The following is a 54,604-nucleotide window of genomic DNA, read 5'->3' as shown; positions in this document are numbered from 1 at the left end:
ACTGAGTTGCTTAGTGCCTTGTTTTTACTAAAGCTGGCCTTGAATTCAAAATCCCCCTGCCTCAGTGCCCATAGCTGCTGGGATTTCAGGCGTGCACCACTGCACCCAGCCTTAGCCCCTTTAATTTTAAGACAGATTCTCCATAAATTGCTCAGTACAAATTTGAATTTAGGATCCTCCTACTTTAGCCTCCTGAGTGAGTCCCTGGGATTACAGGCATGTACCACCACAACTGGCTCACAGTACTGTTTCTGTCTCAAAGCCATTCTGGTAGAGGTGTGTGCCATAACTTTTCTTTTTTTGTGGTGTTGGGGATTGACCTCCCACATGCTGGGTGAATGCTTTACCACTGAGCTAGTTGCCCCTACTCATCCCTTCAGTCTTTTTTTTTTTTTTTTTTTTGTCTTTTTTAGTTGTTGATGGATACAATGCCTTTTTTATTTTTATTTATTCTAGAAGCATAAACATTTTATTTTTATGTGGTGCTGAGGATTGAGCCCAGTGAGCTACAATCCCAACTGCCCCTCAGTCTTTTAAGAGCTTAGAATCTTTGAAGGTCTTTGATAGCTCAGCTCAGTGTGTTGGAATAGCAGGAATGTCAGGATCTGCTGAGAATGAGAAGGAATTCCAGAGAAAGAAACCCTTCTGACTAAGGACAGTATGCAAAGAGCTTCTAGCCTTTTCCAAAAGAGATCTTCCCTAGATCCACAGCTTGGAGAAATGAGAATGAACAATGCTTCTCAGTACCAGCAGGTGGAAGCAGTGAGCTACTCAAGACTTCACCTATTACCCTGGGGCTCCCAACTTAGTGCCAGAGCAGTACCTTTCTATATCAGGCAGTCGCAGAACTCTCAGGGCTGATGCAAGGGCAGGGATAAGGAAAAGTCCCAGGGTTATGGTACTGATTCTAGCCCTTCCCACAATCTTGACCTAGAGAAGGCAAGGCACTTATCAAAGGTCCAAAGGTATCCTGCTCTCAGGCCCGAATTCATCAGTGCCTGTGTATTTCCTGCTCCACCTGTCTGCCTGCTTTCCAAAGAATTTCCTGCACCTTTACTGTGAGCCAGGGATGTGCTAGGAGCATACTATACTTAACAGAAGTGTGCAATTTTGTGGAATAGAGTCTGGTAAATGATTACGTTTTTATGATACTTGGAGACACTTAAGCATACCACCTGGGAAGTCAGAGAGACTAGGGTGTGAATTCATGCTACATCCCTTGCTAGTTGAGCAATTTTTTTGAGCTTTAGGGTTTTTTGTTTGTTGTTTTTTTAGTTTTACATGACATGTAGACTGCATTTTGACATATTATACATACATAGAGTATAACTTAAGATCTATTAGGATCTTATTCTCCGGGGCTGGGGTTGTGGCTCAGTGGTAGAGTGCTCGCCTAATATGCAAGGGGCCCTGGGTTCAATCCTCAGCACCACATAAAAATAAAATAAAGATATTGGTCCACCTAAAACTAAGAAATAAATTTAAAAATATATTTTAAAAAAAAAGATCTATTAGGATCCTATTCTTGTGGTTGTACGTGATGTGGAGTTTCACTGATGGTATATTCATATATGAACATAGGAAAGTTATGTCCGATTCATTCTACTGTCTTTCCTGTTCCCATCCCCCCTCCCTAAATTCTTTGTCCATAAAAATGACAAAGGTAAATGACCACAGAATAACAGCAAGATGATACATAAAAATCCAATACATAAGAATAAATAAATAAAATTCACCTCTTGCCACATGGCAGTTATAAATGCTGAACACCAGGGAAGCAACACCCAGCTCAGTCCTCAGGAGACTTCCCAGAGAAGGTAACCATTGCAACGAAATTTGAAGGATGAAGACAGGTATGGTGGCATACAGCTGTTTTCCTAGCAACTGGGAGGTTCAAGCAGGAGGATCATAAATTCCAGGCCAGCCTCAGCCACTTTGCAAGATCCTGCTCAAAAAAAAAAAAAAAAAAAAAAAAAAAAGCCAGGCATGGTGGCACACACCTGGAATCCTGGCTCAGGAGGCTTAGGCAGGAGGACCTCAAGTTCAAAGCCAGCCTCAGCAATGGTGAGGCTAAGCAAATCAGTGAGACTCTGTCTCTAAATAAAATACAAAATAGGCTGGGGATGTACTTCAGTGATTGAGTGCCCCTGAGTACCCCTAAAAAATAAAAATAAAAAGGGCTAAGGTTGTATCTCAGTGGTAAAGAGCATCAGTGCCAAAAAATAAAAGAAGGAAGGCAGGAAGGGAAGGAGGGAGGGAGGGAGGGAAGAAGGAAGAAGGAAAAGAAATTTTAAGGAGAGTAGGAGATACACAGAAAATGAGGTGGGGGAAGGAAAAGGTGGGAGAAGGTGAGGAGGAAAGGAGTAAGGCAGATATACTTTGGAGAACATGGATGCATAGTACCTCCTTCACCATCAACAAGAATAAGTTTTTCTGGACATGGTGGTGCATGTATACTAGGGAGGCTTAAGTAGGATGATCACAAATTCAAGACCAGCCTCAGCAACATGGGAGACCCGTCTCAAAATAAAAAATAAAAAGGGCTGGGGATGTAGCTCTGTGGTAGAGCAACTCTGAATTCAATCTCCAGTTCCAGAAGAGGAAAAAAAGAAAAAAGAAAGAAAGAAAAAATAAACCTAGTTTCCCAGATGGGAGGCTGCATGGTCTGGATCCTTTCCATAAATTAACACACATTTAGTGAGCACCTGCTATGAGCTTCTTTCAAGAATTGTGAAAGACAGGGCTAGGAGAATAGCTCAGCAGTGGTGTATATGCATGCTTAGCACATGAGAAACCCTGGGTTCAATCCCAGCAAACACATACACAAGGAGTTGTAAGAGATAATAAAGATAAGATTGATGTAGTGACCCATTATGTGCTTCTGGCTTTTTTTTCTTTTCTTTTTTTTTTTTTTGTAGTCCTGGGGATTAAACTCATGGTTTCACACATGTGAGGCAAGCACTCTACAACTAAGCTAAATCTCCAGTCTCTCCAGATAATTTTGGAAGCTGAAGCAGGAGAATTGCATGAGCCCAGAAGTTTAAGGTTATCCTGGGCAAATAAAATAAAAGAACAGAAACAAAATAAGAGGTAATAAAGATAAGCGAAAAAAACAAAGATCTCACTTCTTGTTTTCTGAAAGCCTACAGAAATTGGGAAGAATAAATGGGGGTGCTGGGGTTGTGGCTCAGTGATAAAGTGCTTTTCTAGCATGTGAGAGGCACTGGGTTCAATCCTAGCACCACATAAAAACAAATAAAGGCATTGAGTCTATATACAACTAAAAAAATAAAAAATAAGTGTCCATCTAAGAGGCTGGGATTATAGCTCAGTTGATAGAATAATTGCCTTGCATGCACAAGGCCCTAGGTTCAATCCCCAGCTCCATTAAAAAAAGAGAGAGAGAGAGAAAGAAAAAGAAAAAAGAAAAAAAATTGTCCATCTACAACTAAACATATATATGTGTGTGTAATATACCCCAGTACCAGAAAAAAAGGAAAAATAAGATCCTGGCATGGTGGTGCACATCTGTAATCCCAGCAACTCAGGAGACTGAGGCAGGAGTCTTGCAAGTTCAAAGCCAGCCTTGGCAACTTAGTGAGACCCTATGCAACTTAGAAAGGCTGTGTCTCAAAATAAAAATTAAAAGTCTGGAAGGTGATTCAGTGGTTAAGAACCCCTGGTTTCAATCCCTAGTGCAAAGAGAAAAGAAAGAATAAACATCAGTGGAGAGACTGGTTTTGGTCTGGGATGTAGGTAGGAAAAGTAGAGAATGCTGGGGGTGGAAACAGTCATATGGGTTGGAAGTTATTAAGTTCTCCATCTTATTCACTCATCCTCAGCCTTGTAGGAAACCTGCTCCAGGGAGGATTACTTGGCTTTTCTTGAGTCCTTTCCTTTTCTGAATTGGCCAAAGTATAAAAATGCTGACTTTCTTTCATTCAGTATTGAACATGCTATGTATAAGACAGGGGAAGGGTCTCATCCAAGTCCTATTACCACTACTTAGAAATATTCTAAGAAGGCACTGTGCTTCCAATTATACTACAGAGCTATAATAACAAAAACTGCATGGTACTGGCATTCAAACAAATAGGCCATTAGTACAGAATAGAAGACACAGAGACAAACCCACATAGATACAGTCATCTGGTCCTTGACAAAGGTGCCAAAAACAAACACTGGAAAAAAGACAGCCTTTCTAGCAAATGATGCTAGCACAAGTGGTAATCCATATGTAGAATGAAACTAGACCTTTATTTCTCACCCTGTACAAAAATCAACTCCAAATAGATCAAAGATCTAAGACTTCAACCAGAAAATATGCACCTCCTAGAAGAAACATAGGGTCGCTGTATTCTTCAGAATACAGTGCCAGGCAATGACTTTCTCAATAGGAACCCTAAAGCTCAGGAAATAATGCCAAGGGTTAAGAACTAGGACAGCATCAAATTAAAAAACTTCTGCTCAGCAAAAGAAACAATTAGATTGTGAAGAGAGAACCCACAGAATGGGAGAAAATCTTTGCTAGTTACTCTTCTGAGAGAGGATTACTATCTAGAACATATAAAGAGCTCAAGAAATTTTCACCAAAAAAATAAAATAACCCAATTAATAAATGGGCAAATGAATTAAATGGACACTTCTCAGAAGAAAGAAATAAAATGGCCAACAAATACATGAATAATGTTCAACATCATTAGCAATTAGGGAAATGCAAATCAAAACCATACTGAAATTTCATCTCACACCAATCAGAATGGCAGTCATGCTGGGCACAATGGGGCACTCCTGTAATCCCAGCAGGTGGGGAGGCTGAGATAGGAGGATCACAATTTCAAAGCCAGCCTCAGCAATGGCAAGGCCCTAAGCAACTCAGTGAGAGCCTGTCTCTAAATACAAAATAGGGCTGGGGATGTAGCTCAATAGTGAGTACCCCTGAGTTCAATCCCAGGTACAAAAAAAAAAAAAAAAAAGAATGTCAGTCATCAAGTATACTAAACTGGGTGGCGCCAGTGGTGCATGTCTGTAATCCCAGCCGTTTTGGGGAGGCTGAGGCAGGAGGAGCCTTTGAAGCCAGCCTAAGCAACTTAGGAAGGACCTAAGCAATTTAGCAAGATTCTGTCTCAAAATAAAAAATAAAAAGGATTGGGAATGTAGCTCAGTTGTTAAATGCCCCTGTGTTCATCCCTAGTACAAAACAACAACAACAACAACAACAAAAAAAAACAATAAAGCCAGCCATTGCAACTTAGTGAGTCCCTAAGCAATTTAGCAAGATTCTCTCAAAATAAAAAAGGCTGGGAATGTGGCCCAGTGGCTAATCCCCACTGGGTTTTATTCCTGGCACCAAAAAAAAATTTAAAAAACAAACAAAAAAGAATACAAATAATAATAAATGCTGGAGAGGATGTGGAGAAAAGGAAATTTTTACACTGGATGGGACTCTAAATTAGTACAACCACTATGGAAATCAATTGGAGGCTCCTTAAAAGATTAGGCATGGGGGCTGGGGTTGTAGCCCAGTGGTAGAGTGCTTGCCTTGCATGCCTGAGGCACTGGGTTCGATCCTCAGCACTACAGATATTAAAAAAAAAAAAAAAAAAAAAAAAAAATGATTAGGCATGGGCCAGATGGCTCCAGAGGCTGAGGCAGAAGGTTGAAAGTTCAAAGTCAGCCTCAGCAATTTAGCAAGGCCCTAAGCAATTCAGAGACCTGTCTCTAAATAAAATACAAAAAGGCTAGGGATGTGGCTCAATGGTTAAGTGCCCCTGGGCTCAATCCCAGTACCACAAAAACAAAAACAACAACAACAACAAAAAACACAACTAGGCATGGAAACACCAACACCATATGACCTAGCTATGCTCTTTTTGGTATTTACTCTGAAGAATCTTACTACAGTGAAACCTACATACCCATGTTTATAGCATAGGTGTCCATCAATGGATGAATGGACACAGAAAATGTGGTATTTATACACAATGGAGTTTTATTCAGTGATAAAGAAAAATGAAATTATGGCATTTGCAAGAAAATGCATAGAACTAGAGACTATCATGTTAGGTGAAATAAAGTCAGACTTTTAAGTTGGTTTTTTTTTTTAATATTTATTCTTTAGTTGTAGTTGGACACAATACCTTTACTTGATTTATTCACTTTTATGTGTGCTGAGGATTGAACCCAGGGCCTCCCACATGCTAGATGAGCACTCTACCGCTGAGCCACAACTCCAGGCCCCAAACTTTTAAGTTTAAAGGTCTTATGTTTTTTCTCATATGCAGAAGCTAGAGAAGAAAAAGGAAAACGAAGGTGGGGGTGGATCTAATGGAAATCAAAGGGAGATCAGTAGAGGAAAGGGACCAAGGGGTTGGAGGCAGGTAGAAAGGTGGAAGTGCTGGGGAGTGATATTGGACAAATTATATTGTTATATTGTGTGCATTTACAAATATGTGACAGCAAATCCCATCAATATGTACAATTATTATGCACCAATAAAAAGTGGAAAAAAATAATGAAGAGCCCATCCAGGGTGAAACAGGCAAAAATAAAATAAAATAAAAGGCACTGTGGGGGCGAAGCCAGCTTCTACTTCCCTCCTCGAACCACCAAACCTTAAAATGTAGGGCAAGAAGTGGCATGTCTTTGGCATTGTGCCAAAGGCTGATGTGGCAAGAGGAAAGAGGAAAGAATCTGAGAAGGGGCTGAATTTCAGCAGAAAGGAAGGAGACCATAGGCCTCACAATGGGGGTGTGGAAGAAGAATGGAGCCAGTGGGAACTTTAATTATTAGTTAAAATTAAAAATTGTTAACTGGGGCTGGGGATGTGGCTCAAGTGGTAGTGCGCTCGCCTGGCATGCATGCGGCCTGGGTTCAATCCTCAGCACCACATACAAACAAAGATGTTGTGTCCGCCGATAACTAAAAATAAATAAATAAATATTTTAAAAAATTCTCTCTCTCTCTCTCTCACTCTCTCTTTAAAAAATAAAAAATAAAAATAAAAATTGTTAACTGGGGCTGGGATATAGCTCAGTTTGTAGAGTGATTGCCTCACATGCACAAGGCCCTGGGTTCAATCCCCAGCACTACCAAAAAAAAAAAAAAAAAAAAAATTGTTAAGTGGAGTCCCTGGTTATCACCTCCCAATATATCCTGATGAGAAAATGAACCTGAAATGCCTATCAACTAGACTTAACAATTATTATTGTATTCCATGTTTAGGTCTGTTATTCTTTTCTGAAGTATTTAAAAATAATTTACAGACATTATGACATAAAAATTAATTTTTAAAAAAATTATTTGTTTTTTAGTTATAGGTGGACACAATATATTTATTTTATTTTTATGTGGTGCTGAGGATCCAACCTAAGGCCTCACGCCTGCTAGGTGAGTGCTCTACCTCTGAGCCACAACCCCAGCCCTAAATGTTTTACTATGTATTAATAAGAAAAACATTTTCTTATATAATATCAATACTATTATGCTCCCTGTATTAACAATAATTTCTTTCTTTCCTTTTCTTTTCTTTTTTCTTTCTTTCTTTCTTTTTTCTGTCTTTTTTTTTTTTTTTTTGGTACCAAGGATTGAATCTATTGGATATGAAAAATGACAAACCCCAAAATAGTGTGGCCCAGGAGAGGGAATGAGGGAGAAGGCAATACATGTATTCTTTCCCAGTACATTCCTTCCCAGTGACAAAACAGGCCCCAAGGGAGGAGATATCCATCAAGTCTAAAATGACAGTTTCTGTGAAGAGACCAAAGCATTGATCCTTCCCTAAACAAATCCTTTCCCTAGATACCAACCACTGACCCCAGACCCTCCATCTGGATCTGTAAAAGATAAATCCCAGATACTGACCACTGACCCCAGGCCCTCCATCTGGCCCAGTAAGATAAATCCCAGATACTGACCACTGACCCCAGACCTCCTCCCATCTTGCCCAGTAAAACAGACCCCAAATTCCTGAGTGCCCATACTGACAAGCTCATTAATTAAGTCACCTCTCAGTGTAACCTATATAAGCCCATACTTCTCCTTTGGCCAGAGGCTCATTTTCCACCAGGAAAGTGGGTCCATCAGAACATCACTTTGTTCCTGAATAAAAAGCTGTGCAGAGCTAATCCGTGAAGTTTGCTTCTGGCCCAGTCCTTTGGTGCTAATAGAACCCAGGGCTGCTTATCCACTGAGCCACATCCCCAGCCCTTTTTATTTTTTATTTAGAGACAGGGTCTCACTAAGTTGCTGCTAAATTGCTGTGGCTGGCTTTGAACTTGCAATTCTCCTGCCTCAGCTTCCTAAACTGCTGGGATTACATGTGTGCCACTGCACCCAGCCAACAATAATTTATTAATATCATTAATTTATTAATATCATCTAATACCCATTTTGTTTCACATTTTCCCACTATGTCTCAAAAGTCTTTTCACAATCTGTTTGTTCAAAATAGGATTAAAATTCATGTGATTATTTTATCTCATGTCTTATTTATTTTTGCAGTGCTACAGATCAAACCTAGGGCCTCACAAATACCTGGCAAGTGTTCTACCATGGAGCTACAGGAAGGAGCTGCCTTGGTGGTGGTGCACACCTGTAATCCCAGCTATTCTGGAGGCTGAGGCAGGAGATCTCAAATTCATGGGCCATTTAGGGAGAATTTCTCTCATAATAAAATAAAAAGAGGGCTGGGGATGTGGCTCAAGTGGTAGTGCGCTCGCCTGGCATGAGTGTGGCCCGGGTTCGATACTCAGCACCACATACAAACAAGGATGTTATGTCCGCCGAAAACTAAAAAATAAATATTAAAAAATTCTCTCTCTCTCCCTCTCTCTCTCTCTCTCTCTCTCTCTCTCTCTCTCTTTAATAAAATAAAAAGAACTGAGGTCCTGTGTGGTGGCTCACACCTGTAATCCCAGCTGAGACAAGAGGATGGTGAGTTCAAACCAGCCTTAGCAAAGGCAAGATGCTAAGCAACTCAGTGAGACTCTGACTCTAAAAAGAGTCAAAATAGGGCTGGGGGATATGGCTCAGTGATTTGAGTGCCCCTGATTTTAATCCCTGGTACATCCACCCCCTCCAAAAACAAAACAAGAAAAAAAAAAAAAAAAAGAAAGAAAAGAAAAAGGGCTGGGGTCCTAGTTCAATGGAAGAGCACTTGCCTTGCATGTGTGAGACACTGGGTTCAGTTCTCATCACCATATATAAATAAATAAGATAAAGTTCCATCAACAAATCAACAACTAAAAAAAAACGAGAGAGAGAGAGAGAGAGAGCTGGGGATGTAGCTCAATTCTTCCTTACCATATGTGAGATCCTGGGCTCAATCCCCAGTATGGAAATAACAAAAATGTGAGCAGTGGTGTTTGCCTGTAAAATCAGTGACTTGGGAGGCAGAGGCAGAAAGATCCAAGTTTGAGGCCAATTGAGCAACTTAACATGATCCTGTCCTCAAGATAAAAAATAAAAATCCTGGGGATGTAGTTTACTATAAAGATCCCTGGGTTCCAACCCCAGTACTGCCCTCCACACCTCCCCCACTCCAAATAAGGACAGTTCTTCCTTCTGTTTTTCCATGCAATTGATTTGTTGAAGAAACAGGCAGTTTCCCTGTAGAATCTTCCACCTTTCAGATTTTTCTGATTTGCCTTTGTGTTTTCACTTATCTTGTTCCTCTGGTCCCTGTATTTTCTGATAACTGGCTATTAGATCTAAAGACTTGCCAAGATTTAGGCTCAATATTTTTGGAAAGAACATTTGTCAGGTGAGAGAGGCAGTGTTCTTCCTATTGTACTACATCAGGACCACATAATACATATAATGTCAGGTTGTCTGATTCAGTTTCTGAAGCTGTGGAGGAGGTTAAGACTGAGGGGCCTACACAGCAACCACCTATGAGCCTGGAAGTGGAGCTCTGATTTCATCTGACTTCTGATACTGCTGGCTTTTGTAGGAAAGAGTGGGCTGAGGTTAGGGTTGAGGTCAGCATTCAGAGAAGTATTAGTTGAAAGAACTTGATGTCCACAGTGTGGACTGATTCAGATTCTGGGCAGGATTGAGCAGAGTCCTAGGGATAGAGATACCAATTATCTCTATCCATAGGGTGGTGCAGGGTGGCAAAAGGTGAGTCCCCCTTTAATCCTGCTGGTTAGGTACCTAGATTGGTGTAGGGAGTTGGGGGGGAGGGGGGTGGGGGAGTGTGGGGGAACCCTTCCTAGACCTATTCACCCTATCCTGAACTTTCCACCGTAGAAAGCAAGATGCTTTCCTCTTCACCTCTGGATCCTGTGGATCTGGTTATAGTATGGGATGGGGAAAATTCTCTATGAATTGTTTTTCTTGTTCTCTGGCTTCTGGTTCCCACCTTAAAATCTTATTTTTGTTTTTTGCCTTGCTGGGCAAAAAGGGCTGAGCTACACCCCACCAAAATACTTTTTTTTTTTTTTTTTGGTACCAGGGATTGAACTAAGGAGCACTCAACCACTGAGTCACATCCCCAGTCCAATTTTGTGTATTATTTAGAAACAGGGTCTCACTGAGTTGCTTAGTGCTTCTGGATTGCTGAGGCTGGCTTTGAACTTGTGATCCTCCTGCCTCAGCTTCCCAAGCCGCTGGGATTACAGGAGTCTATTACTGCACCCAGCTATTTTTTTTTTTTTAATTTTTTGAACTCAGGGGCTCTTGACCACTGTGCCACATCCCCAGCCCTGTTTTGTATTTTGTTTAGAGACAGGATCTTACTGAGTTGCTTAATACCTTGCTGAAGCTAGCTTTGAACTCATGATCCTCCTGCCTCAGCCTCCCCAGCTGCTGGAATTACTGGTGTTGGCTACTGTAACCGGCTCAAAATACTTTTTGATTGCTCTAAAACTTCCAAATGTTAGAGCAGAAAGGAACTTCAAGATTAGGTCCCTTGGGCTGGGGATGTGGCTCAAGCAGTAGCGTGCTTGCCTGGCATGCGTGGGTTCGATCCTCAGCACCACATACAAACAAAGATGTTGTGTCTGCCAAAAACTAAAAAATAAATATTTTTTAAAAAAATTCTCTCACTCTCTCTTTTTTTTTTTAAAGAAAGAGAGAGAGAGAGAGAATTTTAATATTTATTTATTTTTTTTAGTTTTCGGCGGACACAACATCTTTGTTTGTATGTGGTGCTGAGGATCGAACCCGGGCTGCACGCACACCAGGCAAGCGCGCTACCGCTTGAGCCACATCCCCAGCCCCTCTCACTCTCCCTTTAAAAAAAAAAAAAAAAAAAAAAGATTAGGTCCCTCATGGAGGAATTCTCCTTCCCTCTCATCCTTTCTGAGACTTGATGACATATAAGATGGTGTAGTGTGGTAGTTCCTCAAAGTTTAATCATTCACATTCTGTCTTCATAATTTTTTATTTACCATGATCAGCTTGCTCCATAGTATACTATTATTTTTCTTCATCCTAACAATAATCTCTGTAAAATTACAGGTTGAATATGTAGTTCTATTTTTAAAAGCCATTGAAAGAACACAAACATGCTGGGTATAATGGCCAGTGCTTGAAGTTCCACCTACTCCGGAGACTGAGGCATGAAGATTCCTTGAGCACTGGTTGAAGAGAACTTGATGGTCACAGTGTGGCCATAAAGGACTTCGAGGCCATCCTGGACAACATAACAAGAGCCTGGCTCTTAAAACATTACAAAACAAGGGCTGGGGGTGTAGGTCAGTAACTGAGCGCTTGTCTACTATGTGTGAGGCCTTAGTTTGGAGATCTCCAGGGCCAGGAAAACAAAATCAAACAGTGTGTGTGTGTGTGTGTGTGTGCGCATACACACACACACAAATATACATAAACACTACACATCAGAAATATTCCAATTCTAACGATGGTGCGTGCCCCACACTTCGGGAAATACTACAGAGAAGGAATGGAGGCAGGGAGTCTTGAGATCTTGTTCGGGCACACTTCTTAAATTCCGGATTTATTTCCTAATCATAAGAAGAGGATGATATAATGTTTACAGGCATTGGTTATTGGTCTTGTGAGTGAGCCAGTCTTCCTGGAAGAATCCCAGGGACCTTTGTCCAGCACCTCTGGCAGCAGCTGCGGGGTAGGGAGCTGAGCGCCCAGCAAGCCAGCAGGGAGAGTCACCTCTCTCAACAATCTAGGCAGACGCGGCGCCGGGGAAACCCGGTTTCTCTAGGTCGCCTAAGTCTGTGAAGCTCCTGCCCTCTCTCCCACCTTTCTCTCTCCACCAGCTTCCTAGCCGAAATCGAGGTGGTGTTTCAAGGCCTTTCCCTCAGAGGAACCACCCACCCGCCCAGCCTTTCTCCCCGGGGCAGTGAGAACTTCCGGAAGAAGAGATGAAAAGTCAGGTGTCAGGCCTATACGAAGTTCAGCTGGCTTCACGGGCTCCAGCGAGGGAGGGCAAAGCAGGAAGGAGGGGTTTGCGGTTGGGGACAGCCAGATGGCCCACCTCGACCGGAAACTGGGGGTGGAGAGGCCGGGCCCAGCCTACCCCCGTCATCCAGCTCCCGCTGGGCCTCAGAGGCGGGCAAACCCCACCCCATTCCTCTGGGCACCTCGTGGCCCGGGCGGGTTTGTTTACGAATCCGGCTCCCTCCTCCCGCAGCCCGGCCCTTCGCCCGCCCTCAGGGTGGCCCGGGAGGAGAGGGAAAGCAGGCTGCCCCCGGCGCACTGCGCATGTCATTCTGCCTGCAATCTGTGCCGTGGGTGTCCAGACCTGTGGGGGCCTTTCTCCTTTAGTGGGAATCGGGAGTTGGGGTGGTGTCGTTCGTTCTGTCAACTCTGGGATCTGGGGAGGACTCAGGGCTACTTGTCTCAGGAGGGGCAGGAGAAACAAACTGCTTCAACTTTGGTTAAAAGAAGATTTTTTTTTTTTTTAACTAGGTTTCCTAGTCAGGAACCCGGTCACCCTTGGGGTGTGGGGGTCCGGGTGCGTGTGCGGTGAGGGTTAAATTGACATTAAGCACCCCTTTCCTCCCAGGTGTGGTGAGCCCGCGACCCCTGAGGAGCCTGCGGGGGTGGGGGTGGGGGTTGGGTGTTTGGGGAAGAGAAATGTTTTGTTTATGTATTTGTTCCAAACTGGAATCCCTAGGAGTCAGATTTAAATGTTCAGAGAAGTTCTCATTTTGCTCTGTTGGGGGCCTAGGCCAGATTCCTTAAGCTTGTCTTTCCTAGTTCTCAAGAACGCAAAAAGTGGAACCCCCAAATTTCTTTCTCACCTGCGTTAGACCACCCTTGCTTTTATTAGGTAAAGGGTCTTCAAGCTTGGAAGATTTGGTTGGGTTTATAGTCGGGACAGACTTTTTTTTTTTTTTTTTTTAAGAGAGAGAGAGAGAATTTTAATATTTTAGTTTTCAGCTGACACAACATCTTTGTTTGTATGTGGTGCTGAGGATCGAACGGAGCCGCACGCATAGCCAGGCTAGCGCGCTACCGCTCGAGCCACATCCCCAGCCCCTGGACAGACTTCTTGTATCCCTCTTCAGAAGAGAGAATATTCGAGAATTTTGGGTCAGAGTTAATCTCCCACAATAACTAAATTGTGTTTTTATTTTTCTTTTCTTTTTTTTCCTAAATTGTGTTCTAGACCATGCTACCCAGTCTTCACACAAAACTAATTTGGGGTGGGGATATAGCTCAGTTGATAGAGTGCTTGCCTTGCATAAGGTTCAATCCCTAGCACCATAAAAATAAATAAATAAATAAATAAAAATAAACCCAACTCTTATTCCCCCTCTTCCACCGTTTTTTTTTTTTTTTTTTTTTTTTGGAGGGGGGGTACTAGGGATGGAACTCAGGGACACTTCACCTTTTAGCCACATCCCCAGCCCTATTTTGTATTTTTTTCTTTTTAAAGAAAGCTTATTAATTTTTAAAATTTATATATGACAGTGGAATGCATTGCAATTCATATTACACATATAGAGCACAATTTTTCATATCTCTGGTTGTATTCTATTTTGTATTTTATTTAGAGACAGGGTCTCAGTTGCTTACTGTTTTGCTTTTTGCAGAGGCTGGCTTTGAACTCAAGATCCTTCTCCTTCAGCCTCTGGAGCCACTGGGATTATAGGCCTGCACAACAGTGCCCTACTCTCCCACCTTTTTCTTCCTCTGGGAACTTCAAGTCCACCAGAGCCACAAGCTGGTTACAGAAGAATCGAATGCCTTTCTAGTGCTAGGTAGAGTCTAGGCAGGCATAAATCACAATGCTTCTCACATAAGGAAACAAAAGTACCAACTGAGTCACTTATATAATGATAATAATTTTAAAGACTAATCCAGCCACTGTAGCCCAATGGTGCACACCTGTTATTCCAGTGACTTGGGAGACTGATACCAGAGGGAGCACAAGTTCAAGGCCAGCTTCCTCAGGTTAGCCATACACTGCTTCCAAATAAAAAGGAAAAAGGGCTGGGGGCCAGCTCAAATCCCTAGCCACACACACAAAAGTTATAGCCAGGGGGCTGGGGTTGTGGCTCAGTGGTAGAGTGCTTGCCTAGCATGTGTGAGGCACTGGGTTCCATTGTCAGCACCACATAAAAATAAATTAATAAAATAAAGGTCCATCAACAACTTAAAATGCTATATATTTATATATTATAGCCAGGCGCTGTGAGGCTCCCCTGTAATTCTAGCAACTCCCAAGGCTGAGGGAGGAGGATTGCAAATTCAAAGCCAGCCTCTGCAATTTATCGAGACCCTGTCTCAAAATAAAAACAGGGCTGGGGATATAGCTCATGATGATAGAGTACTTGCTTTATGTGCATAAGGCAAACACATAATCTCCCAGCAACACGCAAAAAAATAAATTAATTAATTAAAAAAAAACAGGCTAGAGATGTGGCTCAGTGATTAAGTGCCCCTGTATTTAATCCCTGGCACAAAATAAATAAATAAAAGTTATAAAGACTATCTGCCCCAAGTCCTGGATTTCCTCACAAGTTCTGGGCTTCTCAAATAGAAAGAAACTCAGATTGCTTCAGGTTTTTTTTGTTTGTTTGTTTTGGTACTGGGGATTGAACTCAGGGGCACTTAACCACTGAGCCACATCCCCAGCCCAATTTTGTATTGTATTTAGAGACAGGGTCTCACTGAGTTGCTAAGCACTTTGCCATTGCTGATGGCTGGCTTTGAACTTGTGATCCTCCTGTCTCAGCCTCCTGGCCTCTAGAGCTGCTGAGATTACAGGTGTGTGCCCTGGCCTCCCTTCAATTTTTATTTTTTTGCCATACTGGTGATTAAGCCCAGGGTGCACTACCATTAAGCTATATCCCCAGTCTTTTTATTTGGAGACAGAGTCTAAATTACCCAGGCTGGCCTTGAATTCTACCTCAGCCTTTTGATTAGCTGGGATTGCAGGCAGCGCACCACTGCTTCTGCAAGGACTTTCTTTTCTTTTTCTTTTTTTAAGGATTTTATTTTCTAACCTCCTTTATCCTATAGTAAGTAGGACAGATAAGAAATTTCAGTCTACTTTGGACTTAATAGCTGTAGTGGAGAGTTTATGAACAAGAAAGATTACAATGATGAGAATGACAGTGTAGAAGGGTTTGGGATGATCATATGTATATTTTATTATATTTTTATTTTTGACAATTTATTTATTTTTGTGATGCTGGGAATGAAATCCAGGTTCTTCCTATTTTTGGTACCGGAGAATGAATTCAGGGTTGCTTAATCACTGCGCCAAATCCCTAGTCCTTTTTTTAATATATTATTTAGAGACAGGGACTCACTGAGTTGCAAAGCACCCTGCCATTGATGAGGCTGGCTTTGAACTTGTGATCCTCCTGCCTCAGCCTCTGGAGAAATAACAGGCATGCCCAGCTGGAACCCAGATTCTTGTGCATGGTAGATGAACATTACCACTGATCTACATCCCCTGCCCTTATATTTTACTTTTTTTAAAAGATTTTTTTTCCATGGGGCTGGGATTGTGGCTCAGTGGTAGAGCAGTTGCCTAGCATGTGTAGGGCACTGGGTTTTATTCTCAGCACCTCATATAAATAAATGAATAAAATAAAGGTCCATCAACATCTAAAAAAATAATTTTTTTACAATACTTTTATTTTATTAATTTTTATGCGGTGCTGAGGATGGAGCCCAGTGCCTCACATGTGCTAAGCAAGCACTCTACCATTGAGCTACAGCCCTAGTCCTATTTTTCACTTTTTTGAGGTGAGGTCAGTCTTGTTATATTATCTAGACTGGTCTTGAACTCCTGGGCTCAAGCAGTGATCCTACCTCAACCTTCCCAGTATATGCTAATTTATCAGATTGCTAACTGGGAAAGTGATGACAGCTGAAGAAAGGCTTCAAAGTTAGGAAGATTTAACTTGTATATGCAATCAAATGAATGCTGAGAATCAGTTGTTAGTATTGTAATACCTGCAGACCCATTCAGGAATGTTAAGACTAGGCTTTCCTTTGAATGGTAGCAGTGTTTACTGGGAGTGGGAAGGACTGGGGTTATGGCTCAGCAGTAGTGTTTGCCTAGCTTGTGTGAAGCCATGGGTTGAATCTCCAGCACCACAAAACAAAAACAAAAAAGCAAGTATTTACTGAGTATCAACTATATGCCAGGCTTTGAGAATACAAAATGAAAATGTTATTGGTGTTTTGTATTTTATTTAGAGATAGGGTCCCACTGAGTTGCTTAGTGCCGGTTGCTGAGGCTGGCTTTGAACTCTTGATCCTCCTGTTTCAGCCTCTCAAGCCGCTGGTACAGCTGTGTGCCCAGCTCTTGTTCAGATTTTTACAGAAGAATTGAGCAAGAGAGAGCACGTTATTCATATGCTCTCATGGCCTATCAATAAGTTAACCTATGTGTAGGATATCCTTCAGTGGTCAGGGGCTGAATTCTCTTTCTGAAGGAGTGAAGGGAAAGGATTGTAAATAGGACGATGGCTATTGAATTTTTAGTCTAAATCTAGGCTTTTTTTCTCAGTACCTGGAATAAAATCAAAACTATAGTTCCCATTTCAGTCATAGACTAGCACTGAAGCATAGAAAAATTATAGGCTTTGGAAATAAATATAGATCAATCATAGTTTAAAGTGTCTAGCCTATTTTCTCCTCTGTACAAGGGGATGATCCCCCCCATCCCATTTGTTGTTGTTTGCAATGGGGATTGAATAGAACACGCTAGGCAAGTAAGTGCTCTACTACTTAGCTATATTCCCAGTCTCATAAATCTCCTAAATCTGTAGAAAGAATTGTTAGACAATATATATGAAATGTTTAGAGTACTATTCCAGAGTTGGCTCCTTTCCCCTACACCCCCTAGCAAGTTTAGGTGTGGTCTATTGCTGAATACACCAACAGCTGTTAGTATCTTCAAAGCTTGGTTTACAAAGATGAGTAATACAGTTTCTTCTTTGCAGGAAGTTTCTTTTCTCCAGTTTCTTCCCTAGTGTTTCTTAAACTTGGTTAAGGACTAATCACTTGGGCTACTTAAAAATGTATATTCTCAAGCCCCACCCCAGTTTTTGATTGATTTATTAGGTTTGGGGTGGGAATCTAAGAAATTGAGTTTTTCCCCAGTCCTGGGGATTGAACACAGAGGAGATTTACCACTGAGCTAAATGCTCAGCCTTATTATTTTGCATAATGTCACAGGATCTGGCTAAATTGCTGAGGCTGGAATTGAACTTGTGACCTTCCTGCCTCTGTCTTCCGGGAGGGTGGGATTATAGGCTCTGTGCCTGGCTAGTTTTATCTTTTAATTTTGAGTCAGGGTCCTACTAAATTGCTCAGCTAGAGCTGGAATTTGGGATCCTCCTGCCTTGACTAGTCGCTGGGATTGCTGGTGTGCACCATTGTGCTGGATTCACTTAATCTTTTCTAGGCCCTGCCCAAAGAGGCAGAGGTCTCAGTTCCTACCTTCAAAGGGTTATAAAAAGTTTTAGAAGCAAATCCAGATTTTAAAACATAAGAACATATAATGAAGAGAACTGTAGGTAATGAAGGGACAGCATATAAGGTACAAATGGTAATGACACTGTCATTTGACAAGACTTCAAAGCTGCCTCCACTAAAACAAGCATAAAGGAGGCAAGATGGAAACCAGAGATTCAGGTGCCTCGGGCAAAATCTCCTTTAACCTCTGTGATTGCAAAAAGCAGGAACTCGGGTTCTGTTGCTTCATACTTAGGCGGTATTTGCAACAGGGGTGGGGGAGGAAGTGGCTCTGGAGATCTTGACTCCAGGAGGTTCTCCAATGCACTGTAGCCTCAAACACAAGCTCTTGAAAAGTTAAGTAGAGAGAAGTTTAGTGTTTAGCGCCTGTAGTCTGGGAGAGCTTAATAAAATGGCGTTAGTTGGAGTCTTACAATAATCTTGCATACTAGGTATTTCAGTATTAACTCAGTTTGTGAGTGCTGTCACCACATCTGATCCCGCCCGCAATCGCAGGGCTTACACCCACATTGAAAGGTATCTTCCAGCCTGTCTGCCTACCCGAGGAGGAGGTTAAGACTCGAGAGGTACTTTTTGAGAGCGGTTAAATGAATACTTAAACGAGCCCGAGCGGTGAAGCAGGACTGCGCGCGCCGAAGATCTTGGCTGACACTTGTTGAGTTGCAGAACCCTGGTGAAGGGTACCACATAATGACTGTAAAGACTTCCCTTAAGGAGAGTCAATATGGCGACGGGATCCTCTTGGCACAGCCCTGTTCCCTCCCTCATGATGGGCGTCTCTAGTAACGCCCATTAGGCCATTTGGAGGCGGTACCAGACTTACTTTGCTCCTTCATTGGGCTGAATAACTGAGGGAGAGGCCAATTCTCCTTTGCTCTTTCCAAGTTCCTACCCTCAGAGTTGATTCGGCTTTCAATTGGTTTTTAGTTTATGTCAATATGCGTCGTATTCCGTCTCTTTTCAGTGTTAATCCAATCATAACATTCCTGACTGCCCGCCTGATTTCTGATTGGTTTAGATCAGCTCCATCCTGTGCTATTGCTACCTACTTTTTACTCTCCTCCCAACCAGGACTTTGCCCAGGCACGTCCAAGATTCTGGTTGGTCGTTATTCTGTCATTTCTATCAATGCTCTCCCTATCCCTATCTCTCAGGGAGCCCGCCTGGTAATTTACTGGTTTCTTTCTAAGCCTATCATCTCTAGCTCCCACCCATCCTCACTTCCTGCCTCTTTCATTGGTTTTTCAAACTGAGGGGGCGGTTCTTTTGGGCGGACACCAGGCACGCAACTTTGTCTTACACGCCTTAGAGAAGGAACGAGTCTTACCATTGGGGAATCTGCCCGCCTTTCTTCTGCTAGTCCCTCCCTTCCCCCTCCCTCATTGGGCGGGGCAGTACCGAAGGGGCGGGGCCAAGGCCGGGCTTGTGGCGCGCTACTCCCTCCTCTTTACCCCCCCCCTCCCTGTCCGGTCCAGGTTCGCTTGCCTCGTCAGCGTCCGCGTTTTTCCTGGCCCCCCCCACCCCCCCGGACAAGACCCCCTTGAGCTCGCCCCTCAGCTGCCACCATGAGCGGTAAGGATGAGTCCACTTCAAGCTTAGGGGTGGAAGGGTAGTGAGGGGGCGCGCGCGAGGGCCGACCGGGCGGTCCCCGCCGTGAGGGGGGGCGGGCGGGAGGCGGCGGCGGCGGCCTTGGTCCCGCCCGGGGCGGAGGGAAGGGAGGGAGAAGGGGCAGTGGCGGGGCCTCCGAGGAGGAGGGGGATGGGCCGCCCGCCCCGGGGGAGGGGGCAGCGTGGCCTCGCCCGCCCCCTGCCCGCCCCGGCCACGGGGGACGGGCTTTACCCCCCACTACTGGGCCGCCCGCCTGAGGCTCCTCCCGCCAGGGGCTGGCGCCGCGGGGGCGGCCCGAGCAGTGCACGCCCCGCCCGAGCCAACCGCCTCCCTGGTCCGCCCTCTGGTCGCTGCCTGCCCCAAGGCCCTCCCCCCCCCACCCGGTAAGTTCCCCTCCCCCCTCGCAGTCCCGCCCTTTCCACGCCCCTCACCCCGAAACCGCCCTTTTTTTCTAGGGTCCGCCCTCTAGTCCTGAAACCTTCTGATTTCTAACCCTTAGACCCCTTTAGCCCATTGCTAGTATTCACAAATGTTTTCCCACTTGGAGTTTTTGCCTCCTCTTTCCCACTTTTCCTTTTTCCCCTCTTACTTTTTATACTTGTATTTTTCTTTCTCCATCTCTTTTAACTCTAATTTTAGCAAGCTTTCCATCCACCCACATATTGATTTTTGCCTTACCTATCCTCCTTTTTTCCCCAGGATACTTTTTATTATTTTGAAACTCTTACAGCATCGTCTACCACTCTTCACATTTCCTATTCCCAAAGCACTTTATGAGTATTTTCTGAGTTTAATTTTGTTCATGGGGAAATTGAGACTTGCTTTTGGCATCACTGAACCTAGTTCATGTCCTGTAGGCTCTAGGATTCCCCTTGTCCAGATCCATTTTATTTGTACTGGTGACTTTCATCTTCCTATTAGTCATTACTGATTTCATCATAGTTTAATAGGCTTTACCCTTCTTTACTTTATTCCCTCTCCCCACTTTAAGTTTTTTATCTTTTATCTTTAGATCAAGATCACTCCATGGATGAAATGACAGCAGTGGTGAAGATTGAAAAAGGAGTTGGTGGCAATAATGGGGGCAATGGAAATAGTGGTGGTGCCTTTTCTCAGACTCGAAGCAGCAGCACAGGCAGTAGCAGCAGCAGTGGAGGAGGAGGAGGAGGAGGGCAGGTGAGTGATCATCAAGTGGGGAAGGTATTGAGAGGATCTAAATATTCTTAGGTATTGCTTTAATCTTCATAGAAAACATTTTAGGAAAAAAACTAATTTTATAGAAAGAAGTAAGCTTAGGGAGGAAAGTGAGTTGGAGATTCCCTAAGGATGAGAGTTTTAGAAATACCTATAGGTCAGGGTTTTTTGGATTTTTTTCTTTTTTCTTTTTTTGCATTGCTGGGATTGAATCCAGGGCCTCAGACATGCTGGGCATGCAATCTACCACTGAACTATATACCCCCATCCCCAAATATAGGCCAGTTTTTTTTTTTTTTTTTTTTTAATCTTGCGCTGCATTGCTGTTTATTTTTTGTATATTGCCCCCTAGGCTAGCAGCTAGGTGTCACTAACTCCTTTCCTCTCCTCTATTTTCTGGCCAGGAATCCCAGCCATCCCCTTTGGCTCTGCTGGCAGCAACCTGCAGCAGAATTGAGTCACCCAATGAAAACAGCAACAACTCCCAGGGTCCAAGCCAGTCAGGGGGCACAGGTGAGCTTGACCTCACAGCCACACAACTTTCACAGGGTGCCAATGGCTGGCAGATCATCTCTTCCTCCTCTGGGGCTACTCCTACCTCAAAGGAACAGAGTGGAAACAATACCAATGGCAGCGGTGGCAGTGAGTCTTCCAAGAATCGCACGGTTTCTGGTGGGCAGTATGTTGTGGCTGCCACCTCTAACTTACAGAACCAGCAAGTTCTGACAGGACTACCTGGAGTGATGCCTAACATTCAATATCAAGTAATCCCACAGTTCCAAACCGTTGATGGGCAGCAGCTGCAATTTGCTGCAACAGGGGCACAAGTGCAGCAGGATGGTTCTGGTCAAATACAGATCATACCAGGTGCAAACCAGCAGATCATCACAAATCGAGGAAGTGGAGGCAACATCATTGCTGCTATGCCAAACTTACTCCAGCAGGCTGTACCCCTCCAAGGCCTGGCTAATAATGTGCTCTCAGGACAGACTCAATATGTGACCAATGTACCAGTGGCCTTGAATGGAAATATCACCTTGCTACCTGTCAACAGTGTTTCTGCAGCTACCTTGACTCCCAGCTCTCAGGCCGTCACGATTAGCAGCTCTGGGTCCCAGGAGAGTGGCTCACAGCCTGTCACCTCAGGGACTGCCATCAGTTCTGCCAGTTTGGTGTCATCACAAGCCAGTTCCAGCTCCTTTTTCACCAATGCCAATAGCTACTCAACAACTACTACCACCAGCAACATGGGAATTATGAACTTTACCACCAGCGGATCATCCGGGACCAATTCTCAAGGCCAGACACCCCAGAGGGTTAGTGGGCTACAGGGATCTGATGCCTTGAATATCCAACAGAACCAGACATCTGGAGGCTCACTGCAAGCAAGTCAGCAAAAAGAGGGAGAACAAAACCAGCAGACACAGCAACAACAAATTCTTATTCAGCCTCAGTTAGTTCAAGGGGGACAGGCTCTTCAGGCCCTCCAAGCAGCACCATTGTCAGGGCAGACCTTTACAACTCAAGCTATCTCCCAGGAAACCCTCCAGAACCTCCAGCTTCAGGCTGTTCCAAACTCTGGTCCCATCATCATCCGGACACCAACAGTGGGGCCCAATGGACAGGTCAGTTGGCAAACTCTTCAGCTGCAGAACCTCCAAGTTCAGAACCCACAGGCCCAGACAATCACTTTGGCCCCAATGCAGGGTGTTTCCTTGGGGCAGACCAGCAGCAGCAACACCACCCTTACACCCATTGCCTCAGCTGCCTCCATCCCTGCCGGCACTGTCACTGTGAATGCTGCTCAGCTCTCCTCCATGCCGGGCCTCCAGACCATTAACCTCAGTGCACTGGGTACTTCAGGAATTCAAGTGCACCAACTTCCAGGCCTGCCATTGGCTATAGCAAATGCCCCAGGTAAGGTTTTCAGTCTTTTGCGTTCATCTGTCTTATCTGTTTTTGTGTCACTTGTAATTGAACCCAGGGGCATTCTACCATTGAGCTGCATGCCCAGCCCTTTTTATTTTCATTTTATTTTTTCTTGTTGGTATTGGGGATTAAACCTTGGGCACTTTACCGCTGGGCTATATCCCAATGGTAAAAATATTTATTTTTTATTTTGAAACAGCGTCTGGATAACATTACTGGGGGTCTTGATGGGCTTAAGGTATGCACTGTTGTACCCAACTAAGGACCATTACAAGGGCGATAGATGATGGTGGCCTTGAAAAACCACTCTAACTTATTTATTTACTTTTGTAGTGCTAGGGGTTGAATCTAGAGCCTTGTGCAGGCTAGGCAAGCACTTTACCACTGAGCTACACCCCCAACTCTCCTTTTTATTTTTCATTTGAGACAAACTTACCAGGTTGCCCATGCTGACCTCAAACTTGTGATTCTCCTGCCTCAACCTCCTGAGTAGCTGGGATTGTAGGCATGTATCACTATGCCAGGCAATCTTTTGCACTTATTAGGAAGTAATTCTTGGCTTAACTGAAACTGTTGAGTTAAAGAAGGGAATAGAATCCGGGTGCAGTGATGCACACTTGTGATCCGAGCGGTTTGGGAGGCTGAGGCAGGAGGATAGCCAATTCAAAGCCAGTGTTAGCTTTGTGACATCCTAAGCAATTTATCAAGAACCTTATCTCCAAATACAAAGTAAACAAAAATGCTGTGTATATTGCTTAGTGGTTAAGCACCCCTGGGTTCAGTCCCTGGTACCAAAAAAAAAAAAAAAAAAAAAGGTAGGGGGAGAATAGAACCTTTTGGGGGTAACACTTTCTCAAGGACTAATCATTTAGGCAAATGAATTAGAAAAGTAACAGTGTCTGGGCCCTGTGGTGCACTCCTGTAATCCAAGAGACTAGGGGAGACTTGAGTCAGGAGGATCAAAAGTTAGAAGCCAGCCTCAGCAATTTAGTGAGGCCTTATGCAATTTAGTGAGACTTATCTGAAAGTAAAAATAAAAAAAGGCTGGGGCCACGTGCAGTGGTGCACACCTGTGATCCCAGTGGCTTGGGAGGCTGAGGCAGGAGGTTTGAAAGTTCAAAGCCAGCCTTGGCAAAAGTGAGGCAGTAAGCAATTCAGTGAGACCCTGTCTCTAAAAAAATTCAAAATAGAGCTGGGGATGTGGCTCAGTGGTGAGTGCCTCTGAGTTAAATCCCCGGTATGAAAAAAAAAAAAAAAAGTGGTGGGGCTGGGGATGTGGCTTAGTGGTTGAGCACCTCTGGGTTCAATCCTTGATACCAAAACAACAAAAAGAACTGTCTCTCCTCACACTAAAATATATTTTAAATAAGCTTCCTAGATTAATCTGCTAATTTCCTAGGTAGGGAATAACTTCTTAGACTGCTTTGAAAATACCATGTATGTTTGGAGAGGGAGGAGAAAGAAAAGGAGTGAGGTCAGGAATGGAGTAGGGAGGTAGGGTTGAGAGGGGTTAGGAATAACAGCATTAAAAGAAAGAGATATATATTGTAATGTATATTAAATCAGTTGACCACAATATTTAGTCTTTCTCATTTTATCTTTTGGTATTGGGGATTGAACCCAAGGCTACATTCCCAGGCCTTTTTTAAATTTTGAGATAAGGTCTCACTAAGTTGCTTAGGACCTTGCTAAATTGTTGAGGCTTACCTCTAATTTGCAATTCTTCTACTTCAGTCTCCAAGAATCATTGGGGTTACAGGTGTGTACCACTGCACCTGGCTTAATAGTTAAAAGTCTTTTCATTTTGAATTGTTGCACTGTTGGTTAGTTTGAAATTAAAAACATACACACGGGCTGGGGATGTGGCTCAAGTGGTAGCGCGCTCGCCTGGCATGCGTGCGGCCCGGGTTCGATCCTCAGCACCACATACAGACAAAGATGTTGTGTCCGCCGAAAACTAAAAAATAAATATTAAAATTCTCTCTCTCTCTCTCTTTAAAAAAAAAAAAAGATTAAAAAAAAAAAAAACATACACACAAAATAAGATTAAAGTCTATTGAGAATTTATCTTTTTCTTTCTTTTTTGTGGTGCTGGGGATCAAACCCAGGACCTTATTCGTACCATGCCAGCACTCTACCACTGGGCCCTGTGGTGCACTCCTGTAATCCAAGAGCCACATTTTCAGTGTCTCCCCGCCCCCCTTTTGATTTTTATTTTTGAGACAGGGTCTGGATAAGTTGCTTAGGGCCTGACTAAATTGCGGAGGCTGGCCTTGAACTTGTGATCTTCCTGCCTTAGCTTCCTGAGTCACTGGGATTATAGGCATGTACCACTGTATCCAGGTCCCTCCCCACTTTTTTTTTTTTTTTAATATATTGAGGATTAAACTCCGGGACACTGTACCTATGAGCTACCACTGAGCCCTTTTTAGTTTTTATTTTGAGACGGGAGAATTGCCTAGGCAGGCCATTTGTGATCCTGCCTCAGCCTCCCAAGTAGCTGGGAGTATAGGTATGTGCCACTGCACTGGGCTTAGACCGTATATATTTTTACTGAATCTTTTTTTAAAATATATATTTTTTAGTTGTAGTTGAACACAATACCTTTATTTTATTTATTTTTTAATTTTTATGTGGTGCTGAGGATCTAACTAACCCAGGGCCGCCTCACATGTGCTAGGTGAGTGCTCTACCGATGAGCCACAACCCCAGTCCTGACCATGTACATTTTTATATTCTCCTATGATAAATGAAAATTATTATTATTATTATTTTTTTTTTTTGAGAGAGAGAGAGAGAGAATTTTAATATTTATTTTTTAGTTTTCGGCGGACACAACATTTTTGTTTGTATGTGGTGCTGAGGATCGAACCCGGGCCGCACGCATGCCAGGCGAGCGCGCTACCGCTTGAGCCACATCCCCAGCCCCGATTTTGGAAAATAGTTTAATACCACCAAAATTCTACTTACTTTGGAATATATGTGTGCTTGTGAATTGTTTGTATTTGTTATAGTGTTCCACTTAGACTGGTTCGTTTTTTTTTCAAGGATTGGTTCTTATATAAGTCGGGTTAACAAATTAAGCAACCATGTTTCCTGTCTACTGCAGTTTTGGAAACTCTTGAGAGGAAAAGTCTGCATCATGAGTTCTCTAGCTTTTTTCAGTTCATGTGGTGTATTTAAAATGACTACATTTTGAGCTTTAATGAGACAATAAAATTTTCTTAGTGAGTTGGAGATCTTGGAGTAGAAAGTTAGAGCTGAAAGGGACCTAAGAATTCATCTATTACAACTAACTGTCTTGTCTTTTTTTTTTTTTGGTACTGCGGATTAAAGCTGGGGCAAATAACTACTGAGGCACATCCCTAGCCCTTTTTATTTTGAGACAGGGTCTCACTGAATTGCTTAGCACCTTACTTTTGCTGAGTCTTTGCACTCAGGATCCTCCTGTCTCAGCCTCCCTAGTGGTTGGCGGACTATTCTATTCTATCCTATTTATTTATTTATTTTAAAAATATTTTTTTAGTTGTCAACAGGCCTTTATTTTATTTATTTATATGTGGTGCTGAATATCGAATCTAGTACCTCACACATGCTATGCAAGTGCTCTGCCACTGAGCTACAATCCCAGTCCCCAGGGACTTTTACTCTTTTTATTTTTTCTATTTTTTAGTTATAGGTGGACCCAATATCTTTATTTTATTTTTATGTGGTGCTGAGGATCCAACCCAGTGCCTCACACGTGCTAGGCAAGTGCTCTACCTCCAAGCCACAACCCCAGCCCCCAGGGAATGAATTTATTCTTTTAAAGTTTTTTTTTTTTAATAGTTTTAGTTGTAGATGGACATAATATCTTTATTTTATTTAGTTATTATTATTTTTTTTTTTAATGTGGTGCTGAGGATCGAACCTAGTGCCTTGCCTTACACTTGCCAGGCAAGTGCTTTGCCGCTGAGCTTCAGCCCCACCCCTAATGTCTGTTTCTTAATTAAAAAAAAAAAAGTCCCTGAAATCAGACTTTTCTACTCTTGGTGGACTGCTACAAAGTATCACATTTTACCCACTTCTGTGATATATTGTTATTTTACAGGGACAAATTAAATCTGTTGACAATAAAAGGCCATGAATAGCTGGGTGCACACCTGTAATCCCAGTGTCTCAGGAGGTGGAGGCAGAAGGATCTCCAATTCAAAGCTAGCTTTAGCAACAGTGAAGTGCTATGCAACTCAGAGAGACCCTGTCTCTAAATTAAATACAAAATAGGGCTGGGGATGTGGCTCAGTGGTTGAATGCCCCTGAGTTCAATCCCTGGTACCCGCCCAAAAATAAAAATAAAAAAAGGCACATGAAATATGAGATAATCACTCTACAAAATGAGGTATTATTATATGGTTGTGGAAGACTTCAGCCTATATGGGGTTCACTTAGTCTGTTTACATTTTTTTTTTTTTGTTACTTTTGAGGCAGGATCTAAGTTGCCCAGGTTGTTCTTGAACTTTTTGATTCTTCTGCATCAGCCTCCCATGTAGCTGGGATTATAGGCATGTGCCACTGCATGAGGATACATTTATTATGTTTAGAAATCATCTTTTAAAAACCTTTAAGCCTTCCTTTTGACTTTTATCCTGTTTTCTGTTTGTGGAATACGTGAGTAAAGGCACAAAGTTAGAACCAAAACAAATCAGCTATCTCTGTGTTCCTGTGTTTTTCATGGCTTTGTCCCTGGTGGTTGGTAGTAAGGGTAGGACCACCTAGTTAACTTAGTTTCCAGAGAGTGAAATGATCTATGGGCACTTAGTTACTTAGCATTTTGCTTTTGCTGCGGCTGGCTTTGAACTTGCTATCCTCCTGCCTCAACCTCAGAAGCCACTGAGATTACAGGTGTGTGCCACCGTATCTGGCTTTTTTTTTTTTTTAAACACCTATTTGGGGCTGGGATGTGGCTCAGCTGTAGAGTGCTCACCTAGCACGTGGGAGGCCCTGGGTTCGATCCTCAGCACCACATAAAAATAAATAAATAAAATAAAGATATTGTGTCCAGTTACAACCAAAAAAATAAATATTAAAAAAAGTTAAAAAACAAAACAAAACACCTATTCCTCTTTATTAGCATCCTTTCCTCTCATTTTGTAGTCTTACTCTTATAGACTTTCTCCTGGGTTTAAAGCTCTAGATTTTTTTCCCTCAGTCACTGCGAAGTACTAAAAAACTTTTGCCCTAGGTTGAGAGGTGGTAGCTTTGAAAGACTTAAATTTGGATGACTTCTTTGGAGTTCTGCTTAATAAAGAATGAAGGGGGCTGGGGATATAGCTCAGTTGGTAGAGTGCTTGCCTCACATGCACAAGATCCTGGGTTCAATCCCCAGTGCTACAAAAAAAAAAAAAAAAAAAAATTTTATGGGCTGGGGATGTGGCTCAAGCGGTAGCGCTCTCGCCTGGCATGCGTGCGGCCCGGGTTCGATCCTCAGCACCACATACAAAGATGTTGTGTCCGCCAAGAACTAAAATAAACATTAAAAAAAAAAAATTCTCTCTCTCTCTCTCTCTCTCTCTCTCTCTCCTCTAAAAAAATTAAAAATAATAAAAATTAAAAAAAAAAAAAAGAATGAAGGGCTGGGCTTTGGCAGGAGACTAGAACATATTTCCTTGGTGGCTGTAATTCACTGAAGAAGCAAATTTCAGGCACTAAAAATAAGAATTTCACATCTGCTTGGTTTTATTGGGGTCAGGAAAATGTCTTCTCTTAGAAGTTAAGTTGAATGTGATACCAGGATTGGTTTGCCAACAGTGTCACTAAACTTAGGGTCAGAGTGCTGGGATCTAATTTTTTAAAAAGTTTTCTTTAGACTAGTGCTTATGAACATTAGTAATAAGTAAGGTTTAGATGATTAAAATGTACTCAAAATTATCATTTTATTGCAAAAAGTCACATGCGAGACTTTTGTTTTTTAAAGTAATATACTTTGGGCTGGGGATGTGGCTCAAGTGGTAGCGCGCTCGCCTGGCATGCGTGCGGCCCGGGTTCGATCCTCAGCACCACATACAAACAAAGATGTTGTGTCTGCCAAAACTAAAAAATAAATATTAAAAAATAAATAAATAAATAAAGTAATATACTTTATCAAATATAACATCAAATTTTTATGTTTCTTTGTTTTCTAATATTATACTTGATTCTTAGGGTGATAGTAGTGTTTTTTAAATGGTAAGTTTCAGTTTAAATAGAAAACATCTTTTTTTAAAACCTTGGTGTCTATTCATTTGAAAATTGGTGAAGCACATCTGTAATCCACAATTACAGAGCGGAGGCTGAGGCTGAGGCAGGAGGATCAAAAGTTCCAGGCCAGCCTGAGCAATTTAGTGAGCCCTAAGCAACTTAAGTAGACCTTGTCTCAAAAAATAAAAAGGACAGGGGATGTAGCACAGTAGTTAAGTGCCCCTGAGTTCAATTCTCTGTACCAAAAAAAAAAAAAAATCAGTGGAATATAAGAAGATAGTCTTTAGATATTTTCAGTTGCTCCTATTTATTCATTCCATTGACTTTTTCTGAATGACGTCATTGTTAAATAACATTGCCTTGTGCACTGTGGCCATTTTAGTTCTTAATTAAATAACAAGAGTACAAGGATGCCTAGTGTTTCAGAAGACTGTAGTTATCTTCTGATCTCATATTTCCTTTTTCTTTCTTTTTTTTTTGGTGGGGGATAGGATCTCTCCATCATCCAGGCTGACCTGGATGTAACTCCTCAACTTGTCTGATCCTCAGGCCTCAGCCTTCTTATCCCACCTTTTTTTTTTTTTTAAATACTGGAGATTGAATTGAACTAGGAGCACTCTACCTCTGAGCTACATTCCTAGGCCATTTCATTTTTTCTTTTGAGATAGGGTCTAAGGTGCTGAGGCTGACCTGGGATTGTAGGCATGTACCATCACACTGTGCTACCCCTTTTTTTTCTTTTTTTGTGGTGCTGGGGATTGAACCCAGGGCCTTGTGCATGTGAGGTAAGCATGCTACCAACTGAGCTATAGCCCCAGCCCCCCCCCCCAAGTTTTTAATCACCTTTCCTTTTAATTGTTCCATTTTATAAAGTAGCATATAAATGTGCCACTAGTTTAGTTCTGTTCTTTCCTTGCTTCTAATTGTTTTGCTTTCCCACCTTGGAAATATTATGAAATGTAAGGTGAACTTATGTAGAAAGGTTGTAATATATAATGCTTTGGAAGTTACATATTGCATATCTGTCAACATTACTAGATAATTGATTTTTCCCTTTTGTTGTTTGAAAAATAAGCATATTGTTTTTCATGTCTCTTATAGAAAGTGTGACACAATAATGCTATCCTTTTCTCTTTTTAAAATATATTTTTTTGTTGATTGTATAACTTTATTTTATTTATTTATTTAATGTGGTGTTGAGGATTGAACCCAGTGCCTCACATGTGCTAGGCAAGTGTTCTACCACTGAGCCACAACTCCAGCCCCCTTTTCTCTTACATTTAGCAGTTTATAGCAGGGCTTGGTATGCTGAAGGATTACTTAAAAATATATTTATTTAGCTGGGTACCATGGCTCATACCTCTAGTCCCAGCTATTTAGGAGGCTGGGACAGGATTGAAAGTTCCAAGTCTACCTAGGCAACTTAAAGAGACTGTTTCAAAATGATTTTTTTTTTTTTTTTTTTTTAAGGGCTATGTATATAGTTTAGTGGGTAGAGTAATTGTCTAGCATGCTCAAATCCAGTTAGGCCAGGGGTTCAATCCCAGTATCACAAAAAGAAGAAAATTTATCTATTCATACATTGACTATATTGTTAATGTTATGCTTGATTTTAAGAATTGGTTCCTTTAGAAGCCCCTCAAAAACATTTCTGTAGAAAGTTTTTTTTTTTTTGTATCTGGAATTGAACCCAGAGGTGATTAACTTCTGAACCACTTCCCTAGCACTAATCTATCTATCTATGTATTTATTTATTTTATTTTTTTAATATTTATTTTTTAGTTTTCGGCGGACACAACATCTTTGTTTGTATGTGGTGCGGAGGATCGAACCCAGGCCGCACGCATGCCAGGCGAGCGCGCTACCGCTTGAGCCACATCCCCTCCCTATTTATTTATTTTTAATTATTATTTTTTTTAGTTGTAGACAGACAATACCTTTATTTTATTTATTTTTATGTGGTGCTGAGGATTGAACCCAGTGTCTCACACGTGCCAGTGCCGAGGTAGGCAAGTGCTCTACCACTGAGCCACAACCCCAGCCTCCCAGCCCTTATTTAATATTTTTATTTAGAGACAGGGTCTCGCTAAATTGCTGAGGCTGGCTTTGAACCTGTGATCCTTCCTGCCTCAGCCTTCCAAGTTGCTGGGATATAGGCGTGTGGTACTATGTCTGGTTCTGTAGAAAGTTTTTAAGTAAATCTTTTATTTATTTATTTATTTTTTAAACATTTATTTTTTAGTTGTGGGTTGACAAATACCTTTATTTTATTTTTATGTGGTGCTGAGAATCTAACTCAGTGCTTCATGCATCCTAGGCAAGTGCTCTACCTTTGAGCCACAACCCCAGCCCTTAAGTGAATCTTTTAGAATTGGGGCAAAGCTGACTTGTAATTTGAATTTGTACTTTTGCTTCAATATTGTTTACATTCTGAACAACTTATAGAAACTGAGCAGTATTACTTGTTTGACAAGTTTGGATCTGCATGTTTAATTTTCTGTGGATCTGCCTCCCACTTATATACAAAATAAGTAATATTTACTTTGAAGGAGTTAAAATATAAAATACCAAGGTCAAGACCCTTTAAGAGATGAGAGAAACAGTTAAGTCTATAAATATCTGAAAATTAAAAAGAGCACAACACTGGTTTTCATAGGAAAGTACATTTAAAGACAAATAATCTAAATTAAGTTAAATGCTATTAAGATGGCTCTTCTCAAATTATTCAATGCATTCTCATTGAATGTGATCCTAGTTTGATGGCTTAAGTAGTTTTTTTGTACACTGGGATTGTAGCTCTGTGGTAGAACGCTTGCTTTGCACACGTGAGGACCTGGGTTCTATCCTCAGCACCACATAAAAATAAAGATATTTTGTCCACCTACAACTTAAAAAAATTTTGTTTTAAAAAAAGAAGTTTTTTTGCAAACTTGGTACAATTCAACCAGACCATCCATGGGTAGTAGCTCTTAGAGTGAAGGTTGCCTGAGCTAGAGGAGTCCTCCTCTCCACTATTCTTATTTGACAGAGCATAAGGTAGAGAAAAATTCAATTACTTTTTAAAAATTCAATTACTTTTTTGTACGGTAATGGGGATTAAATCCAGGGGCACTTTAGGTTACAGCAGTATACGAGTTATATTTCAGGCCTTTTTAAATTTTATTTTAATTTTTTTTTTTTAAATATTTATTTTTTAGTTTTTGGCAGACACAACATCTTTGTTTGTATGTGGTGCTGAGGATGGAACCCCGGACGCACTCATGCCAGGCGAGCGCGCTACCACTTGAGCCACATCCCCAGCCCCTTTTTTTATTTTTTATTTTGAGATAGGGTCTCACCTAATTGTTTAGGGTGCTGACAAGTTGCTGAGACTGGCCTGAAATTTGTGATCCTCCTGTCTCAGCCTCCTGAGACAGGAGGATCACAAATTTTTAAGGATTTAAAAATCACATTTTTTTAAGGATTTAAAAAAAAATTTTTTTTAGTTGTAGATGTACACAATACCTTTATTTTATTTATTTATTATTTATATGCAGTGCTGAGTCACTGGGATTACAGATGTGTCACTGGGCCTGGGAACATATTTTTTATTTTGCAGTAGTGGAATTGGAACATAGGGTCTACACATGCTAGGCAGGTACTCTACCACTGAACAACATCACAATGCCCTGGCTGGCTTCCAGTTTGCAGTCCTTCTGCCTTAGTCTCTTGAGTAGCATGGACTATTAAGCCTACCTACAAGGTCATTGATGCTTCCAAGAGTGACCGAGATCCTGGCACAGTGGTTCATACCTTAATCTCAGCAGTTTTGTAGGCAGAAATTCTCAGACAGAAGAATTGCAAGTTTGAGGCAAGCTTCAGCAATTTAGGGAGACTGTCAAAAAAAAAAAAAGTGAAAATTGGGATGTAGCTCAGTGATAAAGTACCCCTGGGGTCAAGCCACAGTTACCAAAAAAAAAAAAAATGGTTAAAGGTCTTTTGACTTTTAGGGTCAGTATCCTTATATTATTATATTGGTCTGTTTTATCAGGCCTTTTTTAAGTATTCGTATAGATTTTGTCTACTACATAGTTCATTTATTTTGAAGTGTTACTAATATTTTTAGCCTAAGATAGTAAGAAAAGGGGCTGGGGTTGTGGCTCAGAGGTGGAGCACTTGCCTAGCATGCATGAAGCACTGGGTTCGATCTTCAGCACCACATAAAAGATAAAATAAAGATATTGTATCCATCTATAACTAAAAATGAATATTTGAAAAAAAAGATAGAAGAAAAGGAAGCGCAAATGATGAGATTAATCAATACCTTCTTTATAAACTTTTTTTGTAAGGATTTAAAAATTTTTTTTAGTTGTAGATGGACACAATGCCTTTATTTTATTTATTTATTATTCATATACAGTGCTGAGAATCAAACCAGTGTCTCACAAGTGCTATGCAAGCACTCTTCCACTGAGCTACAATTCCAGTCCCTTTATAAACTATTTATTTATTTATTTTTTTGTCTTGGGGAGTGAAGCCATGGGCACTTAACCACTGAGCCACATCCCCAGCCTTTTTTTATATTTTATTTAGAGACAGGGTCTCACTGAGTTACTTAGGGCCTCGCTAAGTTGCTGAGGCTGGCTTTGAACTCGTGATCCTCCTGCCTTAGCCTCTCAAGCCACTGGGATTATAGGCGTGTGCCCCCACCCCCAGCCCCTTTATAAACTTTTTTATGAATTGGAATTTGTAACAGCCAAATTGGTCAATTTGAATTTATTTAATTTGTAATCAAATGAAGTATTAATCAGTGAGTCATAAAAACATAGGAAGAGAGAAGCAAGATGTTAAAAGAGAAATAAAATTGTATAATCAGACTTTGAAAACCTGAAGGTCAGTTTGTGCCATCTGGTGTCTGTGGGGGAGGTTATCTTCCTTCCCCCCGCCCTTTTTTTTTTTTTTTTTTTTTTACACTTAGGAAGATAGAATCTGTTTTCCTGAGAGTTCCTGTCTTAATAAATACTAAGAGCTGTCTACTGACATTACATTATGGGTTGTTTTTTTTTTTTTAATATTTTGTTTAGTTGTAGTTGGACACAATACCTTTTATTTTTTTTTTTTAATGTGGTGCTGAGGATCAAATCCAGTTTGAGATATTGTAATAGCAAATTTGATTCTCTTTTTTTTTTTTTAAAGAGAGAGAGAGAATTTTAATATTTATTTTTAGTTTTTGGTGGACACAACATCTTGGTTTTGTATATGGTGCTGAGGATCGAACCCGGGCCGCACGCATGCCAGGCGAGCGTGCTACCGCTTGAGCCACATCCCCAGCCCCTTGATTCTCTTTTTATTCTCATCTTTTTTTCCATGTTTTACTGGAAATTGCCTTCAGTGCCTACCTTCCCTACCCACGATATTTATTTTCTTTTTCTTTTTTTTTTTTAGAAAGAGAGAGTGAGAGAGAGAGAGAATTTTTTTTTTTTTTTAATATTTATTTTTTTTTAGTTTTCAGCAGACACAACATCTTTGTATGTGGTGCTGAGGATCGAACCCGGGCGTCACGCATGCCAGGCGAGCGCTCTGCCACTTGAGCCACATTCCCCCCCCCCCATATTTCTGATATGTTTAAAAATGTATCCCAGAGCTTAGGGTGAAGCTCAGTGGTAGAGTGCTTGCCTTAGCATGCATGAAGCCCTGGGTTCCATCCTCAGCACTGCAAAAGAAAACAAACAAAAAACAAAACAAAACCCTTCGTGTTTTCTTAGTAAAAATTAAATTTTTAAGCTTTTTGTATGTGTATGTGGAACCCAGGGCCTTATTCAGACTAAGCACTTGGTTCCTATCACTGAGATACATCCCCACCTCCCACTTTAAAATTTTTTTTTTTTGGGGGGGGGTCAGTACCAGGGTTTGAACTCAGGGGCACTCGACCACTGAGCCACATCCACAATCCTGTTTTGTATTTTATTTAGAGACAGAGTTTCACTGAATTGTTTAGCACCTCGCTTTTGCTGAGGCTGGATTTGAACTCTAGATCTTCCTGCCTTAGCCTTCTGAGCTGCTGGGATTATAGGTGTGTGCCACCGCACCTGGCTGCTGCTTCTTTTTTTTTTTAAACTGGGCATTAAACCCAGGAGTGCTTTACCACTGAGCAACATTCACTTCCGTGGTCTTTGAGTTTTCATTTTGAGTCAAGGTATCACTAAGTTGCTGAGGCTGACCTCAAATTTGCTATCCTCTTGAGTTGCTGTGATAACAGGCATGCACTGCCTTGCCCAGCTCCCATTATCCATTTAATTTTCCTCCCCCCACCCCCCATTATTGGGGATCAAACTCAGGTCCTTATCCATGGTAGGCAAGTGCTCTGTGACTAGATAATACATCTCCAACCACAATCTCCACCATTTTTTTTTTTTTTTTTTTTTTTTGAGAGGGTCTTGCTAAATCTCGCATACTGGACTTAGAATTTGTGATTCTACTGCCTTAGCCTCCCCAGTAGTTTAGATTATACACTAGCTGGAATTGTAGGCAAATGCCACCATTTAAGTTTTTCTTTCTTCTTTCTCTTGGTACCAGGGATTGAACCCAGGAGCACATAACTACTGAGCTACATCCCCAGCCCTTTTTATTTATTAATTTACCACAGGGTCTCCCTAAATTGCTTAGGACCTTGCTAAATTCCTGGGGTTGGCTTTGAATTTGGTATCCTGCTGCCTTAGCTTCCCAAACTTTTGGGATTACAGGCATGAACCACAACACCTCTTCAAGTAAAAAAAAAAAACTTAAAATAGCTGGACAATAAATATTGTCCCATTAGGTTAAGAATAGAAGACTCGAAAATAAATATTAAAAAATTCTCTCTCTCTCTTCTCTCTCTTAAAAGAAAAAAAATAAAATGAGTGTTATAAATGTTTTTGAGAACCTTCATAGAACTTTATTCATAGATGACTGCTATTTTTGATTTTTCTTTAGGCCCTACTGTAGAAACTAATTTTCTTAGTATTGTTAGTGTGAGGCAATCTGTAGGATACTTTTTTTGTTTGTTTGTTTGTTTGTTTTGTTTTTTATTATTTTTAGTTGTAGATGGACATAATACCTTTGCTTTATTTATTTTTTCTGTGGTGCTGAGAATCGAACCCAGTGCCTCACGCATGCTAGGCAAGCACCCTACCACTGAGCCACAACCCTAGCCTTAGGATTCTTGGTTTTTAAGTATTTTTCTTTCTTCTTGTCCTCCTCCCCCTCCTCCCCCTCCTCCCCCTCCTCCCCTTTCCTCCCCTTTCCTCCCCTTCCTCCCCTTCCTCCCACTCTAACCCTCCACCCCTCCACCACCACCACCACCACCACCACCCAGGGCCTCATGTATGCTAGGTAAGAACTTTACCTTTGAGCTACATCCCCAGTCCATATTTTTCTTTCTTATGAACTTCTATAAAATATAGAAATTAAAATCATGATAAAATAAAATTAAAATTATTAACTTCTGTACTTTCCTCCAGTATTTTCTCACTTTTTAAAATCACACAGCATCTAATTGCTATATTTTATCCTGAAAAAAATCTCTGAAAACATAAATTTAATTACCTTTTTTTCTTTATTTTTTGAACCCAGGGGTGTTTAATCACTGAGCCACACCCCCAGACCTTTTAATTTTTTTGAAACAGGTCTCTGCTAAATTGCTTAGGGCCTTGCTAAATTTGTGAAGCTGGCTTTGAACCTGTGATTCTCCTGCCTCAACCTCCTAAACCACTGGAATTACAGGCCTGTGTTACCATGCACAGCTACATTTTTTCTTCTTTTTTCCAGACAACATTGTATACTCAGAACACATTACCACATTTTATTGTTTCTCCTTTGTCAAAATTCAGGTAGTTGTCAAATTTCCTATTTATTTGTTTATTATTTGTGGGACAGTGGATTGCTTTACCATTGAGCTACTTTCCCAGGCCTTTATATTTTGAGATTATCTAAGTTTCCCAGGCTGGCCTTGAACTTGTGATCCTCCTGCCTCTCAGCCTCACTAGTAGCTGGGATTACAGGCTTGTGCCACTGCATCTGGCTATTTCTTTTTCATTACTGGGGACTGAATTCAGGGGTACTCTACCGATGAGCCACATCCTTAGCCCTTTATATTTTTATTTGTTATTTATTTATTTATTTGGGGGGGTACTGGAGATTGACCTCGGGGGCACTCGACCACTGAGCCACATCCTCAGTGTATTTTATTTATTGACAGGGTCTCGCTGAGGCTGACTTTGAACTTGAAATCCTCCTGCCTCAGCCTCCCTAGCCACTGGGATTACATGCATGGGCCACTGCACCTGGCTAACATTAATTTTATTATGAAATCTAATTATATCCTCTTTGCTAATGAGGAAACTAAAACTCAGAGAGGTTACTTAGCTAAGTAGTAAATCAGAGTTCAAACCTAGATTTGTCCAATAGTGCTATTTTAATTACAGCATATGTAATTTCTCTTATTATTAGTTTTAAACATCAGAGGCTCTTGGTAATTTTAAAATGTGACATGATGGATATGAACAATCCAGATATTTGTTAAATTAACCTTTTTATAAAGCTAGATGAGGTGGAGTAAACCTATAATCCCAGCAGTGCAGGAAGCTGAGGCAAAAGGATCCCATCTTCAAGGCCAGTCTCAGCAATTTACTGAGATCCTGTCTCAAAAAATAAAAGGACTAGGGAGGGGCTGGGGTTGTGGCTCAAGAAGTAGAGTGCTTGTCTAGCATGCCTGAGGCACTGGGTTTGATCCTCAGCACCACATAAAAATAAAATAAAAATTAAAAAAAAAAAAAAAAGACTAGGGATTGTAGCTCAGTAGTAGAATTTCCCTGAGTTCAATCCCCAGAACCAAAAACAAACCCTAATTGTGTTCATCTCTCTCTCTCTCTCTTTTTTTTTTTTTGGTACCAGGGATTGAACTCAGGGATACTTACCACTGAACTCTGTCCCCATCCCTTTTTTGTATTTTATTTAGAGACAGGGTCTTGCTGAGTTGCTTAGGGCCTTGCTAAGCTGCTGAGGTTGGCTTTGAACTCATGATCTTCCTGCCACAACCTCCCAAGCCACTGGGATTACAGGTGTGCTCCATTATGACTGGCTTTATCTCACCTTTGATTCAGGGAAATAATGGAAGTGTGAAATAAGTTCAAAATATTTATCACTTCCCTGTTTATTTTACTCTATACTGAGTTTATTAAAGCAAAATGACTGTATTTTTCTATTTTGCCTCTCCTATTTTTTCTCTGTAGTTTGTGTTAGTGCATTTATTTATTTAAATGAATTTGTGGGCTGGAGTTGTAGCTCAGCGGTAGAGTGTTTGACTAGCACAAGTGAGGCCCTGGGTTCGATCCTCAGCACCACATACAAATAAAATAAAGATGTTGTGTCCGCCGAAAACTAAAAAATAAATATTAAAAAAAAATCTCTCTCGCTCTAAAAAAAAAAATTTAAAATTTAAAATTTGTGTCCCCCTCATTCTGTTTTTTTCTTGTGGCGGGATACTGATGATTGAACGCAGGAGTACTTTACCACTGAGTACATCCCCAGTCTATTCTGTTTTGATACAGGGTCTCACTAAACTAGTCTGGAACTTGGAATCTTCTTATATCAACCTCTGAAGTATTTAGGAATTTTTTGGGGCGTGGGGCATGGTCTTAAACTTCTTGCCTGGGAAGTAAGTGGGGTTTCAAAAGTCACATCTATCCCTTAGTTACACTGACACCTACTGGTAGGAGTCTTTTTTACCTTTGTATTGTTTTCCCTGTACTTGAGGAAAACTAACCATTTTTGAACCAGTTGTTTTCTTTTTCTTTCTACCCCCCCCCCTTTTTAAAAAAAACAAAACAAAACACTGAATTTGACTTGGATGAGAATTACACCTGTCAAGGACCTAGGCAGTACCCTCCTTTATGGCAACATGAACCAGTTCTTACATTTATAAAGTACTGTTAATTTACCAAAAGGAGGTGCACAGAGTAAATTTTTGCTGCTGTTGTGTAGATTTTTTTTTTTTTTTTAAGTACTGGGTATTGAGCCCAGAGGTGCTCTACCACTGAATTACACCCCCAGGCCTTTTAAATTTTTTATTTTGAGACAGGGTCTTGCTAAATTGTCGAGGCTGGCTTCAAACTTTCTATTCTCTGGCATCAGCCTCCTGTGTTTCAGGATTACAGACATGAACCACTGCCCCCTGCCTCATCTCTTATGTTTTTTTTTTTTTTAATATTCTGTTATTTACATATGTGTGTGTGTGTGTGTGTGTGTGTGTGTATTGCCAGTGGACTTTTATTTTATTTACCTATATGCAGTGCTGAGAATTGAACCCAGTCACTCAAACATGCTAGGCAGGCGCTCTTCCACTGAGGCACAATCCCAGCTCCAGCCTTTCTTATGCTTCTTTTATCAGAGCTGAGAAACTCAATGAGACCCTGTCTCTAAATAAAAATACAAAATAGGGCTAGGGATGTGGCTCAGTGATTGAGTACCTCTGAGTTTGGTCCCCAGTACCAAAAAAAAAAAAAAAAGCTAGGGATGTGGTTCAATGGTAGAGTGCTCTGGGTTCAATTTCCAGTACCACCAAAAAAGGGTTAATTCTTTATTTGTTTTCTATCTACTGCTAATTTTTTTCTTTTTAGGGGCATTAGGAAGTGAACCTAGGGCCTTGCTCATGTTGGTTTAGCATTCTACCACTGAACTATATCTCTAGCCCTAATGGTAAATCTTTGGCATTCATCTCTGTCATCATTTTCTTCTTCTACGTCAAGTGCATCCCTATGCATCATGCCCTACAAGACCTAGTCCATTACTCTACTCAAAATATTCCCTCTGCCTGGACCATCCTTTCCTTGCCATCATTCTTCATCCAGCTAACTCCTATGTTCGGCCCAAATGTCAGCTCCTCTAGGAAGCCTCTAAATTTCCTGACTGGGGACATTTCCCTTTCAGTTCTAGAATATCCTTTGAATACCTTCTTTGTTAATATTTATCACATTATGTTGAGATTTTATGTTTTTCTCTTGTCTAATAAACTATAAACTCTTCACTAGTGAGAACGGTATATTTGAAACTTCAGATCCTAGTATATGTACCTGGAAAAAATCAGTAAATAATTGACAGGTATTTCTCTGGCCTTCGTTTATGAAATCCGCATCATACAGGGTGCTGTTCGGGATAAGATTTAAAGGGTTATTAGTTTCAGGGGGCCAAGATTATTGAAATGTGAATATAGAAAGACATTACCCATATAATATATAATGCTTTTATAATTCTCTCTGTAATTAAGAATAATGTACAAGAAGCAAATTTAGAAACCAGCTATATATATTTATATAGTGTACGTATTACTAATGAATTTAGTAATTTAATAATTTTGTTTAACAGAGGAAATGTCTTTGGTACCCATTCTCTGTTCTTATGTGGTCTGATTTTAAATATTATCATCAGACTCTTTTAGATGCTTGTTTCCTTATAGCATAGTTCTGGCAGTTGGACAAACAAAATGAAAAACACACACAACACATATCAGGACACAAATATCAGTAGGCTATATTGAGATGTAAACTGCTTAGTCAAGAATATTTGGTTGAGGGCTGGGGATATAGCTCATTTGGTAGAGTGCTTGCTTTGCATGCACAAGGCCCTGGATTCCATCCCCAGCACACACAAAAAAGAATATTTGGTCAGGGCTAGAGTTGTGACTCATTGGTAGAATGCTAGCCTGTGTGAGGCCCTGGGTTCAGCACTGCATAAAAATAAATGAATAAAATAAAGGTCCATCAAGAACTAGAAAAAGAATGTTTGGTAGTCCCATGCAATGGCACACACCTATAATTCCAGTGGCTTGGAAGGCTGAGGCAGGAGGATCATGAGTTCAAAGCCAGGCTCAGAAAAAGTGAGGCACTAAGAAATTCAATGAGACCCTGTCTCATAAATAAAATACAAAATAGGGCTGGGGATGTGCCTCAGTGATTAAATGCCTCTAAATTCAATCCTTGGTATGCCCCCCCCAACAAAAAAAAAAAAAAAAAAAAGAAAGAAAGAAAAGACTATTTGGTAGGCCCAGTATAGTCATACTTTCAGTGGTGCATGCCTGTAATCCAGTTGACGTGGGAGGCTGAGGCAGGAGGTTTTCGAGATCAAGGTCAGCATGGGCAAAAGCAAGACCTTTCTTAAAATTAAAAATAAAAAAGGCTGGGCGGCTGAGGTTATAGCTCAGTGGTAGAACGCTTGCCTAGTATGTGTGAGGTGTGAGGCACTGGGTTCAATTCTCAGTACCTCATATAAATAAATAAAATAAAGGTCTATTGACAACTAAAAAAAAAAAAAAACTTAAAAAAAGAAAAAAGGGCTGGGGACATAGCTCAGCAGTGGAGCATCCCTGGGTTTAATCCCAAGGTTTGAAAAAAAAAAAGTCATTTTGATTATAAAGATGAAAATTAATGAATATGATGTTACACACCTGTAATCCCAGCTACTCCAAAGAATTGAGTCAGGAGGATTACAAATTGGAGCCTTGCCTGCAATTTAATAAGCCCATGTATCATAATACAATATAAAAAGATCCGGGGATATAGCTGTGTAGTAGAGTACTAGCACCATAATGTATGCAAAGCCCTGGATTTAGTTTCTAGTATTGCAAAAATTTATATATAGAAAGACATAGATGTATAGAGAAATAGATATGAATATGTAGATATTGATATCTGTGTATCTATATTAAAGATGAAACTAAACAGATAATGCCTCAATAAAATAAAAAGACAAAAACATTTACATATGCTAGAAGAGAAGGGAGCTTGAAAATAAAAGAAACAGAGGGAAAATTGAAAAATGTAGGCAAAAAAAAAAAAAAAAAAAACTAGTATTCAAATGAACAGTCTCTCCAAGGAATCAAATCAACACCATGGGATAAAGAAAACTTTCCCAAAGTATTCATGCAGAAATTAACCAGAACAGCCAACACTGAGATAGTCCAGTAAAATTAAATAAGTGGGTCAATGCCCGTAATCCCAGCAGCTCTGGAGGCTGAGGCAGGAAGATTGCAAGTTCAAAGCCAGTCTCAGCAATTTATTGAGACCCAAAACAACTTAGACACTCCTGTCTCATAAAATAAGAAGGGCTGGGGATGTGACTCAAGCCTGGTGTGGTGGCACACACCTGTAATCCCAGCAACTTGGGATGCTAAGGCAGGAGGATCAAGGGTTCAAAGCCAGCTTCAGCAACTTAGTGAGGCCTTAAGCAGTTTAGCAAAACTTTGTCTCAAAATAAAATGTAAAAAGGGCTGGGGGTGTAGCTCAGTGGTTAAGCACCCCTGGGTTCAATCCCTGGTACCAAAACAAACGAACAAAAAAAACCTAATCAATCAGGAAGGAAAGGAAAAACGGATCAATGTTGAGACATTTTGGCAGTTTGTTAAGTGCCAAAGTCATTGGATTAACATGTAAGACACTTAAATACTAGCCAACAATCTACATGGAAGAATTCAGGGGGCTGGAGATATAGCTCAGTTGGTAGAGTGATGGCCTCACATATACGAGGCCCTGGGTTCAATCCCCAGCCCTGTCCCCCCCCCCAAAAAAAAAAAAATTCAGCAAATAGCATTTGTTTACTGTTCCTATGGTGTGTTCCCTGTTCTGTGGAATCTACTGGATCATCAGGTAACAAAAATGACCCCAGAACGAAAATTAATATCAAAACACTAATTTCTTATGAAAACGAACTAGGATTATTGGGAATACTTGAGGAATAGCTGATTCTAAAAGCTAGGTATGGTGGTGCACACCTGTAATTGAAGCTACTTGAAAGGCTGAGGTGGGATCATAGAGATCAGCCAGGGGAACATAGTAAGAACCAGTCTTAAGAAAAAAAACTGGGGCTAGGGTTGTGGCTCACTGGTAGAGTGCTTGCTTGACACCTGTGAAGCACCAGGTTCCAGCCTCAGCGTCCCATAAAAATAAATAAATAAAGGTTAAAAAAATTCTTCTCAAAAATCTTTAAAAAAAAAAAAAAAGCCCTAATTCTAGATATAGAGCACATAATAAATATCAAATGTGAAATGTCTTGTCAGAAGAACTCCACAGCCAATTTTATGTATCTATGACCAAGTGTGGAACAATTTGAGCATCTGATAAGGTTAGTAACTCATGGATGAATACAATGAATGGAAGCATGAAATAAATTTAAATCTGGGTCATATTGATACAAGAAAGAAAACAAATTGATACAAGGAGTCATGAGGGAACTATTTGAAGTTATAGAAGTGTTCTATATTTTGGGCTAGGAATGTGTGGCTCAGTGGTTGAGTACTTACTTAGTGTACATGAGGCTCTGGGTTCAATCCCCAGAATGATGCAAGTAAAAAAAGGTATTCTATATATTGCTTCACTTTGCATGGTGGCAGACACCTGTAATCCCAGTGATTTGGGAGACTGAGGCAGGAAAATTACAAATTCAAGGCCAGCCTGGGCAATGTAGCAGAACTGTGTCTTAAAATAAAAAGGGTTGGGAATCTAGCTCAGTGGTAGAGTTTGCAATTAAGCTCTTTTGTTCAATCCTAGTAACAAAAAAAAAAGTCTTATCTTGCGTCTATCTTGTTTGTATTAGTGGTTGCTCAACTCTATGTGTTTGTCTATACTATGGTTTCTCTCAGCATTATCAACATTTTTAAGCCAGGTAATTTTTTGTTGTATTGGAGGAAATAAATAAATAGATGGGTGGTCTTGAGCATTGTAGAATGTTTAGCAGCACTGAATGTCAGACATGAAAATCAAAAAGGGCTTCAGATACTACCAGATGTCTCCTAGATAGCAAAATGGCCCCAGTTGAGAACTCTAAGCTTATGTAATGGATAAATTTTATGATATGTAAAATATATCTCAACAAACTTGATTTTTCAGGAAACTTATTGGTCACCTTTAGAGGAGTCTAGGAAATTAACCTTTTATTTATTTATTTTTTAAAATATTTTTTTAGTTCTGGTGGACACAATGCCTTTATTTTTATTTATTTGTTTTTATGTGCTGCTGAGACAGAGTCTTGCTAAGTTGCCAAGGCTGACCTCAAACGTGCAGTCCTTCTTTCTCAGCCTCCCAAAGTGCTGGGATTACAGGCATGTGCCACACCAGGCTCCACAGGAACATTGTTTTAACATTAATTCAGTAAGTATTAATAAAGTAAAGCTGAATTTGAAAAATACATCTCATTAAAGACACACTGTGTTTTCTGGACATGTTTCATTTTACACATTAGATTTAATCCAATGAATCTATTTCAGATCATGAAGCATTTGTGTGTTCAGTCATGCTGAAAGGTAGTATTGATTAACATATCACTTATTCCAGAGAAACATCAGGTATCTGGCTACAGCCCCAAATGAGGAAATAAAAGTCTCCTCTCTAGGTAACAGAAACAGATGTTTTCATAATACACAATACTTTATCTATTTAAATAATAGTAATTTTATTAATCTGAAAAGTCAAAGTAAATTAGAGGTAGCAAATTAGAAAGGAAAAGGGAGAATAGAAGAGATTGTACTATTAATTGCTGAGAAACATACAACTAGAAATGATAAAATATAATGCCAAGAAAACTACATGAATGGCCTCCAGATTCATCCCAATATCAACTACTTGGTTACTGTGAGGTAAAGCTAATGTAGGAGAGAGAATAAATACTTGATTCTGTTTTAAATCATCAGTTTTAAAAATAAAAGGTGGGGGCTGGGTTGTGGCTCAGTGATAGAGTGCTTGCCTAGTGTGGGTGAGACACTGGGTTCAGTCCTCAGCACCGTATAAAAATAAAGCTATTGTGTCCATCTCCAACTAAAAAAAAGGAAAAGGGCTGAGGATGGACTGTGTGGTTATGTACCCCTGGGTTCAGTCCCCAGTATCCATAAAAAGAATGCAGAATTCGTAAAATTATTTCAGAGATCATATGAATAGGGAAGGAAAATCCCTACAGTGTCTTTGTAACTATATGAGAACTAGCTGTTTTTAAAGTTACCAAGGAGGCCTTATTTCAGTTTATTTTAGTATTGCCCAAGTTTCTTTTTTCTTTCTTTCTCATAGGAGATTAGGGTTTTGACTTATCATGGTGGTCTTCTTGGAAGATCATGATTTCAGCACACCTCTTCCCTTTGAGGAAAAAGAAGTGTTTAACAGCCATGGCTGTTTTAGAAACTGATGCTAGAGGCAATCATTGGCCTGGGCAAGACTGTTATTAAACTGTGCCTCTGATTTTCTAGTTACTTTCATCTTGGAAAGTAAAGTCTTTAATATATTTCATAACTTAACCAATGTCACATTTTAAGATTAAACTGTTCTTTTTCTAAAAAAAAAAACAAAACTGTTATTAAAAGACAGGCGAGCCCTGTGTGGTGGCTCATGCCTGTAATCTGAGTAACTTGGGAGGATCAAGCTTAAGGCCAACCCTGGCAATTTTTAGGGAGACCCTGTCTCAAAATAAATAAATGAAAGGGCTGGGGATGTAGCTCAATAGTAGAGTGGTCCTGAGTTCAGTCCCCAGTACTAGAAGAAATGAAACAAGGGGAAGCAACAAATTCTGGCATGATATTGAAGCTTTGCTGGCATTTCATCTCTCTTTAAAAATCTATGTTTTTATTTATTTTTTTCTTTTTTTAGAGTTAGGGTCTTGCTATGCCACTCAGGCTCGCCTCCAGCTTCTGTGCTCAAGCGAACCTCTTACTTTAAGCCCTCCAATGTAGCTGGAACTATAGGTACAAGCCATCATACCCAGCCCCTGCTTTGTAAAATTAACATTTATTTATTTATTTGAAGTAATAGAGATTGAACCCAGGGTCACTTTACCATTGAACCACATCTTATGCCCTTCTTGTTTTCAATTTTGAGACAAGGTCTTACTGAGTTGCTAAGACTGGTCATGAACTTGTGATCCTCCTGCCTCAGCCTCCCTAGACACTGGGATTAATACAGACACATGATGATATGCCAACCTCCCCCCCCTTTTAAATGAAATTTGAAATTATTATTTCTAACCTCATACCCAATTTTTTTGAAAGGGAATATCATGCTCCATACATTCTTTATTTTATTTGTTTTTATGTGGTGTTGAGGATTGAACCTAGTGACTCAACATACTAGGCCTGCACTCTATCACTGAGCTACAACCTCAGCCCTCATACCTTTTTTTTTTTTTTTTTTTTTGGTACCAGGCATTGAACTCAGGGGCACTCAACCACTGAGTCACATCCACAGCCCTTTTTATATTTTATTTAGAGACAGGATTTCACTGAGTTTTTTAGGGCCTCAGCCTCCCGAGCCACTGGGATTATAGGTGTGCGCCACCTTGCCCGGCACTCATATCCAATTTTTTTAAAAAATATTTATTTGGTTGTAGATGAACACACAGTATCTTTATTTATTTTTATGTGGTGTTGAGGATTGAACCCAGTGCCTCACACATGCAAGGCAAGCACTTTACCACTGAGCTATAGCCTCAGCCCCCTCATATCCAATTTTTTAAAAACTTTTTTTAGTTGTAGATGGACAATATATATATATTTTAATGTGGTGCTAAGGATCGAACCCAGGACCTCACACTTGCAAGGCAAGTGCTCTACCACTGAGCTACAGCCCCAGCCTCTCATACCCAACTTTTGTATTTGAGTTGGACACAGTTGTGCATGCCTACAGTTCCAGCAACTTGGAGGCTGAGAATGGAAGATCACAAGTTGTAGTTCAGCCTCAACAATGTAGTATGACCCTGTCTTAAAAAAAAAAAAAAAAACAGAATGGACTGCCCCAATGTAGCTGAGTGATAAAGCACCTCTGGGTTCAACCCTAGCACTAAGCATGCAAGCATGCACACATACGCACACATACATACACACACACCTTTGAAATCATAGTTTAATTCCCAGTACTGAAGACAAAACAAAACCTTGAAGAGATTGAAGCTTAGTGGACTATACCTTCAGTCCTAGCTATTCAGGAGGCTGAGGCAGAAGGATCATTAGTTTGAGGCCAACCTGGGCAATTTAGGGAAACCCTATCTCAAAATAAAAAAAGTAGCAGGGTTCAGGAATGTAGCTTAATGATAAAATGTCCCTGGCTTCAATCCCCAGTAATGGTGGAAAACAAAAATCCTTGAATAAACAGTGCTGTGAATGAATGTGAGATGTCATTGAGATGCCTGTGTCTGTCATTGCCTATCAATTACCCATGTTGACCCTGGTCTCCCTTAATTTCAGGTGATCATGGAGCTCAGCTTGGCCTCCATGGGGCTGGTGGTGATGGGATACATGATGACACAGCAGGTGGAGAAGAAGGAGAGAACAGCCCAGATCCCCAACCCCAAGCTGGTCGGAGGACCCGGCGAGAAGCATGCACCTGCCCTTACTGTAAAGACAGTGAAGGAAGGTAAGTTTACCCAGTTGACTCTTTTGAATATAAAGAAAAATTAATGGGGGGCTGGGGATGTGGCTCAAGCGATAGCGCGCTCGCCTGGCATGCGTGTGGCCCGGGTTTGATCCTCAGCACCACATACAAACAAAGATGTTGTGTCCGCCAAAAACTAAAAAATAAATATTAAAATTCTCTCTCTCTCTCTCTTAAAAAAACAAAAAACAAAGAAACAAGAAGAATTAATGGACTAGAAAGTAAAATGAAGAGAGTTAATTTTTTAATATTTAAGACTCAGCAATGTTTTTTTTTTTAACAACTTGATTTCTTTTCTCTCTCCTTTTATTTATTTATTTTTTTAGTTGTTGATGGACCTTTATTTATTTACTTATTTTATTTATATGTGGTGCTGAGAATGGAACCCAGGGCCTCACACATGCTAGGCAAGTGCTCTACCACTGAGCCACAACCCCAGCCCTTGTTTTGTTTTTTGTACTGGGGAATGAGCCCTAGGGCACTTTACCACTGAGCCACATCCTCAGCCCTTTATACAATTTGAGACAGGGTCTCACTAAGTCGATTAGGGCCTCTCTAAATTGCTGAGGCTGGCCTTGAATTTGGGATTCTCCTGCCTCAGTCTCCTGAGTCTCTGGGATTTCAGGTGTGTGCCATCACACCCAGCCATATTATGGGACTTTGATTCCAGCTCTAATCTTTCATTCTTCACTCTTACAATTTAGGGACTTAAAGGTTTCCACTTCCACCCAGAGTTAAGGAAATCAGATGGATTTAACTGGTATAATAATTACCATCAAATGTCTATTTTAAGATGATTTTAACAAGATTGCTTGTAGAAAAGCAAAGAAAAACCTACCTTCTGTAATGATTTCTTTTTTTTTTTTAACATTTTTAGTTGTAGATGGATACAGTACCTTTATTTATTTGTTTACTTATTTTTATGTGGTATGGGGGCTCAAACCCAGTGCCTCACGCATGCTAGGCAAGCGCTCTACCACTGAGCCACAACCCCAACCCTGTAATGATTTCTTACAGTGGTTTTGTGAGTATCATGAGATTCCCAGACTATTGCTTTCACTGAAAATAAAAAATGCTTACTTCAGATAGAAAATTTTTCCATCAGGGAATCTAAAAGATCCTGCAAAGTTCTGACAAATTTTTTCATCAGTAGCACCTATTATTTACCTCCGGTGAGTTCTAAGTACTATTCTTTTCCTTGAAGTCACTGTTTTTGAAAAAGAACAGAAAGTAGTATCTCTCTTTTTTTAAAATTTATTTTTTAGTTATAGTTGGACACAATACCTTTATTTCACTTATTTATTTTTATGTGGTGCTGAGGATCGAACCCAGGGTCTTGCATGTGTGAGGCAAGTGCTCTACCGCTGAGCCACAACCCCAGCCCAGAAAGTAGTATCTTTTAAATGCTCTTTAAAATTCTATTCCCGGGCTGGGGATGTGGCTCAAGCTGTAGCACGCTCACCTGGCATGCGTGCGGCCCGGGTTCGATCCTCAGCACCACATACAAACAAAGATGTTGTGTCCGCCAAATACTAAAAATAAATATTAAAATTCTCTCTCTCTCTAAAAAAATAATTTAATTAATTAAAAAAAAGTAAATAAATAAAATTCTGTTCCCAAGCAGGTGTGGTGGCACATGTCTGTAATCCCAGCAGCTTGAAAAGCTGAGGCAGGAAGATCGAAAGTTCAAAGCTAGCTTCAGCAACATAGTGAGATCCTGCATCAAAATAAAAAATAAAAAGGGCTAGGGATGTGGCTTAGGTCTTGAGTGCCCCTGGGTTCAATCCCTAGTATTAAAGTGAAAAAATAAATTAACAAAATAAAAATCTGTTAGCCCCTGATGGGGAGAATCACAGCCTCTGGGACAGGAGTCCCTGTGTTTCTCCTTTGCTAGCAAAGCAATAAAACTTTTTTTTTTTTTTCTTTTTCTAAACAAAAACTGTTTAAAGTTTTATTCCATTAAATAAGCAAGCACAAAAATATAAAAATAAGAAAGTACCAAAACAGAAAATAAATTGAGTTTTTCTTGTTTATCCTGCATTATAGAAAAGTGGCAGGAGGATCACAAGTTCAAGGCCAAACTCAGCAACTTAGGGAGGCCCTAAGCAACTTAGCTAGACACTGTCTTAAAATAAGAAATAGAAAAGGACTGGAAATGTAGATCATTTGTAAAGCACCTCTGGCTTCAATCTCCAGTACCAAAAAATAAATAACAACAAAAAGAAGCAGAATCTGCTAGATTGATTATTTTTTAAATACTGGAGATTGAACATAGGCATGCTTTACCACTAAACTACATCCCCAGCACCACCCCTCCCTTTTTTTTTTTTTTCTGAGATAGGGTCTCTTTGGGTTGCCCAGTCTGGTCTTGAACTTGTGATCCTTCTGCCTCAGCCTCCCTAGTAGCTGGGATTACGTGCATGCTCTGCTATACCTGTCTAGATTTATCTTTTTTAAAAATAAAAGTTTAGAGTTTGGGGTTAAAGCTCAGTACTAAGTACCTGTGGAGCATGCAGGAGGCCCTAGGTTCAAGCCCCAGCACTGCAAAAGAGAGAAAGAAAGGAAGGAAGGAAGAAAAGATTGGGTTAAAACCAGATGCCCTGTTGCATGCCTATAACCTCAGGGACTTTAGAGACAGAAGCAGGAGGGTTACAAGTTTGAGGCCAGCCTGGGCAACCTAGTGAGATCCCATCTCAAAAAATAAAAAGGGCCAGGCATGGTGGTGAATGCCTATAATCTCAGTGGCTCTGGAGGCTGAGGCAGGAGGTTTCCAAGTTCAAAGCTAGCCTCAGCAATTTAGCAAGGCTCTAAGCAACTCAGTGAGACCCCGTCTCTAAAAAAAAAATACAAAAAAGGACTGGGGATGTGGTTCAGTGATTAAGTGCCCTTGAGTTCAATCCCTGGTACCAAAAAAAATAAAAATAAAAAATAAAAGGGGCGCTGGGGTTGTGGCTCAGTGGTATAGCACTTGCCTAGCATGTGTAAGGCGCTGGGTTTGATCCTCAGCACCACATAAAAATAAATAAATAAAAATAAAGGTGTTCTGTTCAACTACAACTAAAAAATAAATATTAAAAGAAATAAAAAGAAATAAAAAATAAAAGGGCTTGGGGCTAGGCATGGTGGCACATGCCTATAATCCTAGTGGCTTAGACGGCTGAGGCAGGAGGATTGAGAGTTCAAAACCAGCCTCAGCAATTTAGCAAGGCTCTAAGCAACTAATCAGAACCCTATCTCTAAATAAAATATAAAATGGGCTGGGGTTGTGGCTCAGGAGTTAAGTGCCCTGGGTCCGATCCCCATACTTAAAAAAAGAAAATGAAAAAAAGGGGTTTGCAATATAGCTATTGCTGTTAATATTTTATGCTTCTTTAATTTCAGTCTTCAGAGTGAGTGATAATAGTTGTGTTCTCAATTTCAGGGGTTCTGGTGATCCTGGCAAAAAGAAACAGCATATTTGCCACATTCAAGGCTGTGGCAAAGTATATGGCAAGACCTCACACCTACGGGCACATTTGCGCTGGCACACAGGCGAGAGGCCATTCATGTGTACCTGGTCATATTGTGGGAAACGTTTTACACGTTCGGATGAGCTGCAGAGACATAAACGCACTCACACAGGTAAGCTAGAGCCTAGGGAAAAAAAATAGTAATAGGACAGAATGGAAAGACAGAAGATATGTCTGTGAAATAGCTAAAATTTCCAAGCAACTTATGTGTGGAAGTGAATATGTAGACCATAAATGGAATTGGAATTGATCTAAAAAATTTGAAGATGGAAGAAACTATAGATTTCAAGTTGACTTTGAAGAGAAGCACTGACCCCCATTGCTCTTGTTTTTTTTTTTTTTTTTAATAATTATTTTTTAGTTTTAGGTGAACATGATATCTTTATTTTATTTCTATGTGGAGCTGAGGATCAAACCCAGTGCATCCTGCATGCTAGGCAGGCACTCTGCCATTGAGCAACAACCCCAGCCCCCCCATTGCTCTTCTTGGTCTTTGTCCTACCTACTTTCCTGCTAAGTTCTGCCTTGCTTTACTCAGTATTAACCAACCTTTATCTATTTTTCTTCCCCAAGAAAGGAAACGATACTTGCTAGGTTGCTGATGTTCTTGTCACCTTCTAAGGCTGACTTTATTCTATCTCATGTAATTATTTATTTATCTGTTTGTTTATTTACATATTTATGGTTCTGAGGATCACCCCAGGAGCATTTTACCATGCAGCTACATCTCCAGTCCTTTTGTTATTTATTTAATTTTGGAGTGGGTACTAGGTATTGAACTCAGGGGCACTCAACTACCAAGCCACATCTCCAGCCCTGTTTTGTATTTTTAGAGACAGGGTCTCACCAAGATGCTTAGCACCTCACTGTTACGGAGGCTGGCTTTGAACCTGGGATCCTCCTGCCTCAGCCTCCCTAGCACCTGGGATTACAGGCGTGCCCCACCGTGCCCAGCTTGTTTTTTATTTTGAGACAGGCTTTTGCTAAGTTACCTAGGGCCTGAATTGCTGAGGCTGACCTCCTGCCTCAGCCCCCTGAGTTATTTGAAATGTAGGTGTGAGCCACCGCACCTGATGTAGTTTGAAGGTGGTAAATTAGGCAAGATATCTCCACTTCCTGACATGTCAGCTTCTTACCTTTTTTCTCTCCCTTTATCTAGGTGAGAAGAAATTTGCCTGCCCTGAGTGTCCTAAGCGCTTCATGAGGAGTGATCACCTGTCAAAGCATATCAAGACCCACCAGAATAAGAAGGGAGGCCCAGGTGTAGCCCTGAGTGTGGGCACTTTGCCCCTGGACAGTGGGGCAGGTTCAGAAGGCAGCGGCACTGCCACCCCTTCAGCCCTTATTACCACCAATATGGTAGCCATGGAGGCCATCTGTCCTGAGGGTATTGCCCGTCTTGCCAACAGTGGCATCAATGTCATGCAGGTGGCGGATCTGCAGTCCATTAATATCAGTGGCAATGGCTTCTGAGATCAGGCACCCGGGGCAAGAGACCTATGGGCCAATACCCATCAATCCCCGGGATGCAAGTTAGCATGGGTCCAAGAGACATGTGGGAGAGAGAGAGCCATGAGGCATTAAAATGCATGGTGGTGGGAAGAGTTTGGGGATGGATACAAAGAAGAGACAGGGTTCTGACACCCACCCGTATCATCAGTGCCTCCTTACAGGTGGGAAACATCAGTGAAAATTCTGTTGGTGCCACCCTTTGATGAGCATTTGTTTGATCCCAGTTTCTTCTTATACTTCTTACCCCAGTCTCCCATTCCTTTGTTTCCCCTTCTCAGCTCTCCCATGATGGATTCCCCCCCCTTACCTAAAGCCATCATGCCTTGATAAATATATATGATCATTGAAATACTTTTTAACAAAAAACAGATTCTATATTATATATATATATATATGCATATATATATAAAGATATATAGAGATGCATTCACAGGGGTTGGCTGGGAGGAGGAAGGAGACCATTCTGTGACCAAAATACCTTGGTCATTTTTTTTTTTTTTTTTTTATATTGCCTTATTTCCTTAGGGCTGAGCCTTATTGTGACACATCAAGCTTTTTTGTAGATGTTGTCTTGGCTTCCCACCAGAGTAAGCATTTATATGCTCTGCTTTTAGTTTATATATACATACATAATGTTTTTCCTTTCTTAATTTTATCTTTTTATTTGGGATCAGCTTCTTGCACTCCTTTCTTGACTCAACCCTTTCTATCTCCCCTTCTCTCACCTAATCACTTCATGTTTTGTTTTTGGTAATGGTCCCTGGATGAGGCACTTCTGTCAATCTTTTAAAAGCCTTAGTCCCATCAGCAGAATGGAAAAACCTTGAAGCCTAGTATGATGCTTGAGATAGCTATGGAGGGCATGTTCAAAATACTCCTGACGCAGGCACCTTCATGGTGCTGGAGAGTCAAAGGCATCTCCCTTCATTAGCTCCTCTAAGCATCAAGAATCAAGCAAGTCTTTCTGTGGAATTGTACAAGAGACCATTTAAACAGGATAATCCGCGATCTGTTTATATAAATTGTCAAAAAGTAGTCAAATAATAAATAGGGAATTCCAATAGGAAAAAGATGTGCTCAGAAGAGGAAGTGACAAATAGTTGGGAGTTATTTGGACTTTGATACCATTGTCTTCCAAGGTAGCTCTAAGCCTTGATGTATGGGCTTCTGAGTTCATACTCTGAAAGGAAGTACACTTCCTCTTTTGAACATTCCTGTAGTTTCTTTCCCTTTGTGTTGTTAAAGAATATCAGCCAATAAATCTGTTCAGGTTTCCATTCTGCAGAACTCCAGAGCATGTGCTAGTGGCAAGACAGTGGCTCTTATGATTTTTTTCCCTTAATTCTTCCTTATATGTACTTGGGTGGTTCCTAAGGGAAAGGGAAGCACATGATCATGGGAATGATAGCCCAGAACAAAAAGAAATCTTGTCTTACCACTGTGGTTTATAGGAGAGATTGGGAGAAATCTTCCTGCTTTCTCCATGGACTGATTCCAGAAGAGACTGATCCAAAAATTATAGCGGCAGGGAACTCTTGGTGCATTTGGCACTGAGATTTAAATGCAACAGAATTGTCCTCAAAGCCCAGCCATTAAAGCATTGTCTCTCTTGACCTTCTGGTATCTTGTTAGAGAGCTTTTCACTGTGAGGAAGTGTGGAAATGGCTGTGTGTATGAGTGTTATCTGTTAGGTTGGGGATAGGTTTTCTGTTAGCCAATATTAAAAGAGACCTACAATAAAAAATTACCCTGATCTGATAGAGAAGTGTTTGTGTATGACTGTGTGTATGACTGTGTGTTTGTGCCTGTATATATCTACATTCAGAGGAGAAATTATATTTGAAATTGTTGGAAAATAAATTCAGATCAAAATGCCTTTCAGGCGCATTACCTAGAAATCTGTCTTAAAACCTGGGTATGTTCCTGAAGTCATTTCTCTGCTTTTGCTAAATCAGTTATAATTATGACTGGGGGATATTCTGCACTTTCTAAAGAAGAAACTATTTTTGTGTGAAAGTGAAACCTATCATCCAGCTCTATGGCAGAGTCCTTGTACTTAAATCTTTTTATCTTGGCTATCAATAGATGATGCTATGATTCTACTATACATTTTATATAAAATCCATTCAAATTAAGTTTTGGGTAACTTTATGCTGTTGTTAAATTGAAATATAATAGCTGTTAATACTCTAAACAATAGTTCACTCCATTTGGTCCTTTCTCTGAAGACAATACTGTTATCAACCCTCAGGAACTATTGCAAGAAACTTTACCCAGATCGGATTAAGAATCCTGAAG

General features: G+C 40.7%; 1 protein-coding gene across 2 annotated transcripts; it reads left to right on the top strand.

Moving 5' to 3' along the window:
• Positions 1-19,448: 19,448 nt before the first annotated feature.
• Sp1 (Sp1 transcription factor) lies at positions 19,449-53,919 on the top strand. Of its 2 annotated transcripts, none has more exons than XM_027950014.2 (6): positions 19,449-19,497; positions 20,546-20,709; positions 21,276-22,644; positions 47,099-47,267; positions 50,707-50,906; positions 51,954-53,919. In XM_027950014.2, exons 1-6 carry the CDS (start codon positions 19,491-19,493, stop codon positions 52,265-52,267), a joined length of 2,223 nt encoding a protein of 740 aa, XP_027805815.2. In that variant the 5' UTR covers positions 19,449-19,490; the 3' UTR covers positions 52,268-53,919. The 2 variants fall into 2 exon arrangements, with proteins under 2 accessions (XP_027805815.2, XP_027805814.2); XM_027950013.2 differs by having other exon boundaries at positions 21,132-22,644.
• The last annotated feature ends 685 nt before the right edge of the window (positions 53,920-54,604 follow it).

This window comes from Marmota flaviventris, chromosome 3, assembly GCF_047511675.1.
Source record: "Marmota flaviventris isolate mMarFla1 chromosome 3, mMarFla1.hap1, whole genome shotgun sequence".
NCBI lineage: Eukaryota > Metazoa > Chordata > Mammalia > Rodentia > Sciuridae > Marmota > Marmota flaviventris.
Note: the sequence above shows the minus strand (reverse complement) of the source record. Positions and strands in the feature narration are given on the sequence as shown.

What these genes read in the sequence shown, in the direction of transcription:
- Sp1 (XM_027950013.2), top strand. An exon ending in GAGGAGGAGGAGGAGGGCAG is followed by an intron (nt 20,710 to 21,131) that starts GTGAGTGATCAT and finishes TTTTCTGGCCAG; the next exon opens with GAATCCCAGCCATCCCCTTT. An exon ending in ACATAAACGCACTCACACAG is followed by an intron (nt 50,907 to 51,953) that starts GTAAGCTAGAGC and finishes CCCTTTATCTAG; the next exon opens with GTGAGAAGAAATTTGCCTGC.